We start from the raw sequence: 71,282 nt of genomic DNA, 5'->3' as shown, positions 1-71,282 counted from the left end.
CAGTTTTTAATAAATTAAAAAGTTGCCTAGAAAAATGAAAACATCTTATATATTGGAACATCAAAATTTTTTAAAACATCCTACATTTAGGAACACGGGTAGTATCATTTTGCAATTTCAATGTAAATTATACTTAGTTTCAGTTGAAAATTAATTGCAAAATGCATTATTTTATAAATAATTTTATTTATCTCAAATATTATTGGTCAGAGAGGTGTAATTAATAATAACTTAAAAAATGTCAAAATGATACTTATTTAGAAACGGAGAAATATATGATATATGTTCACAACGGTCAATTTTCCACAGCCTTTTATTAAAGAAAATAACTGAAATTAATTCTTTTTCTATAATGATCCAAATTTGTTATAGTTTTTCTAGAACAAAATATTGAAACATGCATCAATGTCAAAATATTGGTCCAGCAATTCTATCGTGTGAGCCCATCCTTTAATGGGCACGTACGTGGTCCATCGGCCGTCTCTGGTGTGGCTGGAGGATCAAAAACTGTCGGCCGGTGGTTGAAGGACCGGAGGGAAAAGAAAAGAGAAGAGACGCGTGCACAAAACGCACAGCTCCACGCGGCTGTATCTGTAGCTGGCGTGGCCGCCGCTGTAGCTGCTATTGCTGTAGCGACCGCCTCTCAGTCGAGTTCCGGAAGTGACGAGCAAGTTGCTAAAACTGACTCCGCCGTGGCTTCAGCCGCTACTTTGGTGGCGGCACAGTGTGTGGAAGCCGCAGAGATTATGGGAGCTGATCGCGAGCACTTAGCTTCGGTTGTTAGTTCTGCGGTTAACGTTCGTTCTGCCGGAGATATTATGACGTTGACCGCCGCCGCGGCCACAGGTAGAGTTCTTCCTTTTTACTTAGACAAATTCATGCCACATAAAAAAAACTTGGTTAACAAGTTACTGTATTTAATGTGGGTAGCGTTGAGAGGAGCTGCGACGTTGAAAGCGAGGGCACTGAAAGAAGTGTGGAACATTGCAGCGGTGATTCCGGTGGATAAGGGAATACCAAAAGGCGTTGCAGGCGGTGGTTACCGAAGTGATTTAGCTCCTGAAGATAGCTTTCTTGGGATTTGTAGTAGAGAATTGCTGGCTAAAGGTTGCGAGTTGCTTAAACGTACCCGCAAAGGTTGGTTCATCCGTTCATGTCACTAAATCTTTACAATTTATTTTATAGTACGTAGTTCTTGAATACACCAATGTTCGTCTTATATTGTTTTGTAGGCGATCTTCATTGGAAAGTTGTTTCGGTCTACATTAATAGAACAAAGCAGGTAAAAAAAAAAGCGATGGAATTATACTGTAAAAATAAATAATAAAAGGAATTATACTGTAAAGCATACACCAATGTTTTACTGTTTAATGTGCATTTTTTATTTATTGCGCAGGTAACGTTGAAGATGAAGAGCAAACATGTCGCTGGGACCCTTACAAAGAAGAAAAAGAGTGAGTGAAACACTGATGCTTTGCTTATTTCTTACTCTTGCTTTCCTTTTAGTTCGAAGGCATTAGATCAAAAGGTCAAAAAGGTACTAATGGATCGTAAAGTTAAAGAACGATCTAAGAAACTATTGCTTTGGAATAATCTTTTGCAGTTTCAGACCCTACAGATCGCAAAGTTAAAGAGCGATCTAAAGTTAGTCTAAATGATAAATTAATCAGTTTCTAATACTTCTCTCTTTCTTTATTTCTTTCTTTCAATAAAACACGGAAGAAAAGTTTGTAGTAGTCTAATGATAATTCTACTAGACATATCTTCTGGAGAATAGTCTTAAATTTGGTCTGATAACAAATATTATTTTATAAGTTTCTGATATTGTTCTTGATTATGATCTATATAGATGTCGTGGTGGAATTGGTCAAGGGATTACCGGCATGGCCTGGCCGCGAACTGCTTGATGATGGAGAGGATTTGAGGTACTTCGGGCTAAAGACGGTGGAGAAAAGAGTGATTGAATTCGAGTGCAAAAGCCAAAGGGAGTATGATCTTTGGACACAAGGTGTTTCCATGCTTCTCTCCGTTGCTTCTGATAGAAGGCATAAATGTTGAAAATTAAGGTAGATTTGAAGTCAGTATGAAAATGAAAAAGAATGGGGCAGATTGGTGTTCTCTCTATTTCTTGGGGGTTTCTTTTTCTTTCTAAAATAGGATTAAACCGTCTAAATTTAAGGTAAGAACCTTTTTTGAACAAATTTAAGGTAAGATCTTTGTTTAAAAGATAATGTAAATTACGTAATTTTCTCGATTCGTAAGCTATGGGTTATAGTGATCGGGAAAGCACATGGGCGTAGGGGATTTTGTTGCTTCTTCTAGGGCGATTTCAGTATAGAAAAGAAAATGTGTGCGCTTTGTTTGACGTTTTCAAAAGTTTATTCTTAGTCTCGTGAATGTAATCGGGTTAATTCCATGAGCAAATAGGTAACTAAATATTTATACATTATTATTTCATAAAACAACTGTATATCGAAGATAAAGATCCTGAGTTAGTTAGGGAGTGATGATACTAACTGCTATTGGAAGAAACTCTAATAATCAGATATACCAGATAGCATGGGATGTAGTTTCGGCTGAAAACAATGATAACTGGTAGTGGTTTATCCAGAGAGTAAGGTCAGACTTGGACTTTGGTGAGGGTGAAAAGACTACAGTAATATCTGATATGCATAGGTATTTGATCCATGGTGTTGCTAGTGAATCATCAAAAGTGGAACATTAGACTTGTGTTTTACATATCTACGCCAATCTGAAGAAACTTTAAAAATCGGACACATTGAAACCAATGTTTTGGAGGGTTGCAAGCAACTACACTGAAATTGATTTCAAAATGAATGTAGCTGCATTAAGAGAGTTTGACCTCTTTAAGCTATTGAAATCCTTGTATCAAGACGATCCAGCCCAAGGGCTTAAAGGAGCGAGGATTGAATTTCGACGATGGGGCTCCTTACTATTCAGACTTAGTTACGAGTCAAACAAAATCCCTTTGAAGATCTAATGACCACTACAGAGGATAAAAACATGCAAGACAATGTAAATCCGAAATGGATCACAAAAGAGGCCACAAAGGGCCAATATCCATACATAAGGAAACAAAAACCTACCGATTAAGTCTTAAAACCCCAAAAGAGAGGCAACATAGCAAAAGTAAAACCCATGTATGGGGTGCAAGGTTCTAAGTTTACAAAAAAGAGGTAGGCATCAAGCTGGAGGAGAAGCCTATGGATCGACATCAGGAGTAGGTGTTGGAACCTCGTTGACACTACCCTCTCAGGAAATCAACGGTTCATCCTCAAAAGCAGGAGGCGGGAGTCCTCAGAGCTGGGCCTCGACGTCTTCACTTCTTTGTATCGCTCTAAGTCAACCGCAGGTTTCCAACTCTCGGTCTGCTGATTGAGCTACTCCCTCATTAGCTCCCAACGAGCCACTATCCTAGCACCATTACCGAGACAGGGCCCACCGATGGAGGCCCCTCCACCGCGATAACCGGCGGCAAACTCGGCTTCAGTGACATCGAAGGGTCTCGGACTCTTGACTTCTGCCATCAAATCCAAAGAAGGGTCGGCAGAATCAATAGACCTCGGCGGTTCGGTCTCAATATTATTCCTTGACCTAACTCTTCCGCCTATGGAGGAAGAACCTAAAGGGTGGCTAGTGTTATCTCTCATCCTAGAAGTCGGAAGCCGGACACGAAATCTAACGGATTTTGAAGATGAGGGAGATATATAGCACTAAAAATCCGAGATGAGAAGAAGATAAATGCGGAAACTACCAGTTTAAAAATGGAGATCCGAGATCGACTGTCGCGAGGAATCGCCAAAATCTTGAGAGAGAGAGAAGGAAAAGGAAACTGAAAAGATTTGAGATACAGTAAAAGGGAAGGATGGGGCGAAACCTGTCACGCGCGTGGGCACGCTGATACACTAAAAATGAATCCTTGCTACTGTCAAGTTAACAGTGGTAATTGTAATATTTGAGATTCAATCCAGAGAACTAGTTTACTCTTTACTCTTATGAGTTCAATAATAAGCTGAGAAACAAGTGGGGTTTTGAGAATTAATTGTGACACAAGTAACTAGAATACCTAGATGGTTCAAATTCGATTTAAATGAAGCCGGCTTATGGTTATTAATCTGGTGTCAATGCAAAACTGAACAACTATTCAAGTGCAATGAGATGCAGTCTAGAACTCAGATCACTCGGCTAGAACAATCCACTATCGTGGTCTTGCTCCCTTTGCAGATCGGTCTTGAATCCTGAGTTCTCACTTGGAACAAGACGCGATAACAAGCCTTAGAGACAAGATCTGATTAGTTCACTTAATACCCTAATATCTACTCTCGCTGATTAGGGATACAAAGCTCATTCAATATATTTCAATTTATCTCCTAAGCGGTTAGCTAGGTGATTAAATCAGGAATCAAACATTAAGTGATCAATTCAATGTAAGCAGTAAGAACAATATGAATGAAGAACAGTTAAGATCACTTATTTGTGTTCAGTTCATGCGGCTAACACTCTACAACTCTAAGCAAGCTTAGCCTACTACTCAATCATAAAGCAGGATGACACATACATGGTTTCTGAATAATACTGCATATAAAATAAAGTAGAAAGACAAGGGTTCAGGATGATCTTCTCGTGAGGATGAAGCCTTCTCCCTTACAAGTTGCTTAATCCAAAGAAAATAGTTCTCGGTCTCCTGCAAAACTAGCGTAAGAAAAAAAAATGATAGCATAGGCCCTTTTATATGGAGGCACTGGTGGTAAAGAGATAAGCGAGAGTGGAATCTAGGGTAAAATTCTGGAATAGGAAGTTTTCTTAATGGCCGGGAACAGTCAGACGCTTGTTCTCTTCGGGAACAACGTTCAGGTTGTTCTAGATGGCTGTTCCGCTTCGAATCCTTCAAAACGACATCTGACTTCCTGAATATCTCTTCTTTGCTCTTTCACCTGCTCCAAACCTGGAATGATATCAATTAAACACGAATTAGGACTGAGAATTAGCTCAAACCACACATATAATGGTATTAAAAACACCATATATCAATTCCCCCAGACTTAGATCCTTGTTTCTCCTCGAACAAGGCCAAGCCTCAAGAACAGGGAGAAATGTTTGAAAGAGTGGGAACTCGCTTTTCCTGAATAACCATGCTCTTACCACACATCTCTGAACCATAAAAGCTGTAGACTTAGACCGCACACCCTTACCAGAACACCCACGATCGCTGTTCGAGAATCAGCTCCATACTCTCTATCTCATACCTGAAAAAGTCGCACTATCAAGACAAAACTCCTTAAACATCAATTAAGAACAGCGTGAGCTTCTCTTTACAGGCACTATTCAGGGTAGACGGGTTGATAAGGAACATGCTGTTTTATGGTGGAGCTGAGAGTGTTTAGGGGCTACCGTATTTGAGTGTATGCAGGATATCGCGCAAAATAGCAAGAGAGGACGGATCTATTGATGTCCACAACCCTTACTCATTTCTGCTTCACGGATGTGGTTGTTCTCCACTTCGGGTCAATCATATGACTGTTCTCCAGCTCTTGACTTCTTTTCTTTTTCCTCAAAAATCGGTACCAACTCCTTGCTCAACCCTTCCCAGTGGCGTGTATCTTCTGAAGTTACATTCCCCATCTCTATCATAAAATAAATAAAAGCATACTGTATATATATATATATATTTTTTTTTTTCTGAATAATATTGATGGGGTTTCGAGGGAAAGGTATCGGGGTGAATGTTTTGCAGCCACTGGTGGTCTATCCTTTTGTTTCTCACTGGTCGCCATTGTTCCTCTGATTAGATCATGCACCCTTGAATGTTCTTCTTATTAGGGCTTGATCTTGTCAACTGTTCTCATTATGCTCGCTCTCTCTTCTCTGAATGTAAGGCACTAACGAGTAAGGGGCTGCGTCAATCCTATCCTCTCCGACCTTTTTGCACATATCTTCACATATGACATTGAAAAACAGAGTGCATGAGGGTGAAAATAAAGGCTTAGGTACAAGGTTGGAACTAGCTACAGATGAGCTAGCCACTCAGGATCAGCAAGATTGGTAAAAAGAATAAGAAGCTCTGAGCGTGGGTCTCGTTTCCCTGATCTAGTGCCCATAACAAGAAGAATTTCAGTCAGGATTAGGTTCAAGTTAGGTGGAGTTGAGTCTACCCAGTGTAACCTGATCGGATGAGATCTTCTGGAGAATCAAATGAGATAAGTCAGAGGGTGTTCCAGGTCCAAGTATGGGTCTTTCATCACTGCTAAGGTCACTGGATAAGAATGTTAGAGCACGAGGTGGTTAAGAGAAAATATCACAAGGTCCTAATTCCCACAAGAGTTTTAGCTGACTCGATTCTAAACTGACTCAATAAAACATCCAAATGACATAAGGACTGACTCAAAAACAAAGAAATAAAGTTTGAGCACACAGTGCTTCCCCCAGACTTAATTTACACCATCCCTGGTGTGAAATGAATCTGAGGTCAGCCTAAAATTAACACAAGGCATAAAAATAAAACATAAAAATAAAGAGTTCAGATGGATAAAACAATGGATAGAGAATAGTCCTCGCGGACTCAGTCGGACTCGCTGCTCTCGGCTGGATCAAACGAACGTCTGTTGCGCGAGCGATGAACCTCTTCGGTCGAAATGTCTGTTCCCATAGGCGCATTTCCTGGTCGGTGAGATCAGGGAGTCTGCTCTGCTGGAGGCTGTCGCTGGTTACTTCCGCCAATGCAGCCTGTTGTTCTTCCGCTGCGAGTCAACCATCCAGCGTCGGTAAGCCTGATCATCGGTCACATCAGCCAGCTCTCCGAGGTCGTATGACAGTTCAGCTTCTGGGGTGATGTCATCATCATCTTCCATGTCCGCGCCAGTTGCTGCAGCACGTGGATCAGTGCAAAGGAGCTCAGGTGGAGGGAGGAAGCGTATGTTGTCGAACACGCTGAACCTGGTGATCTCGGGGTGAGGCAGTTTGGTGAACAGCTGGGTACCGGCCTTATCAAAGAAGCTGTAGGTCTCTTCATCACGCATGACGTGGCATGCCATAAGGTACTTGATGTCAAGGTTACTGAACCTCTTTGTTGACTCTGTACTTGCTGAGATCAATGCCGAAATGCTTGAAGAGCGGTGTGAGCAAGCTACCGCTTCTGTCCATCTTGTTCGAACCGTGCAAAAGACACTGCAGCCTCTCGCAGATCATGGTCATGAAGTTGAAACCGGGGCTCGTTTTAACCTTTTGAATTGGAATGCCGGACCCAGAAGCTCAGATTTCATCCTCAATACCAGCGTACAAGGTTTGCAGCTCCCAGTTGGTGACCTTTGAGGTCAGATTTTTAGCGAACAGGAGGTTTGATATGATCTTTGCAATGACCCGAAGCGCCGGGTTCCTGATCTGCGACTGGTAAGCCTTTCCGGGTGTGAAGTTCCCATTCGCAATGCAATCCCAAAAGGTGTTAGAAGGAGAGAACTTTTTCGCCACCGCTACTCCTTTTGGTTCATTGGTTGTCTCATAGATCTCATTGAGCTTGTCGAGGGTTAAGGAGCAGTACTCTCCATCGGCCATGAAAGAGAATGAGCAGTTGGCGTAGGAGGGTGCATTGGAATCCTCGTACGTGATCGTGGCGGTGGCGAGCACTTGGCGAACAAGATTTGGGTAGAGCTCATGTGTTGTATAGCTCAGAGGAGCTATCCCTATGGCGTGTAGCGTCTCGAACACGTCCTCGTCGATCCCAAGATCAGCCAGAGTCTCCGCATGGCAGAAACGAGTGGGTAACATGTCAACCCGGAGGCGGGCGTTGTAACGCGCTGTTGTTCCCTTATCCCATCCCTCGCAGTTGAAGTCCAAGAGCAATGGGCTGTCGAGATCAATCGGTTCACCCTCTTGTTCACGGGGCCATGGGTAGGTTGCAGAGGTTTGTTGTTGTGCTTGCGGGGGTAGCGTACTGCTCGTGCAGGTCGCTCGCGTTCTCTTGGCTGATTGCTTAGCGCGTGCTATCTGCAAAGCAAACAAAATAAAGCTTTAGTTCTGTTATGTCGCACAGAAGAAATGGAAGAGAACAATTTCCATCTCTCCTTATGGAAACCGCAAATTGCCTTGTCATGACAACCAACAAATCGAAACTCAACCCAATAACTCCATTCAACTATTCACAAACCGAATCCAAACAGTTCTATCAATCGCAAATCGCAAATGTGAAATGAATCATGAGTTCATCTTCTAAATCAACCCTAACAGCAAAAGGGAAAATCGAAATCAAGTAGTTCAAAAAGAATTGATCTATGAAGCGGTTAGAATGATGAACTGTGCAAACCGAGTCTTACGATTTGGATGGGGATTGTCGAGCCTCTTACCTGTTGAAAATGGTGAAATGGACTGCAAAAACAGAAAGAAGTCGAAATTCCAAATGAGTGAGAAGCAAAAACAACTTAAAATGGATGAAGATCGGAGCTTTGGTGGTTGCTTAAAAATCGCAAGGGTTGGGAACCAGTGTACGGCGGAGTGAAAGGGGAAAATAGAAGGGTGGGGCCTTAAATAGGCAAAGCCCTAACTGCCCTCCCTTTTTTTTTTTTTTTTTAGTTCGGAACACTTACCTGGAACAGGCAATGGGTTGTTCTACCAGAAGAACAATCCTTTGGTTGTTTTGACTGAAGTGTCCGTTTTCTTGTTTTTGACCTACAAAATAAATCTGAAAATAAATAAAATAGACTATAGAAAACAATGTACACACTAACCAGTGGATTGTCTTCCACCAAGCGCTTGGTTAAAGTCATTAGCTTGACTTGGATCAGCCGATCAGGCTGATGGGGGATCGCTTAGGGAAATTTCTTCGCCATCTGCGATAGTGGAGTCAGCAAGGTAATGCTTTTAGCGCTGCCCGTTCACTACGAACTCGTCTCCTTTTCTGTCCAATAACACAACAGCTCCGTAGGGTCGAACTTCCGTTACAGTGAAGTGTCCGGACCATCTAGACTTAAGCTTGCCTGGGAACAACCTCAGCCTTGAATTGAAAAGCAAGACCTTATCGTTGGGTTCGAAACGTCTGGCAATGATTCGCTTGTCATGGTAGGCCTTGGTCTTTTCCTTATAAATTTTGGAGCTTTCATAGGCGAGGTGCCTTATCTCTTCCAGCTCATGGATTTGGATCATGCGCCTCTCAGTTGCTGGCTTGATGTCGAAATTCAGTAACTTGACTGCCCATGCAGCCTTGTATTCGAGTTCGACAGGAAGGTGACACGCCTTACTATAGACCAGGTGATAGGGGTGGTCCCTAGCGGCGTTTTGTAGGCCGTTCTGTAGGCCCATAGGGCATCGTCCAGCTTAAATGACCAGTCCTTTCGTGAGGTGTTGACAGTTTTCTAGAGAATGCACTTGATCTCCCTGTTGGTAACCTCAACCTGTCCACTCGTCTGTGGATGATAAGCGGTCGCCACCTTGTGCCTTACTCCATTCTTCTTTAAGAGGCCCTGAAATGCCTTGTTGATGAAGTGTGTTCCACCATCGCTGATGACCACTCGAGGCACTCCAAATCTCGGAAAGATGATGGAGCTGAACATCTTAGTCGCCGCTTTTGCATCATTAGTGGACTCGCCATCGCTTCTACCCACTTAGATACATAGTCAACGGCGACGAGGATGTACTCGTTTTTGAAGGATGGAAGGAATGGGCCCATGAAATCGACTCCCCAACAGTCGAACACCTCAACCTCTAGAATGTAATTCTGAGGCATCTCATTCCTCTTGCTGATGTTCCCAAGTTGCTGGCATGCATCGCATCTGGCTATGTAGGCGTGAGCATCCCTGAACATAGTTGGCCACCAGAAACCCGCTTGAAGGATTTTGGAAACCGTTTTGAATGTAGCGAAATGGCCTGCGTATGAAGAACCATGACAATGATGTAGGATTCCTGGGATATCTGCCTCTGGAACACACCTTCTGAACAAGCCATCCTTACAATGTCTGTACAAGTACGGTTCATCCCAAACATAACGCCTCGCCTCCCTTAAAAATTTCCTCTTGTCGTTTCCAGTGAACTTAAGAGGTTGCTTTTCAGCAGCAAGAAAATTCGCAATCTCAGCAAATCACGGGAGGTGAGAGTACTACTTTTGGATCGCGGCGACTGGCTGTTCTGCGATGCGAGAACAGTCGGGTATCATTCCTAGAGGTTGTTCTGCGATGCGAGAACAGTCAGATGTGATTCGTAGAGGTTGTTCCGCGAAATGCAGACCAATCGCGTTGATGTGTTCCACTGGGTGTTCTCCATCAAGAGTTGTGTCGTCCTCAATCTTCATTCTGGACAAATGGTCTGCAACCCCATTCTCGACCCCTTTCTTATCTTTTATCTCAAGATCGAATTCTTGGAGAAGAAGAATCCACCTCAACAACCTCGGTTTTGCATCTTTCTTTGTGGGCAGGTACTTAAGAACAGCATGGTCGGTGTGCACAATCACCTTAGATCCCACCAGGTAGGATCTAAACTTCTCGAATGCAAAAACAATAGCCAGAAGTTTCTTCTCAGTCGTAGCGTATTTCTATTGAGCTTCATCCATGGTTTTGCTTGCGTAATAGATTACATGAAGTTTCTTATCTTTGTGCTGCCCAAGGACTGCTTCAACTGTAAAATCACTGGCATCAGTCATGATTTCAAAAGGGAGATCCCAGTCTGGCGGTTGTACTACAGGCGCGCTGACTAGAGCTCCTTTGATGGTATGGAACGCAGCTAAGCACTCACTGTCGAAATCAAACTTGATCTCCTTGCAGAGCAGCCTGGTGAGTGGTCTCGCTATCCTTGAGAAATCATGGATGAACCTTCTGTAAAACCCCGCGTGACCCAAGAAACTTCTGATAGCTTTCACAGTAGTTGGTGGTTGCAAGCTCATCATCACCTCGATCTTTGCCTTATCCACCTCAATGCCTTTCTCGGAGATCTTGTGCCCCAGAACAATCCCATCCCTGACCATGAAGTGGCACTTCTCCCAATTGAGCACTAGAAGTTTCTCCTCACACCTTTTTAGTACCCTGCACAAGTTAGACAAACAAACACTAAAGAAGCTTCCATAGACGCTGAAATCGTCCATGAAAACCTCCATAATGTCTTCAATCAGGTTAGTAAAGATTGACATCATGCAGCGCTGAAATGTTGCTGGCGCATTACACAAGCCGAATGGCATTCTCCTGTAAGCGTACGTTCCATAGGGGCAGGTGAACGTCGTCTTTTCCTGATCGTCTGGATGGATAGGGATCTGAAAGAAACCTGAATAACCATATAAAAAGCAGTAATATGGGTGGTTAGTCAATCTCTCAAGCATTTGATCAATAAAAGGGAGTGGAAAGTGATCCTTTCTGGTTGCTGCATTTACTTTTCTGAAATCAATGCACATGCGATGTCCTGTCACTGTCCTAGTAGGGATCAATTCATTCTTTTCATTTGTGATAACATTGATCCCACCTTTCTTAGGTACTACATGAACAGGGCTAACCCATTTACTATCAGATAACGCATAGATCACACCCGCTTCAAGAAGTTTCATAATCTCTTTCTTAACAACATCTTTTAGATTCAGGTTTAACCTCCTCTGATGTTCGACAGAAGTCATTGATTCATCTTCTAGGTGTATTCTATGCATGCATAAATCAGGTGAAATGCCAGGTATGTCAGCTAGTGAATATCCTAATGCCTTACGATATTTCCTGAGCTTACACAAAAGCTATGCCGTTTCCACATTATTTAGTTCAGCGTTCACAATGACAGGATAGGTGGAATTCGGACCTAAGAAAGCGTACCTGAGCCCCTTGGGAAGGGGTTTTAGCTCAACCTTGGGAGGTTTAAGCTCGCTCCAGGGATCATCTGGTTGGTCCGGCGGATTATTTTGTACAATATATTAGGCTGATGTGTGTATTTGAACTTGATCCCTATTTTGTATTTGAACTTGATCCCTATTTTGTAACTATATTCTGCGCAGAAGACTTACAGTTAAGTCGTCTGGAAAGTCTTCTGAGCAGTGACCTTTTGTAACTATATTTCGGATAATATAAAGGGCAAAACCATCTCAAATTTGTTTGGTAGTGCAATTTGACAACGAAGTTGACACAGATAAGTTTATAACACAAAATTTTAAAACATAGACTAAACCCTGGACGACTAATTGGACGACCTTATGGACGACTTAGTTGAAGGTCTTCTGGAAGACTAAACACTGGACGACTAACTAGAAGGTCTTCTGGAAGAAAAAACCCTGGACGACTAACTGGACGACCTTCTAGACGACTTAATTGAAGGTCTTTTGGAATTCTAAACACTGGACGACTTACTTGAAGGTCTTCTGGAAGAAAAAACTCTGGACAACTAACTGGACGACCTTCTGGACGACTTACTTGAAGGTCGTCCACGTCATTTCTTATATTATGGTTTCGTATGGCCAGTTTCCTTGCATTTTGAGCATCTATAAACCATGTGTTGCTTCCGGAGTTTGCGTCCTTTCATCCTGGATAGCTCCAACCAAGATTGCCATCTTGATTTCTTCTGTCTTCCCGGACCACGCTTTTCATCCGGAGGAAAGCATGTGCGTTCCTCAACTTGTTGTCCAACACAAGGATATATATTCTCTGAGTATCCTGCAAACAGAAAATCCTTTGAGTACTCTGGACATACAAGTGTGGAGATATGCAAACCAACAAATGTTCCAGCAGCTATAGCATGAGAGCAAGGTATTTTTTCCACTGCATAGACACCAAAATCACACTTTCCATGTTCCAAATCAACCACGTAGTCCATTTTGCCACCTTTCACAAAGAATCGCCATCCATCAATTGGTTGTACCGTCATCGTATCCGCTATCTCCGATCGAACAACAAGCAAGTATTCAACACCTCGACTATGTTGAGTTGGGAAACTCAAAGCATCTTCTCTCCTTTTCCAAAACCTTTTTCCTAGCTTCTCCCTTATGAACTCCAACAGGAACTGAACCGGAAATCCTCTAGGTTGCTTCAGAGCGGAATTAATAGATTCAACGATGTTGCTTGTCTTTATGTTGTACTTGTCCCCCTGACAATAAACCCTTGACCATAGGCTAACGTCGGCATTCTCCAAATACGTTGCAAGGTCCAGGTTTGCACTCCGTATCTCAGCCATGTACCGGTCAAAATCTGAAACCGTATGAGCATAAGCAGCACCTTTCACCAAGTACAAGAGATGTTTCCCTTTATACTTTTTGACAATGTTGTCTTGAAGGTGATAATAACATATTCCTCGGGTTGCCCAAGGAAACACCTTATCACACGCACTTTTAATGGCCGCGTGCCAGTCGGAGACCATCACCAGAGGCTGCTCATCAGATACACAACTAGCCAATTTTGTGAAAATCCATTCCCAAGACGATTCATCTTCAGCATCTACGATCCCAAAAGCCAATGGAAATATCTGAACAATCCCATCTTGTGCGGCTAAAACTAACATAACACCTCCATACTTCCCACTTAGGTGAGTCCCATCCACCACAATGACCCTTCTCTGATACTTAAAACCTTTGATAGAAGCTCCAAAAGAGAGAAATAGATACTTAAATCTATTGATAGAATCAAGTTCTATAGCTGTGATAGAATCGGGATTTGCTAAGGAGATTTGCTCGAGATATGATGGCAGACGCGAATACCCATCTTCTGTTGATCCTCTCACCAATGTTTGTGTACATAAAAGTGCTCTGTATGAAGTGGTGTAATCAAGCGTCATGCCAAACATGTTCTTCATTGCATCAGTGATATGCTGCGGATTCCACCCATCAATGATTCCAACACGATCAATGAAAAGCTTACCAACATACTTCGCAGTACAGTGTCTCCGCTGAGTGAGTCGGTCTCCCACTGAGCATGTATGTTTTTCCACATACTTTGTTACCCAAAACGTGTTTGTCCCATGTTTCACACTCGCTCTGACCTTCCATTGACAACCACTAACCGGACATGTTGTCACAAGGAGAGTTTTCGTTGACTTGTATATTTTGAAGGAGAACCTAAGCCTCACTGCTGTCAACCGCAGCTCTGAAAGCAGTGCATCCTTGCTAATAAAACTCTGGTTGACATAGATATTGTTACCATTCGATCTTCCTCCTTTAATATTTTTGGTATCTTCAAAACACATATCATCATCTTCCCCATCCTCATTTTCAACATTTCCATAAACACTGTAATCCTCACCATTCTCGTCCGCTTCAGCAACAATTGAGATACCAGCATCTTCCTCCCCATCGTCCTCCTCCCCATCATCCTCCTCCCCATCATCCTCCAAATCATCATCATCATCTTCAAAACATTCATCAGCTTCATCAGCTTCATCATCATCTTCTCTGAACTCTGAAACCGTTTCCACCTTGCTACGGCTTGATACACAAAGCCGTATTCCATGCGTTTTGGTTATCTCGAACAAGTTTCGAACTTGTCTATCACTTGTAACATGAATATGAGGGGTGTCTGGATCCTGCATCATTTCTGCTGGTAATGAGTAGGTTATCTCCACAGATTATGTGCTCATGTCCAGGTTATAATATTTTTGAGCCATTGGAAGAAGTTCAACATGTGTCGAACCTTCCCCCCAAAAAATGATTCTCGCTCCTTTGACATTATCAACCACAAAATTCCAACGGCAATCTTTCAACAACCATTCTCGATACACTGCATGTAACTGACGCATCATCTACAAAAATTCAAAATAAAACACATTAGTAAACATAGAGAAAATGAAAGTTTACTAAACATTGACGCAGACGACATACCAGTAAGTCGTCTGGAAGACTTACCAGTAAGTCGTCCAAACAGGTCATTTTTGCAATTGAATTTTAAATAGGACGACTTACAAGTAAGTCGTCCAGCTTTGTTTGTTAAAAAAAAACCCTAGACGACTTACTGCTAAGTCGTCTATAAACGGGTTAGTTTTGCATTTGACCGAATTGTGTCAGATATTTGACTTTTCCTGGACGACTACCAGTAAGTCGTCTCCGGGAAAACAAAAAGTTCAATATTTTATTAAAGCTAGACGACTTATTTGTAAGTCTTCTCAGGTTAGTTTGCAGTTCGAAAAAGAAACTTAACTGTTTAACTTTACCAAGACGACTTACTTGAAATTCGTCCAGGTAGACGACGTACGAGAAAGTCGTCCGAGATAAGCAAGGTTTGACCAGAATTTAGGAAATAAATCTGGACGACTTTGCTTATCCTGGACGACTATCAAGTAAATCGTCTTACTTGACGACTTCCGAGTAAGTCGTCTGGGAAAAGTTAAATATTTAAGTTTTATTTTCCAATTGCAAAAGTAACCTGAGACGACTTACAGATAAGTCGTCCAGCTTTAATAAAATATTAAAATTTTTGTTTTCCCGGAGTCGTCAAGGAAAAATCAAATATCTGACACAATTCGGTCAAATGCAAAACTAACCCGTTTATCCTAGACGACTTATCAGTAAGTCGTCTAGGGTATTCTCTAGATTTTTTTTTAACAAACAAAGATGATTCCGTTTGACCAGCCAGACTACTTACGGGTAAGTCTTCTACACGAACAGATCTGGAAAAAATTCCAATTTCATACCTTAAACTAGTGAGATGACCTTCTTAGCACACAGAGTCTTCTCCAACCACCTAGAATCTCAAACGAAAGTAACCCACCAAGAATAGTATGCTTGAATGACTCTATCAACCATAAAAAATTTTTGAATCAAAAGCTTGAGTTTTTTGGATGAATATGGAGGCAAAGTGAAAGAGATGTTGTTTTTAGTTCATAACAAGTGAGAAAGAGAGAACGTAAATTGATTTTAGGTGCATTAAGAGCTTCAAATTGGTTGTTCATGGTGGTTGGGGTATTGATGACAATGACAATCTTGTAATTACTTGAATATAATGAGGGTGAGAGAGTAAAAATGTCATTTTCGGAAAAAAGAAATTGATGGCATTTTCGTGAATTATATAAACTTGTGGGGTGAATAGAACAAAAAAAATCCAAGAAAAACATGGTTTAGTTTTAGGTTTGACTCTGAGTTTTGAGTTAAGCAAAAAGCACATGATAACAATGCTCTCGTCTTCTCCTCTACCCAAAACGACTGTAAACCCTAATTTTCCCTCTCTCACTATTTTGACGATTCTTATCATTTTAAGCATGTTTATTTACAATTCTTGCCCATTTATAACAGAGTTTCGTATTAATACGTGATTCAAAGTTACAATTTTGTTTACCCACATGGAATAGCAATTTTTGATCTTCCGATTTCTCTGTTATGCGGCCGTGTAACCTTAAACCACACTCTACACGGCCGTAACTCGGTTTGGCGTATAAGGCATCCGAATTGACGTGATTCGCTACGGTGACAATATGTTTCACGATTTTGCGGCCAATTATGTGGGTATGCAGCCGTGGTTTTGGACGGAGGAAAAATAAAAGGCTTGTTTTCTTTTCTCTATGTTCAATATAATTTTTTTAATTTTTTGTCACAAAAATAGTATTCAGAAAAAAAAAATCAAAATAGCGCTTTTTTATTTTGAAAATTTTAATGTTTATTTTTTATTTTTAAAAATTTGAGGAGGATGTATTCAACTGAGAGTTTCAGGTGATTTGTATTAAAATGACAAATCCACTGTTATTGAAACATGAATTTTAAAAATTCATTTAAAATCCACTGTTATTGAATTTGACATTTCTTAAAGTACTCTGAAATCCACTGTTATTGAAAATATTTTAAGTTGTGGAGTTTTAAAGTTTTCAGGTGATTTTAGGGTATTTGAGTATGATTTCTTAGTTAAAAAAATTAAAACGCAAATCTCATAGTTTTAAGTGATATTCTAGAGTAGTTTAACAAAAATCAATTAAATCTCTGCAACTTATTGAAATCATCTAAAACCCCATTAAAAATCAAATCACATCAAATGTTAAATTGAATACATCCCCCTGAAATTCTATACCCAGAATCTCATCCTTTAACTCTAAATTATAAATCTAGATTATTTAACCCTAGAATAAAAATATATTTTACTTTTAAAAAAAATTATTTTGATCATTTTCTTCGTCAAAATGAAAAATAACTTAAAAACGGCTAATCTTTGGAATTTCTCTGCTTTTAAAGTATGCTGCATAGCCAAAAAAATCCAAACCAATCTGAATACATTTTATCACCAGAAAAATAAATCCAGCAGACGTCATCTTCTTTTTTCCAGCAATACCACGTCAGTCTTCTTTTTCTCATGAATTATCTTATCAATAAATTTTTCTTTAGTTACGATGGATTTTCTTTTTTCACATATTTTTTTTTTTGTGATACAAAATGTTATGAATCCATTCACCTCCCTCTTACACAGTTCTATTGCCTTCCATTTAATTACAGAATCCAAAAGGCTTCCTAAAAAGCAGAAGTAACCGTAGTAATCAATAATGCGAAGTTAAAGTTGAATTCTGAAACCGCTCGTTATCTTAGTCTTTTTAAGATCTGTTGAATTCTCAAAAGAATGTACAGAAATAAGAAATCAAGAATTGTTTAACACAAAACTCTAAGTTTTATAAATCAATAATCGAAAAGTTGTGATTTTTATAAATCAAGAGTTCACTATTTATACTAATAAGAAGATTAGGATCTAACCTTCTATCCTAAAGTATTTAATCATTATCTTTCTAATATTAATAATACTAATGTTTATCTGGAACAAGAATGAAAAGGAAACTAGAAATTAAAACCCAATAGAAATAAGATGCTAAGCTGCATCATCAGATCCCTCCCCTTTGAAAGATTCGTCCACGAATCCTAACGCATCATCTGGCTCAAATTTTAACAAATGTTTGACGTTAAAAACGTCAGCTGTATGCACACGCGGGGGCAACGCAAGACGATATGCGTTTGCATTGATCTTCTCAAGAATCTCCAATGGCTTACCATAAGAACCTTCAGACCTCATGGCCCGCACACTATTTCTTGTGAAGTCCGGAGCAATCCCATGAGCGAGTGGTCCACTCGACATTAAACCGTAAACAAGATCATCACGAAAGCAATCACAAAGCAACACGAAAGCAATCATGACTCCACATAAACTGCTATTATCATGTTTGACCACTCGAAATGTAGGAGATTGATGAATATGAACCACCTTTTGTGCACTACTGGCGGCAACGAACTCGAGATTCATGAGACGCACGACGTCAAACTCACTTTTTAAAATTCCACGGTATAGTTCATGTCAGGATGAGATGAAAGGCAAAAGGTGAATGTGCGAGTACACAGATTCTAAGGCCAAAGAACTCCATGGTGGTCTCACAAAAGAAAATAATTTCCCTTCTACGATCACAAATAGCGAACGGTTACCACGATGAATCAGTGGACTTTGAACATGAGAGGCCAGACAGACACTTTTTGTGACATGCATCAGCTGTAGATCTCCACTGTGGATGGCAAATTTTCTGAAAATTACGAAACGACCCACGAGAGTATCCAATATGACGGTGAAAGTGTGATCCCTTGTGTCCACGGAATGGTCACAGTACCATGCAGCTTGTATTGATGTGGTCGGACAGAACACAATGGACATCATTGTGGATTTCGAAAACAATAGTTTGTGAATCCATGGCGAACACGGAACAAACCCTTTGATAGAACTCAGATATATTTCTATCAAGAACAGAGGATTACAATGGAATTACGGAGAAAGCTATCTTGCTCTCAAACAGAAGCAAGCCCAAGCCACAAGTGGCACCAACCAACTAACTGATTCTCAAGAACAATCATCTTTCTTATTTATACACTTCTCTTCAATGTAACTGCCTTTGTGCAGGTGACAGGTCATCAGCGTCTCACGTGACATTTCCTTCGCTTCTATATGATCATATCACCCTTGTGCCAAAAATAACCCCTTGCTGGCATAAGTCTTTCATAGGGGTACCTGCAGTTTTCCTCACCTTGCAGTTCAAGGCTTTCATAAGAGACTATCACCCCACGAGAAACGTGCACCTCGTTACGTTGTCGAAGAGAATTTTGCGAGCGTTCTTGTTAGGTAATTGGCGTTGTGTTGACTTGAAAATATTTATCACGACTCCACAAATGAGCTCACGACCTACTGATCTTGATATATCCCACACAACCACAGAAAACGTAGTGCTAGCTGACGGCAACACGGACAACGTGAGAAAGTATGTAGCTGTTTTTGGACTATGCAGACCCTCAACTTTACTCTTAGATACTCCCCACTGTAACTCCATTTGTAACCACTGAGAAGGAAAGACTACCAACGGTACAGTTACGTCCATGTGAGAAAGAGGCCACACAGCTGAAGACCGTAATATGCCGTACGAGATAACATTCATGTGGATACAAAGAGGCCATAATGCAGTTGAACGTGGCAGCTCAAGAAACGTGACGGTGTTGTACGCTCCAAAGACCCAAACGAATTGAATCATATCAAAGGCTTCTAGTCGTCCATTTAAATCTAAATGTTTCCACCGAGAACCAAATCTAACACAAATAAATTTTGTGAAACTGACCAAACAAGTCATGATTTGGACTTTCACATGCTCATCTTCGCCAAAGGCCATTAAATCTCCCACGTAAAACACCACATTACCCATAAGAGACATCCACTCTAGTTGTATCTTCTCCTTCCTTTTTCCCAAAAAAAGATCGTCAAGACGCATGGGAGCACATACGTGTTGATGGCGACAATAAGACACATCAACTCCAAGAATGACGAAATTTTGCAATGATCCTCTTGAGAAATACCCAAGCCAAGTAGAACGCGTGGGATAAATCACAAACCTTACGTCCAGAAAGGAAACTTCACCAGATAACTTAGCCACTGTTTGGAACACTACCAACGTGTCTAGGCAAATGGGAGTAGACAGATGAACAGTTTCCTAGTTTGGTACCACTGGATCCATTGTCTTTTCCCTAGGAAATAAAGGACCTTGTATGCCTCTGAACGAAACATGTGTAACTCCAAGGCTATCATACAACGTTCCTCCGTCGTATTTCCACGAACGTTCACAGACTCTTAGGTGTGCAACCATCGACTTCGCACCAAGAAATGTTGCTGTAGCGAGATTTATGTCCTTCGAACCAGTCAGCTGACTAGCAGTGATGACTCTATGCAACCCATTCTCTGTTCCTAGAGATTTTTTTGAAACTATCCATTTGATTAGGCGTTTAAGCAAACACTAATTAACCTAATGTGCCAACAATACCACAATCGAATGGTATGTCATTGTAGCATTTTAGGATCGAATCCACAAGGAACTAATGATCTATAACACCAAGAATACACAAGCTTCCTTAATTTAAGCAAACAAGAATATGGATGATTTTGTAACAAGCTAATGTCCTACGAATATAAACAAGGTGATCTCAAATCCAATCAAAAAATACGTGCAAGAACTTTCAATCAAATGCTAAGAATAGATCCATAGGCAAAGATAATTGATATAATGTGATCAAAGTTCAATCTTGGATGTTCAAACAAAACAATCAACAAGTCTATAGGTCTAGATCTCATTCAAAATAGATTAATCCACTCCTGTGATAATAATCCCTATGCTAGTCATGCATCAAACATCAACTCCCGTTGGCTAACACATTCAAGCATGCATAAATCACAAGTCTACTAACCACTTAAACATCTCGGACATCAACTGTCGTTGGCCAATTATGTAAACGACAATGCTAAGTTCATTCAAGCATTTTAACGAACACCTTCCGGGCGTAAAATAGTTTAAGGTCTAGATGAGAGTGATCAAGTCTAATCTAGCATTAAGAACACTTAGCAAGCATAGAACAATGTTAATCAAGCAATAAACATCCTAAATATCCACTTAATCACCCTAATCTATTTAACCCATGAATCACAAGGTCACTACTCACCAATCTCCATGAGAAACCTTAAACTCATGTAAGGATCAAGGCTAATCATGTTAATGAGCAAGAGAAACACAAATATATGATGAAGTACTTCCTTAGATTATCAAAAGATTCAAGCTTTTACAAGTTTAGATAAAGTCTCGAGAGAAAATGTGATAAAAATAAAGTTTCTAGGTCTAAATATATTTATAGGAAGGCAAAACTCGAACCGGTTTAATCCCACAAACCAGGATTAAACCGGACTAAACCGGAATTAAATCAAAAATCTCGGCTTGTCTCCTCCAGCTCGACTGAACCGCGGACTGCTCACCTCCGCGACGTCTGGCCGCGGCGAATCTCCAAGCTCCCTGCCTCGTTTCCGCGGCCTTGTCCAAGCCGCGTCGTGAACCCGCGGTATTCTCTGTTCATTTTCCGAGTCTCTGCCGTGAAAACGCGGCCTCTCTTACTCTGCTATGGCCACCCACGGTCTTCCTCTTTGTCGCAATCCACCACAATCAATCTCCAAGCCACCGTGAACCACCTTCCAAGTCTCTGTCCGTGTTCTGGTCCTCCTCCGTGCTCGGTCTTCACCGTGGCCTCAAGCTTCACCGTCGTAGCTTCCAATCCGGTCATGACCTTCTTCCCTGAAACCTCCATTGGCGTGAGTCTTCAGTCTCGTCTCTGTCTTCCTCGTCGAGCTCTCCTCCGTGACGGTCTGAAACCACACGTCATCGTCAGCCCAGCCTTAGCCGTCGTCGGGTCGAAGCTCGCCGTGTCGTCAAGCTCCGGATCGGCTTGGAGGAGAAAGCTCGTGAGCTCTAATGGTGAGTTCTTGCTTATTTGCAAAACAGGTCCTCGGAATCTTGATTATTCACGCATTCGCCCCAAACTTCTCAAGTGTGCACTTTAGACCCTAATGCACATAAAGGGACAAATATATGCAATGTAGACACCTAAATGCAACTCAAAACACCAATATGAATAATAAATATATGTTAAAAACTATTAAAATCATGAGATATCACTGTTCCAGTGGACCACTCATGGTATCACAACAAAACTCATCATTCAAAACAACCCTTGTTTTATTTTGTTCAGCAGATTTACCACGAACAAAAACTGTTTGTGAATTTGATGACTCTCCTTGATAACCAAGACCCATTGTTAGCTTCTCTGTTCTTCCCATGCTTAAAATCTTGTCTAAACTTGCAGATCCTTATTTAACATGCAAATTTTCTTATGTGTTTCGTTCAATATATACTCCAAATTCATGTTCTTCTCTTTTTCTAACACAAGAGCTTCCTGAAGATAAGTTATTTTGTTTTCCAATGCATGTTTCCCAATCAAAGATAGTTCACTTAAACAATCTTCTTGATCATGCTTCGGCTTGAGAATATGCCATGTTTCGTCAGACAACTTCGTATACGTAGAGCCATTGGTTAGTTTTTTATGTGTTGCCACAAGATCTACATATGTGTGTTCCTTATGTCGACCCCGATCTGGTGGCTCGTGATGAAATTGTCGATGGCAATCCTTTTCCCCCAGACCATGATTCATATGTTCCCTACTGCCACATATATAACCCTCATCAACTACCACGTGAACATCACATCTGTTGTTGACGCCTTGAATTTCATCGTCATCATCATCATTGAAAACTGGATCCATGTAGTAGTGAGAATCTATAAATAATTCAGCATCAGAAACATCATAGATTCATAGATAGGTTCATCGGTCAGATTACAGCCCTCCACGTCGCTTGTGACCATAGATCTGTCGAGAAGTGTCTCTCTTGTCATAACATCATTAATCTCATGAATATCAATTGGAGATAGAAACTTCCTTTGAGGAGACGTGTCTACCTCTTTTGTCTTCACGTCTAAATTATGACATGATATTCATGAAGTTGATTCTGGCTGTGGTTTGTTTTTGCAGATAAATTGTTGCTAATAACACCATCTTTGTCATCCTCCTCAAAAAAATTTGAGTAGTACGTCGTTTTTGCTGTTGAATAAAAACACTGGTCGTAGTTTTGATGAAGTCACGTAATAACTCTCGACGTTTATGCTGATGTTTAGCTAGTACGCCATCAACGGCAGATGTTATAGCTTGCGATATTATGGAGTTTATAGGATTACGAAGTGTCATCGTCTGAGATGACATTGGATCGAGCCCTAATTAAAAATTAAAGCTCCTGGATTCTGATACCAACTAATGGAGCGGAAGTAACCGTAGTAACCGATAATGCGAAGTTAACGTTGAATTCTGAGAATGCCCGTTATCTTAGCCTTCTTAAGTTGTTTAACGCAAAGCTCTAAGTTTTGTAAATCAATAATCAAAAAATTGTGACTTTTACAGATCAAGAGCTCACTAGTGATACTAATAAGAAAAGACCTAAGTTCTCAAGGATTAGGATCTAACCTTCTATCCTAAAGTATTTAATCATTATCTTTCTAATATTAAGAATACTAATGTTTATGCTACGCTGCATCACTTCCACTCATCATCTATAATCTTCTCAACTCTGCGTAATTCTTCTATTCATTCATTATAATAAAGAATGTCGTAACACCTTCACTTTTAATGTTTTAATTTATTGAATCCACTAGGTGAGGTGAGGCGAGCAGTATACAAAATGAAATGTTTCATATGAAACTCATAACTATACAAAAAAAAAACACAAAATAGATGACCTAGAAAGTCATTAAGCTTTCCCACATGGTGATGATGATCTGAGAGTTTATTTTTTTGAACAACTGATGATCTGAGATTTCAAATGAACAGGTAAATCTTATGTGATTATAAATTAACAAACACCATAAATTAATAAATTTCTGTGGTCCCAATTTGGACCGGTTTAAAATATGACATAAATCGATAAAATAATAAAATAATATTTTTTTTAGAAAATCCTATGTAAATATATGGTCTCATTAAAATTATAAATTAATAATTTATATTTATATATATTTTATATAAGTACAAACCAACCATTATATTGTTTGGTTTGTGTTCACGATAGAATTATCTTTAAATTTTCTTAACATTTAATATATTTTTATGAGATTTAATAAAATTATATCTAAAACCATATTTAAACTCTATGAAACATATTTTATATGAACCAAATAATATAATAAAACTAATTTAAATGCCTAATTTCAAGAAGTTAATTAATGTATATACACAAAAAAAAAATTTAAATAAGATTTTAGAAAAAAATATCTTACAATAGAAAAATATAAAAATGATTTTTTTGTAAATTAATAAATTTATAAATTAATAAAATACCGAAGTCCCAACATTATTAATTTATAGATTATTTTCCGTATTACAAACTGAAAGCTAATTTCGTTGAATCAGTTCTTTAATATTTTAAAGTCAATGTACATAAATGAAAAGTCCAATGATTTTTTTCCTATAGTATTTCTTTGGGATTCCTAAACGAGAGATTCAGTCTGATATTTTCGTTGATTTTTTTCCTAAAACCATGAGATATTATGCATTTAAACAGTTATTATCGTTTTTAGAAAAAAAATATGTAGGTAGGTAATTAATTAAGAACAAAATCAAAAGACTGGCACGTATATAAATAAGTATTCTCCTATGCTCTTAGATTCATATTCCTTCACACCAATCTTTTATCCAAACAGCTAGATAGATAAAAATGAATAATTGTCCTTTTGTTTTTCTTTTAACTGTCGTTTTGTTTGTTGGATTGAACGAAGCTGTGTGTCATAAAAATGCTCTAGCATTTGAAAACAACCTAGCTAAGAGTCATAGCACTCTCCAAGTCCACTGCAAATCTAGAGACAACGATATAGGCGTCCACCTTGTAAAATTCAATGATCCTGCATACACTTTTAGGTTCGGCGATAATGTATTCTTAAGGACAAAATGGGATTGTGATCTACGACAAGGGCCTAAAATGGAGTATTTTCAAAGCTTTAGAGCCTATAATGGAGGATTCACTCGTAAATGCAATGAAACGGACACATGGATTTCTAAAGATGACGGTATTTACTTGTCGAGAAATGGTCAACCAGAAGAAAAGGGATTTGATTGGACTAAAAAATAAAAAAAATAGCTAGTAAGCTGATTGTTAATTTCGTTTAATGTATTAAGAATCATCTTTCGATTTGGGGGAAAATTAATAAAATATGTCTTCTTTTGAGATTTATTGGATAATGTACAACCATGTCCTAGATTTAAAAAGAGAAAACCACCAATATAACTCTGAACTTTCATAAAAAAGACTACTTATTTGGCACTTTGCATCTATATGATACACGAAAATACAGAGGTTAAATACAATTAAATCTAATTTGAGCTATGAACTCAAATACATAATAACAACTGTATTTCTACTATATTTATTGGAAAAATGATATCATATATGAACTACTAAAATGGAAACATGTAAAATTAGTAGTAGTTTATACTAGTATCGTCGTTGCTACTAACTCATACATGAATTCTAAACCACAACAAAAAAAATTAAAATACTGAGAGGGGCATGTATTTTAGTAATTTGTATTAGTATTTAACTCTGCTAACTAGATTTTGACCACGCTTTAAAAGTGTGTGTATTTTTTTCTTTGCAAATTTTATATAAATGTGACAAAATGCGCGGATGTTGTTTAAACCAATCAAAAATATAGGCTTTTGGTTTATTATAGCCGATTTGATTTTACTCAAGCGAAAGATCATGATATATTTATAGTAATCATTTTTGTTGATGAGTTTTACAAAGTTTCAATGTGAGACATTTACACTTTATAAATATATCTCAAATATATTTAGGGTATGACTGGTTTCCCTGCTACCACACGCAAACGCAGCTTTTGCGGTTAGTTACGGTTGTTGGCATTTTGCAACAATCACTCAAACCGCTCTAAACTGCTTCAAACCACTCTAAACCTCTTAAATTCAAAAGCTGGTTTCATCTAGCGTTTGCGGTTGCGGAAGGGTGCGAGAGGATAATAAAAATATTCATTAAAAATTTTAAATTGGAATTATAAAAATACTAAAATATATCTATTATAAGTTCCAGCAAGGTAAAGAAAATGTTGTAGCTGATGCTCTGTCTAGAAGGTATACCTTGTTATCTTCAATAGAAACTAAGCTGTTAGGTTTTGATCAAGTGAAAACTTATTATGCAGATAATCCTGATTTCAAAGAACATTTTAAGAACAGTGAGAAACATACCAGTGGCAAATTTTATTAAGCTGATGGGTTTTTGTTCTTTGAAAATCGTGTGTGCTTGCCTAATTGTTCTTTGAGAGAGTTGTATGTCAAGGAATCACATGGAGGACTGATGGGACACTTTGGTGTGGCTAAAACTTACAGTATACTAAAGGAGCACTTCTACTTGCCGAGCATGAAGAAAGACATTAAGAGAGTATGCAGCAGGTTTGTTGTTTGTACTAAAGCCAAAGCTAAAGCTTGCCCAGAAGGTTTGTATACTCCACTGCCTATTCCTATTGCACACTGGGTCGATATATATGGATTTTGCGCTGAAATTGCATAGGACTAGGAAAGGAAGAGACTCGATCTTTGTGGTTGTTGATAGGTTCTCTAAGATGCCTCACTTCATTGCTTATCACAAAACTGATAATGCTCTCATCATTGCTGATTTGTTCTTTAGAGATGTTGTTAGACTGCATGGGATGCCTAGGACTATAGTGTCTGATAGAGATACCAAATTCTTGAGTCATTTCTGGAAAACATTGTGGTCAAATCTAGGAACTAAGTTGTTGTTCTCTACTACTTGTCATCTACAAACTGATAGACAAACTGAGGTAGTTAATAGGACTCTAGCTACTCTTTTGCGTGCTATGATTAAGAAGAACATTAAAACTTGGGAACATGTAGACTTTGCTTACAATTACTCTGTACACCGTGCAACTAAATACTCTCCTTTTCAGATTGTGTATGATTTAATCTATTGACTCCTTTTGATTCGTTATCTTTACCTCTCAATGAACAAGCTAATCTTGATGGAAAGGCCGACAAGGTCAAGGCCGAGTTTTTTGTGTCTTTGCATGATCAGGTTAAGAAGAATATTGAGGAGAGGACGAAGGAGTATGCTAAATATGCAAAAGGGGCAGGCGTGAGCTGATACTTGAACCAGGGACTTGGTGACAATACACTTGAGGAAAGAAAGGTTTCCTGTGGAAAGGAAGGCTTCCTGTGGAAAGAAAGTCTAAGCTATTGCCAAGGGCTTACAAGATAGATCTACAAGGTAAGTATCCAATCAATTATACTTTCAATGTTGCTGACTTGATCTCATTTTATCCAGATCATTTGGATTTGAAGTCAAATCCTTTTAAAGGAGGAGGGGATGATGCAACCATGACTGAACTAGAAGCTGATATGGAGCTGGACGAGCTGGAGGAGACTGACACTGAACAAGGAGCTGGAAAGGAGCTGAATGAGAGTGACACTGAAGAGGAGCTAGATGAGCTGAACCAGAGTGATACTCAAAGCGTGATGGACCTAGCCAGAGCTGATGGATTTCGGCCCAATCTTTCTCATGAATCAGATGCAACTTATGAAGCCCAAACCAAAGAAGACAAGGATTCATTCTCACTGTCTAAAGGCCCAGTTACAAGATCACAAACCAGGAATCTGAGGAAGGCAATCTCGACATGGTTTACTCCAAACCAGAGCCACTTGCAACCGGAAAACAAGAGAACCAGTTAAGTCAAGTGTTCAACTACTCAGTCTCCAAGATCACCTAGTTTTAATGTTTCTTTCTAGTTTTTACACAAGTCCAAACCGGGTTCTTCTTTCTACATAAACCTTGTCGATTTCACTTTGTTGTTCATTCACTTTTCACTAAAAATCTTCTTTTGATCTGTGAATCCTTTGTTCAGTTTCTGAACCTTGTTTGTCTAGGAGTTGATTATCTGCAAGTCTTTCACCTTAGATCATTGTTTGTGGGAGTAAATCTCACGATCACTAGCACTTCTACACAAGTGTTTGATCTCTCCATCGATCTCATGCACACTGAAGATCCATTCCATCTCGATTTCTATCCATCTGTGCATCCATCATCGATCAAGTTCTATCAAGGAGACAAACCCATCATCAAACCACAACATGTTGCTATTTTGGAATTTTTAAGACAAGAAACTAAGGCTACATATTCTAGCTTCAGTAAATGTTTTATAGAAAAGTTACTTGTTGTGTTGTAGAAAAAAATGAACTTGTATGTGTATACTGAATATATGTTCTGTAACTGTGTAATTAGATTTTTTTTCAAAAACCGACATACGTATTTGTTTTTGTGTGGGTCTCAATCTTGTTACTGGAGCTTTTAATTTTGTGGTTCTCAAGAAAGTTATTACAGTTCCAAACCTCTCATAATTGTCTCTGATTTTGTTCAGTTCACATTTTAACACGTGCATACATCTTACTAGCTCATATTTGTTTTAATGGCCAAAAAAATTTCTTTACACGAACTATTCTTCTTCAATCCGTGAAACATTTCCTGAGCTATCAATATATTATCTGAAATAAGATGATACGAAACAAAAGCGGTTTACGCCTCTGATATCAATTTTGAAAGGATCCGTTTTAACCATTGGCATAACACCTTTGAAATAATCGTGTATCTCACGTTGCATAAACTAATTGGTCGTAATTTTGGCCATACAGTTAGGTTTAGCTGTTTTTAAAATAAGACATATATCTGTTATTGAGACGCTCATCAAAATAATCCGTTCTAAGAAAATTTTAATCATATTAACTACATCTCTCTTAATTATTGACCATGATTGTTGAAAAAAAGAAAGTTGTCATTCCATCATCTGCTCCTGGTCTTTTTCTTGAGGCATCATAAATACAGCCACTTCTTTTAATGCACCCGAAGTACGCATATTATTATGATCTTCCATAATCAAATTTGGAATCTCTTCTAAGAAACTCAAAATCAGAACACGATGTGATTTTTATAAATCATTGAAATAATCAATCGCCACCTGCTCTACGTCTGATTTCGATGTAATCCATTAACCATTATGTCTTTGGTTCGTTAATGCATGATAGAACTTCGCATTTTTATCACCCTTTTTGATGCCTTTATTCTCTTATCTTCCTAATATAGTTTCATCTTGATAATCCTCTTTCATTTTCTTAGTAACTTCCATAACTTCTTCATGTGTTTTTGTATTGTCATTCTGAATTTTTTGTACGGTCTTTTGTAAACTGTTTATTTTTCCTTCCCATAAAGCAGATTTTCCTTCCTCCAGACCAAAATATCATGTCTACATTGTTGTATTTTTTTTTACTACTATCCATGAACTTGGCCTAGACAACCTATGCGGCCATCTTCTTGCTATGGAATCCATCAATCCTTCCTCACCAATCCAATGGTTATCCAACCAAAATTATCTTTTATTTTCTATGACTATTTTCAGTCATTGCAACCCGATAATCAGATCCTACGATAGCCAGTGTCGTGCAAAGGTTTAAAGAGGTCTAAGGCAATATGTTTCAAATGTTGGTTTTTTTAGGAAAGATTTACTATTTAAAATGGGGTTTCATGATTTTTGGGTATGTTTACAAATAACTGAATGATAAATATTTTTAATATGTATATAAATAAAGTCTAAAAAAATAGCATAAACTGAAATGTGTATCAACCGTCAAATTTCAGACATAAATATGCATGCAAACACTTATAACCACAGTGAACTAGTGTGTTGAATATATAAATGGGCCCTTATTTTGATTTAAAATTAGGGAAAATTACCAAATATGACTCACAACTTGATTTCAAATGCAAAAGTAAACCCAAACTTGAATCAAATGCAAAAATAACCTAAAAGGCTATTGAAATTACAACTAGCCCCTTGTGAACAAACAAAAAAATCGAAATTTTTTTACGTTTCTAACCCCCGTAAGTCGTCTGAAGTCGTCTGTCCAGACGACTTTACAGTAAGTCGTCTGGACTAGTTCTATTTAGAAATAATTTAAAAATTTTGTAAAAAATATTTTGATAAGTGAAAAATTGAAATCATGTAATTAACATATGTTTTAAGAGATATAAATTAAGATATAACAAAAGTTAATTGTTTTCAACTTAGATGAGTGAAAGTAGTGAGTCATGATATTCTTTGGTTTAGGTTTTGCCAACATATGTTGTAGTATTGTATGTGTTCTTAGGGTTAGATTTTGGAATGCATAAATGTTTTTTTGAAAACTTTAAAATTTACTTAAGTGTGTTTATTTATGAGTATAGTAAACACTATTTAAGTATAACTACGACTTTATAACGTGGTTAGTTAGTTAATTTAGTCAATTTAGTTTAGGGGTTAAATTTAGGGTCTGGGACGACTTACTAGTAAGTCGTCTGATGTACAGTATTCAATAGACGACTTACTAGTAAGTCGTCTAAACCGGACCGAACCTTTAATTTTTCAATGTACTTTTAAACCTAGCCGGATTATTTACCGGACATATATAAGGTATTTTTTTTTATTCACTGTTTCGCTAAATTCAGAAAACCCTAACACCGTTTCTCTCAAAGGCGATTTCGAAGGCGATTTCCGTCGATTCTCTCTAATCCATCGTTCTCACCGCCGGTTATCTCTTCGCCGTTATCACCGTTGTTCTCACAGCCGCTTCCTCTATATAAGATCTTAGAGGAAACCCTAGCGCGCACTATCTCAGAGGCGTCTCGTTGAACTCCGCCGCCGGTAAGTTTTATCTTCTACTGTCGAGTGATTGATTGAGGAAAAGATGAACATAAAACGTTGTCTCTATCAATTTATACACTCGTTCTTTTTTTCACGTCTATTTTTGCAGATATATAACCGCTATGTCGAAGGTGACTATATCTTCTCCGAATTTTCAGGTCTGCTTTAAAATGTTCTACTGGAAGTCTTTCAGCTGGAAAACTTCCCAGACGACTTAATTACAATCTTTGATTGTTTTGAGATGGTTGACTTAATTATAAGTCTTTGATTGTTTTGAGATGGTTGTCTTTGATTGTTTTGCAGGTAAAATAATGGATATACCAGAACTCCCCCGTAGGATACATACATTAGGGGAAGATCCCCCCGCAGTGCATAGCATTTCGTATCATACATGTTGGACGTTGCATACTGCTTTAAAGAAAGCTCTTCATGATGACGAATATGAAGAACTGAAGGAGTCGAAGTTGGGTGTTTTCATCAAGTTCCAAGAGCTGGGATTTGATTGGGCTTCAAGGCTGGTTCACTACATGCTCGGTTTCCAGCTGGACATAAAGAAAAAGTATGAGCTGTGGAGTCTCGTTGGTCCAGAATCTGTGAGGTTTTCACTGTTAGAGTTTAAAAACCTCACTGGTCTAAACTGCGAGTACATCGAGGACCTTGAGACACCTCACTGTGTCGTTTCAAAAGAGTTGACTTCTTTCTGGGAGATGTTGGGAGTTCATGTCGAAGCTGGGCCATCTACTCAGGAGATAATAGCAGCATTTGAGAGATGCGAAGGGTGGTCTCGGGATGATCGCAAGCAGCTCGCGTACCTTGCCATCTTCACTGGATACATTGAAGGGAGAAAATATTCAACCCCTACACGGGTTAGTCTGGCAAGGCTAGTGATGGAGCTAGAACGGTTTGAGAATTATCCATGGGGGAGAGTCGCGTTTAAGGTGCTGATGGACTCTGTGAAGGGCAGAGATATTTCGGGTTGTTACACTATTAATGGGTTTGCGCAAGCTCTCCAGGTCTGGGTGTACACAGCTCTACCGGAATTGGGTGCTAATTATGGTAATCCTCTCCCAAACAATCCGTATCCACCGATACTGGCTTACAAGGGTCGCAAAGGACGCAAACAGTTTAAAGAGGCAATCCTCAGTCAGGTATTTACTGCAATCTGGACTACTTCGCAGAAAACTAATAATTAAGTCGTCTGATAAGTTTTCCAATTGGACAACTTAGTAGAAGACTTATAATTAAGTCATCTGGAAAGTCTTCCAGTTGAATGACTTAGTAGAAGACTTATAATTAAGTCATCTGGGAAGACTATCCAGACTACTTAATTATAAGTCTTCTACCAAGTCTTCCAGCTGGAAGACTCCAGACGACTTAATTATAAGTCGTCTACTAAGTCGTCCAGCTGGAAGACTTTCCAGACGACTTAATTATAAGTCGTCTGCGAAGTCTTTTCTTTCCATCTTTCTTAATCCGTCAAATATCTAAGTTCATATCTTCTATTTACTGCAAACTAGGGTGATCAACTTTGTTCAGAAGGACATTGGTGAAATGTTTCCAAAATGGGAGTTTGATGTTGAGGACACGCCCTCGGAGAACATAATTAAACTCATGTTTGTAAAGAAACCGTGGAAGTGGACCATGGATTGCTGGGAATTCACCAGTACTTGGGTCAATACAAAGCCGGCGGTTGTGAGTCCAGCGAAGAAAAATGTAGTGAAGGAAGACAGTCCAAGACCTCGGAAGAAAGCTCGTAAAGAGGCTAGTGAAGAGGCAGCTGCAGAGGCTAGTGAAGAGGTTCATACGACTGTTGGTGGGTTGACCAAAGAGGATATTAAAACCATGTTCAAGGACATAGTTGATGCCATGAGGGAAGGGTTTGGGACGTGCCTTAAGGAGATCAAGTATCTGTCGGAAAGGGTAGAAGCTGTGGAGAAGAAGGTTGGTATCACCACAAAACGGAAAAGGACATCAGCTCAAAACACTACTCCTCCACCTAAACCGACGCTCGAACCCGGGGTTAGTAACGAATCATCTCCCAACAAGAGATTGACTAGACAAAGTCTTAAGAATAAGAACTAAAAAGTTGTATATTGCAGAGTGAAAGTGTTAATGGGACGAACGCGGGAAGGAAGAGCTTGCCGGAGGATAAAAGTCCAGATGTGCCCGCAGATGCTAGTTCCTCGAAAGATAAAGCTCCAGAACCGAGCCTTGTTCTACTGGACAAAAATCAATCCACTGTTTCGGATTTACAGAAGGAGGATGCTAGATATCTGGAAAAGAGGGATGCTGCTTTGGTACTTTGCCGTGCAGAGAGTGATCGAACAAGGAAAATTGCTGCCTCACAGCAATCTCCTTATACGGCAAACAGCAGGGCCAAAGTGATCATTCCAAACAAAAAGCTTTATCCAGGCTATAATCCTTTTGCACCAATTGACAAGAAGAAGTTGAAGGAGCTCGCTGATTGGTTGAAAACTTGTCCGTAAGTGTTTGCTTTTCCCATAATAGCTTGCTTTACTCTACAAAAACTGATTGCTTTTCAACATTTTGTGTTTGCAGTCATTATAGAACACCTCTCGATAAAAAACCACGGACAAGTAGAACTTGGTGGTATCAAATCCTCCGGACCTCCTTAGAGTGGCTGGAGGACTGTGTAAGTCTTCTGTTATGACTTAGATGACTTACTTGTAAGTCTTCTGCTATGACTTAGATGACTTACTGATAAGTTTTCTTTGTAGACGACTTACCACAAAGTCGTCTGGTAAGTCGTCTGATATCTTCTGACTTGTACCCTATTTTATATGCAGCATTTTGATGCTTGGATTAATGTCCTGAGGAAGAGGTACGACGCTAACCCACAACATTTCAGGAGCGAGAGATTGTGCTTACTTGATCATCTCTTTGCTCAGCAATGGAGATTCAACTACAAGGATTTTAAGGACTCGGAGCCCGATCAGAACGGTTTAGGAAGAAGACTCCCTGGTGAGGCGTGGAATTATTATGCAGGCACTACACCATCATTTTGCCAATCGAACAAGGTTTGGGGGACAGATATTGATGATGTCTATGCGCCAGTGAACTACAACGACACTCATTGGATTGCTATGTGGATATCGATCCCTAAGAGGCATATAGTCGTCTGGAACAGCATTTGTTCCAGTATCTCCCCAGAAGACCTCGATGTGGTAATGGAGCATTTTCTCTACATGGTCCCTTATCTGCTTGTTGAGTGCGCTTCCTCAGACGAACAGCGTGCCCAATACAACCTGGAGCCATTCACATATGAGAGACCGACCAATATACCTCCGGCCCGAGCTGGTGATTGTGGCGTGTACACTCTAAAGTACATTGAATGTCATGCTCTTGGGATAGAGTTTAGTAAAAAAGAATTTGCTAAGGCCAACGGCAAGACTATGAGGGATAAGATGGCGGTGGATATATTTCAAGAGCTTCCTGACGCGCATGAGTTCGAAAACAAGGACAATGATGCCAACCTGGGTGCGTATGAGGGGTGATAAATAGGTTTCGTTAGATTATTTTGTACGATAGATTAGGCTGATGTGTGTATTTGAACTTGATCCCTATTTTGTAACTATATTCTGCGCAGAAGACCTACAGTTAAGTCGTCTGGAAAGTCTTCTGAGCAGTGATCTTTTGTAACTATATTTCGGATAATATAAAGGGCAAAACCATCTCAAATTTGTTTGGTAGTGCAATTTGACAAAGAAGTTGACACAAATAAGTTCATAACACAAATTTTTAATACATAGACTAAACCATGGACGACCTTCTGGACGATTTAATTGAAGGTCTTATGGAAGACTAAACACTGGACGACTAACTGGACGGCCTTGTGGACGATGAAGGTCTTCTGGAAGACTAAACACTGGACGGCTTACTTGAAGGTCTTCTGGAAGAAAAAACCCTGGACGACTAACTGGACGACCTTCTGGACGACTTAATTGAAGGTCTTCTGGAAGACTAAACACTGGACGACTTACTTGAAGGTCGTCCACGCCATTTCTTACATTGTGGTTTCGTATGGCCAGTTTCCTTGCATTTTGAGCATCTATAAACCATGTGTTGCTTCCGGGGTTTGCGTCCTCTCATCCTGGATAGCTTCAACCAAGATTGCCATCTTGATTTCTTCTGTCTTCCCGGACCACGCTTTTCATCCGGAAGAAAGCATGTGCGTTCCTCAACTTGTTGTCCAACACAGGAATATATATTCTCTGAGTATCCTGCAAACAGAAAATCCTTTGAGTACACTGGACATACAAGTGTGGAGATATGCAAACCAACATATGTTCCAGCAGCTATAGCATGAGAGCAAGGTATTTTCTCCACTGCATAGACACCACAATCACACTTTCCATGTTCCAAATCAACCACACAGTCCATTTTGCCACCTTTCACAAAGAATCGTCATCCATCAATTGGTTGTACCGTCATCGTATCCGCTATCTCCGATCGAACAGCAAGCAAGTATTCAACACCTCGACTATGTTGAGTTGGGAAACTCAAAGCATCTTCTCTCCTTTTCCAAAACCACTTTCCTAGCTTCTCCCTTATGAACTCCAACAGGAACTGAACCGGAAATCCTCTAGCTTGCTTCAGAGCAGAATTAATAGATTCAGCGATGTTGCTTGTCTTTATGTTGTACATGTCCCCCTGACAATAAACCCTTGACCATAGGCTGACGTCGGCATTCTCCAAATATGTTGCAAGGTCCGGGTTTGCACTCCTTATCTCAGCCATGTACCGGTCAAAATCTGAAACCGTATGAGCATAAGCAGCACCTTTCACCAAGTACAAGAGATGTTTCCCTTTATACTTTTCGACAATGTTGTCTTGAAGGTGATAATAACATATTCCTCGGGTTGCCCAAGGAAACACCTTATCACACGCACTTTTAATGGCCGCGTGCCGGTCGGAGACTATCACCAGAGGCTGCTCATCAGATACACAACTAGCCAATTTTGTGAAAACCCATTTCCAAGAAGGTTCATCTTCAGCATCTACGATCCCAAAAGCCAATGGAAATATCTGAAAATTCTCATCTTGTGTGGCTGCAACTAAAAAAACACCTCCATACTTCCCACTTAGGTGAGTCCCATCCACCACAATGACCCTTCTCTGATACTTAAAACCTTTGATAGAAGCTCCAAAAGAGAGAAATAGATACTTAAATCTATTGATAGAATCAAGTTCTATAGCCGTGATAGAATCGGGATTTGCTAAGGAGATTTTCTCGAGATATGATGGCAGACGCGAATACCCATCTTCTGCTGATCCTCTCGCCAATGTTTGTGCATATAAAAGTGGTCTGTATGAAGTGGTGTAATCAAGCATCATGCCAAACATGTTCTTCATTGCATCAGTGATATGCTGTGGATTCAACCCATCAATGATTCCAACACGATCAATGGAAAGCCTACCAACATACTTCGGAGTACAGTGTCTCCGCTGAGCGAGTCGGTCTCCCACTGAGCATGTATGTTTTTCCACATACTTTGTTACCCAAAACGTGTTTGTCCCATGTTTCACACTCGCTCTGACCTTCCATTGACAACCACTAACCAGACATGTTGTCACAAGGAGAGTTTTCGTTGACTTGTATATTCTGAAGGAGAACCTAAACCTCACTGCTGTCATCTGCAGCTCTGAAAGCAGTGTATCATTGCTAACAAAACTCTGGTTGACATAGATACTGTTACCATTCGATCTTCCTCCTTCAATCTTTCTGATATCTTCAAAACACATATCATCATCTTCCTCATCCTCATCTTCAACCTTTCCATGAACACTGTAATCCTAACCATTCTCGTCCGCTTCATACCAGCATCCTCCTCCCCATCGTCCTCCTCCCCATCATCCTCCTCCCCATCATCCTCCAAATCATCATCATCATCTTGAAAACATTCATCAGTTTCATCAGCTTCATCATCTTCTGCCCTGAACTCTGAAACTGTTTCCACCTTGCTACGGCATGATACACAAAGCCATACTCCATGCGTTTTGGTTATCTCGAGCAAGTTTCGAACTTGTCTATCACTTGTAACATGAATAGGAGGGGTGTCTGGAACCTGCATCATTTCTGCTGGTAATGAGTAGGTTATCTCCACAGATTATGTACTCATGTCCAGGTTATAATCTTCTTGAGCCATTGCAAGAAGTTCAGCATGTGTCGAACCTTTCCCCCAAAAAATGATTCTCGCTCCTTTGACATTATCAACCACAAAATCCCAACGGTAATCTTTCAACAACCATTCTCCATACACTGCATGTAACTGACGCATCATCTACAAAAATTCAAAATAAAACACATTAGTAAACATAGAGAAAATGAAAGTTTACAAAACATTGACGCAGACGACATACCAATAAGTCGTCTGGAAGACTTACCAGTAAGTCGTCTGGAAGACTTACCAGTAAGTCTTCCAAACAGGTCATTTTTGCAATTGAATTTCAAATAGGACGACTCAGCTTTGTTTCTTAAAAAAAAACCCTGGTAAGTCGTCAAGGATAAACGGATTAGTTTTGCATTTGACCGAATTGTGTCAGATATTTGACTTTTCCTGGACGACTTACCAGTAAGTCGTCTCCGGAAAAACAAAAATTTCAATATTTTATTAAAGCTAGACGACTTATTTGTAAGTCTTCTCAGGTTAGTTTGCAATTCAAAAAAGAAACTTAAACATTTAACTTTACCCAGACGACTTACTTGAAAGTCGTCCAGGTAGACAACGTACGAGAAAGTCGTCCGAGATATGCAAGGTTTGACCAGAATCTAGGAAATAAATCTGGACGACTTTGCTTATCCTGGACGACTTTCAAGTAAGTCGTCTTACTTGACGACTTCCGAGTAAGTCGTCTGGAAAAAGTTAAATATTTAAGTTTTATTTTCCAATTGCAAAAGTAACCTGAGACAACTTACAGATAAGTCGTCCAGCTTTAATAAAATATTGAAGTTTTTGTTTTCCCGGAGACGACTTACTGGTAAGTCGTCCAGGAAAAATCAAATATCTGACACAATTCGGTCAAATGCAAAACTAACCCGTTTATGGTAGACGTCGTCTAAGGTATTCTCTAGATTTTTCTTTAACAAACAAAGATAACGACTTACAAGTAAGTCGTCCGTTTGACTAGAAGACTTACCCGTAAGTCTTCTACAGCCAGACTACTTACGGGTAAGTCTTCTACAGCCAGACTACTTACGGGTAAGTCTTCTACACGAACAGATCTGGAAAAAATTCCAATTTTATACCTTAAACTAGTGATATGACTTCCTTAGCACACATAGTCTTCTCCAACCACCCAAAATCTCAAACGAAAGTAACCCACCAAGAATAGTATGCTTGAATGGCTCTATCAACCATAAAAAAATTTTGAATCAAAAACTTGAGTTTTTTGGATGAATATGGAGACAAAGTGAAAGAGATGTTGTTTTTAGTTCATAACAAGTGAGAAAGAGAGAGTTTAAATCGATTTTAGGTGCATTAAAAGATTCAAATTGGTTTTTCATGCTGGTTGGGGTATTGATGACAATGACAATCTTGTAATTACTTGAAGATGATGAGGGTGAGAGAGTACAAATGTCATTTTCGGAAAAAAAAAAAAAAAATTGATGGCATTTTCTTGAATTATATGAACTTGTGGGGTGAATAGGACAAAAAAAAAAATCCAAGAATGAGCTAGTTTTAGGTTTGACTTTGAATTTTGAGTAAATCTTGCAAAAATCCCAACAATTTGTGTCATCATGTACTCCCTAGTGCTCGATTCAGACGATACCGAATAATTTGTCCCCCTCGACGTACATTTCATGAAAAGATATTACCAAGATTTGGAAATTCCAAATATGCACAATTTTTCAATCATATTATTAAGGGAAACTTTGGAAAAATGCACTTAAAAGAGATTTTAATTCGAAACTTACATTTTTTTTTGTTGAATTTTTAAATTGATTAACAACAAAAGAAAAATTACAGGCAACTTTAGTTTTTGCTTTCAAAGGAAACACAATTCATCATATGAAACATGAAACATAATATGGATAAAGAAAGCTTCTAAAAATTGCGATCAAGATGTCCTTTCGAACCATCTCTGAATTGTTTCGGCATAGAAGGTAGGATTTCTTTGCCTGAGGGAAGATAACCTGTTTCTAATTGTTTTGTCGATGTAGTGAACCAACTGCCCAGTGCTGGTAGGATTGTTGTTGTGTCTCCTGCTGTTCCGCTCACGCCATATGCTATGAATGCTTGCCTGGAGGGCAAGCTTCAACAAGCATCTATCCGTCTCTTTCCTTCGATTAGAGGTGATGGAGGTGATAGTTGTTGTCCAGTCATGATTTGCATTTGGTCCCAGTATGAACCCCACCAGGTCGAGCCAAACCGTAAAGGAGAAAGGGCATGCGAAGAATAGGTGGTCGCGAGTTTCGTCCGGTTCTCCACATAGGAGGCAAGGTTGAACAATACCCCAAGCTCTTGTTCTCGCTCCTGTCGCCAACCTATCCTTAAAAGCCAACCAAGTGATGAAAGAAAAATGTGGGATGCTTTGTCGGAACCAAACAACTTTACACCATTGTAATTTGGGGTATGAACCCCGTAATTGCTCCCATGTTTTGGTGCTCGAAAATTTCTCTTTGTATTCCCCATCTCCGTGACGCCATAGAGTCCTATCCTCATCCGCATCCTCCGCTGGAGCTGGAACAGAGTTGATGCAGGATATCATCGCCCGTAGGTGATAGCCTCGACACCGACGTATGTTCCATTGTCCCCCAGAGGCAGCGTCTGAGACGGTTGCATAGCGGGAGATGCCTAACACTTGCGTTCCTAAAGCACCTGCAATGTCAATAAGTCTACCCACCGGTAACCAGTTGTCATACCAGAATAGGGTACCCTTACCATTTCCTATCTCCGATTTCAAGAAAGGTGCTGCTTGGTCCCTGAGCTTCAGGAGTTTTCGCCAAATCCAAGATCCTGCGTGGTTGCCATTGGTATCCCATAAACTATGAGTTTTTAACAAGTAAGCCTTCGTCCAAGCCACCCACAAAGAACCAGAGTTTGTGAGTAACCTCCAAATCAAACTTAGAGCGAAGACCCTTGAAGTATCCGTTAGTCGTCTAATACCCAAACCGCCCTCATCTTTTGGTTGGCAAATATCCTCCCACGCAACCTTTGCCTTTGTGTGTGTATTCGGTGATCCAGACCATAGAAAAGCAGCACACATCCCCTCGATTGTATTGAGACAGGTCTTTGGTAGTCGAAAAACCGAGCACCAGAAATTTGTAATGCTCCCAATGACCGTTTTTACAAGTTGTAACCGTCCCGCATATGAGAGGCATCTACTAGACCAAGAAACCATTCGAGTACGAATCTGATCAATGAGTGGCTCGTAGTCTGCTTTGGTCATTGTTTTCGTTGTGAGTGGCAGTCCTAGATATCGCACCGGTAGGGAATCAGTAGGAATACCTAGTCGATGAGCCTCGTCCTTGAACTCCTGACTAATCCGGCCAGCCATGAAGATAGAGGATTTTGCCGGGTTTATAACCAGACCGGAGAGACCTTCAAACTCAGTTAGAATTTCGAATATCCCCTTAAGGGACTCCACTGCACCATCTGTGAAAATCATAAGATCATCCGCAAAACTCAGGTGAGTAAGATTTACCTTCCTGCAGTGAGGATGGAACCCAAATCGCTGAGAGAGAGCTCCCTTGTTTAACATTCGTGACAACACATTTACGGCAATGACGAACAGATACGGAGACAGAGCGCATCCTTGTCGCAAGCCACGCTCACTTCCAAAAAACCCCTCCAGTTCACCATTAACAGAAACAGAGAATGTGGCAGTGGATAGACATGTGTGGATCCAGTGAATGAACATTTCCGGGAAACCCAATGCTCGAAGTGTACTCGTGATGAAAACCCAGTTTACAGAGTCGAAAGCCTTTGAAATATCCAGCTTGAGGACGTTCGTGGCTGTATTGATTCCTTGTGATAGTTCTTGACGAGTTCCGTAGCAAGCAAGACATTTTCGAGCAGGAGACGGCCTTTGACAAAAGCGCACTGATTCGGTTCGATCAGCTCCAGTAGTAGCACCTTTAATCTGTTTGCAAGAATTTTGGAGATCACTTTATATAAAATGTTGCAGCAACTTATTGGTCTGTAGTCTTTTATCTCCCTTGCATCCCCATGTTTAGGTATAAGCGTTAGTATGGTTGCATTGACCCCTCGAGGAAGAAATCCAAACATGAAGAAGGACTGTACTGCAATGATGAAGTCTTTCTTTATGATATCCCATGAGGCTCTGTAAAAATCAGCTGGAAAACCGTCTGGCCCCGGAGCCTTGCTGAAGGCATGGAGAACAATACATTGCGAATCTCAGCTTCATAAATAGGATGAGTAAGCAGCTGTGCTGTGTGATCCGGGCATCTGAAATCCAAAAGGTCAGTTAGTTGCGTTGAGTCTGTCAACGCTACCGTTTGTGGGAATTGGTTGAGGAAATTTTCGAAGTGTGATGCCGCAGTTCCCTTGATCTTGTGGAGGCCAGTGATTACCTCGCCAGAAGGTAAGGTGAGCTGTCGTATCATGTTGTAGGATGTTCTACCCTGGACAATTTTGAAGAAGAATAAGGAATTCTGGTCGCCCTGTTGTAGCCACGTGATTCTTGATTTCTGACGCAGAAAAATTTCCTCTATCGATGCCCAATGGTTCCAGTCGTTCATGGCATCTGCAGCCTCTGTAAATGATGTTTCCGTAGGGTCCTACAATGCCGACCTTTGTTTCTCGCAAAGTTTCTCAAAAGCATCTTGAGTTCTTTTTGGTATGTTACCGAATCTGTTTTGATTGAGTCTCCGCAGTAGGGGTTTGAGATATTTCAGCTTTTTGTGGAATCTAAATAGCGCCGACGTGGAATGGAAGATCTGTTCGGTGGAGTTCCAAGACGCAGCAACTGTATCCAAAAAATCCGGATGATCGGCCAGAAAGTTGAAAAACTTGAAAGGTCGCTTCTTCCCCATCGCGGTAGTAGTTAGCCTAACCCAGTAACGTGTATGATCTGAGACGCCCGAAGGCTCCACACTTCCATAAGATTGAGGGAATTGGTGCAACCAGTGGTCATTGACAAGAACTCGATCCAGTTTCTTTGCGACCGGATTCTCTTTTTGCTTATTGGTCCATGTGAATGTAGGACCAATTGAAGTGAGGTCGGTGAGGTTGCAGTGTGCAACCGCAGACTGGAAAGCTTGCATCCCCCGGAGGCCTGCGTTTGATAGGTATCCCCTTGAGTGCTCTGAGGAAGCTAGCGTTTCGTTGAAGTCACCCATCACAATCCATGAGACTGCAGGTAGTACATACTGTGCCTTTATGTAAGCCAATTCATTCCAGAGGTGCTGTCTGGCGACAGCAAAGTTGGAGGCATAAACACATGAGCACAAAAATTTCTCCCCACTTTCCGAGGTTACCCACACGGTGATGCATTGGTCACTCTTAAACAGAAGGTTAACGGAGACGTTTCCTGCCCAACAGACCCATATTTTTCCAAGGTAGTGGTGTTCATAGTTTGTAATGAAATTCCAGTGAGGAAGAGCAGAGTTTAGGATAGATACACTGTTTTCTTCTCGTACCCGAGTTTCGACAAGGCATCCAAAGGAAGGTTTCGTAGATTTAATCCAAGAACATAGAGCCGTTTGTTTGCGCATTTTGTTGAAGCCCCTTGTGTTCCACGCAAATAACGATATCATATCATTAGTGTCTCCGCAAGGAGACATAATTGTTTTGCTTGTTCTTGGAACCTTTGGATTGATCGTTTTTGTTCCCCGCTGTTGTATTTTGGTTTTTTTTTTTCTGGTTCTTCTTGTTCTTACCAGACTTTTCCTTCTCCAATTGTTTCCTCTTCTCAAGTGTTTCCCTTATTTCGACTGAGCTTTCCCCCTCAGAGCTCTCACTTTCGTCTTCATCTTCCATTTCACCCTCCTCAAGCTCCTTGCGTAGCAAATGGAAACGGGACGGTGAGGTTTTGCTTTGATCTTCGGGCACCTTACTTGTTTCCGGCTTTTCAAGTTTCCGACTCCCAGAAGGCGAGCTCTGTAGTACCATAAGCCATGGTTCTTCGTTCTCAGAAACACCATTATTACCCGCTTCCTTGTCCGATACGCTAATGTTACCGTCTTCTTCGGTATGCTCCTTGTCTATTGTAGTTTCTGTCCTTTCCACGTTCTCCACCTCTTGCACAGGTTTGTCAGTGTCAATACTTTTTGAGACCTCTGTTTCCTTGGCCGAGTTGGTAAGAGGAGCCTCCATATCAGAACCCACGGGATCCTTTTCTTTTTCTTTAGCACCTTTTGTTTTATCTTTGATGTGCTTATTCTTGGAGCATGTTTTATCAGTGTGACCCCATAACTGACATCCAAGGCATCGTGGGGGTAACCACGGGTAGCTGACAGTGATTGTCTCTCCAGATCCTCTGACATTTATAGTCGAAGGTATAGGTTCCTCTAGGTTCATAACCACGAGTAAACGCGCAACGTCAAGACGGACGCATCGTTCCGTATTAGGGTGAAGCTTGACGGTACGACCGATTGTGTCCCCAAAGAAGGTAAGACCAGTGTCGGAGAACAGGTGGTCCGGGACCCCTTGGAGATCCGCCCATAGCGGAATAGCCGTAAGATCAGGTGGCGCAGAGGCAGTTTTAGGACACCATCCTCGTACCACAATAGGTATATCGGCGATATGCCAGAAAGTTCTCTTCAAGACTCTCTCCTTTAGGTGCTGGTTATCAATGCGGAAGAGAACCGTACGTGGACTGATGAAGTGAGCATCTATCTTTGCTGATCTATCTGGGAATGACCAGATGCGGTTTACTATGGCGTGGACTTTTCCGATGTGTGGAGCATCCCCCATGAAGTGTCCAACAACAAATGCAGACCACAAAGGTTTGGATTCAGTGAGAAGTTCTTCTGGCAGGTCAACAGATGCTACACCTCCTTGTATATCCACCACCGGTGAGAAACGCATAACGTTTATTAGTTTTCCTTCTAGATCACGTGTACTTTGAGTAGCAGCTTGGGAGTAGGATTTCACCGGGGACTGTAGAACTAGGTCAACAGGCGGTGGTGAGGAACCCATAACTCCGAGCTCTGGAGTGCTGAGCGCCCGAGCTTGGATCGTCGGTCTGTGTTGGAGCTTGGATCGTCGTCTTCTTCAGCTGGGTAGCGAAGTCAACAGGGTGATTTCATCACGAACAGAACACGATCTTGTCTTCGTCGTCGCCTCGTCTCGAACGCGTTGAATGGTACCGACGGAGAGTGTCGCGCCGGAGCTGTTGAAAAAGTCGACGTGAATTATTGCTGTGGAACTGTTCACTCAATCGCCTTAAAGTCGCCGTTAACTGTTCACTCAATCGCCTTAAAGTCGCCCTCAAAGATCTCGAAACTTACATTGTTATTTAAGTATTTTGAAAAATACACTTTTGAATATATGAATTTACTAAATTATTCATTCTGAAATATTCAATATTATGCCATTATAATTTTAATATTTAAACTAACAGTTTCAATAAGAATCTACAACAATATCTTTTTTAATGTATCTAAATATTTTATTTTTTTGAAACAAAAAGAGAACCAGTAAACTTCGTCTCATCTTCTTCTTCGTGATATTTTGTTCACATTTTTGAAAAACATTTTCCTTCTTCAGTTCATCTTTATTATTCCTTTCATTCAAGGTATATTAATTTTCACCCATTCTCTTATGTGTAATTCGATTTCGTGAAAAATGATTTGGTTAATGCGTCTTCGTGATTTCACCCAACTTTTGTTTACGTTCTTCATTAAAGACCTTACAAATGATTTGGTTTTGTTTAGTTTTTAGAGGCCTTCAATGAATCCCTCTCCTATTTTAGGCTAGCTACTTCTCTCAGGAGATCCCGACTTCTTTTGGTCTCTTTAACAATTTGTTTGTGCAGTTCTTATGCTGAAAGATCTTCTCGCCTTTCCGAATTCTCCTAGTATCCACTTCAGAGACACAGTCATAACTTGGCAGCGTATTGACAGAATCAATCGATGCATACACTCTAGTGTCTCATGACAAACATTAATTCAGGAAAGAGACAAAAAGCTAACGTGCAACAATGGTTTTGAAATAGAATTCTGGAAAAGAAGAGAAACGTTGGAGAGACAGAGCTAATGTTCTTGATCGTAGTCTTTTGGTTGGTTGCTTCAGCTCTGTGTTTGGTGAATATATAAAAATAATAGACTCATTTCAAAAGACATGATATGTTAGGCGTTGTTCAATGATGACTATTAGTCCTCTATTCTTCAATGATGATGACTCACTACTAAATGATACGTTAGGCGTTGTTCTCTCTGTTTTTTCCTGTTCTTGAACTACAAGTAATTATAACTTACATTTCAATTTCAAACCATGATAGAATATATATATATATACTTATTTGAATTTATCTCACACATATTTATCTGAAACATAAGAATTCTAATATTATTATCATTATTAATTTTGAATTTATATTGAAATTATTGAAATATGTAATCTGGTTAAAATGTCTTTTCACATTTGATAAAGCGTAGTTTTCAAAAAATAAAAAAAACTGTAGTTTCAAAATTTTTTTTTTTTTTTTGATTAATCTGGGGGTATTCCAGGCCCATGGAAAGGCTCAGACTAATCCCCAAGGGGAGATGCAGTCCACGGATAGACCCTCTCTCCGGGTATTCAAATGGACCCTAAAGCATAGGCTCATATCCGTGTTAGGTGACCAGGATAATTGTGACTTAGTTTCGCGCAGCAGGTGGATCGAACCTAAAACGTGTTGGCGTCTCAGTCTCATCTCCTTACCAGTCGACCACAATCACCCGGTCATAGTTTCAAAATTTCAAACTATTAATAGAGTATTTTTCAAATTATTCCTACTACTAAATTAAAGAAAGGTGAATACATGTCGTAGTGGTCTTCCATATTTTTTTATGGTTGCCAGTAATTTCATTTAACGACAAACCATGGATCTGATCGACTGATTCCTATCCGTGTTAGCTAACACCAATAAAAGTGATTTTAATGACAAACCATGGAACATTTGGCTAGGTAACACCAATAAAAGTGATTTTACTCTTCAAAAAAGCGATTTGTTTTATTTTCCATCTGGAAATAAAACAGACAAAATGCTTGCGTTTTCCTTACACTCCTTGCTGTCTTTCATTCACCAAAACTATAACTTTATCTTAAGAACTACATTTTCGTTTTGCAATTTAAGAGAATACAGAAAATAAAGACATCCCCTCTTGACATCATTTGATCTCTTCAGCAAATATGACATCGAAGATGTGTTGCACTGCACAGCAGATATAAGCTAAATGTAACATTCATTTCTTCATAACGCAAACAAAACAATGGAAGAGGAATGGTACTAACCTTCATTATTCAGAATATTTGGCTGATCAACCACGAGGTATTGTAGCGCTACAAGATCGCCAGGACTATGGAAACAGTGAACACAGGAGAGCAATTCTTATACAATATTATATAAACTTGCCAAAGTTTTGAACAAGGATGTATATATCTTTCAGTACCTTGGTTTCAGTGCAAGACATGAAAGTGCCGAAAGAATCGAACATTTAAGATGGTATCTGCAGAATTACCAAAAGCACAAAAAAAAAATCAGCGAATGATGATTGCAACTAAAGTAGATTATGTTTGCTTACTCAGACTGATGCATCTCATAAAGAAGAGAAAGTCCCTTCAAACAATCAGCAATGCAAGGTTTTACTCCAATTCGTTCCTCTATTCTCCTCTTGCTCTGTTCCATTTTGAGTAGCTGCGACCCTTCTCGATGAAGCTTCTCAAATGTCAAAACGCATCCTCGGAACTCCTCCCTTCCATCATCATCGCCGTAAGATGTAACATGTCAACGATCTTTTACTTGCTACTACAACAATCCTAAAACAGCAACGTCCTAACAAAAAAACACTTACAAATCGTTTCTCATAGAAAGCAGAGTAGTCTCCAGTTGATTCATCTGTTTCTGCAGAAGAGCGTCTTCAATCCCCTTCACGCATCTCAAAGCTCCATAGCTCCCAGGATTTTGAATTGCCTACTCACAACACCAGAAGAAAAGAAAAAAAAATCACGCATACATTATTCGAAACTTTGGCCAACAAACTCAATAGTTCCAGCTACCTCTAATCTCTGGATGATAGAAGAAGCTTTACTGAAGCGGGAAACCCATCCAACTTGAAGCGCCTCCCACTTGTTCATCTCCTCTTTCGCTTTTCTGAACTTCTGCTGCCATTTCCTTATTACTGCCTCCATTCAGAAGCCTCTTAAAGAATTGTAATCTTCCAGCAGCAACCTGGAAAGGGACAAGTATGCCTTTGTGCTTAAGCCACCACCACCCACCAAAAGGGAATACAAACTACACCCTAATGAATAAAACTTTCAAGTGTTCTCTATTACAAATTATCAGACTAAAGTTGGAGAAAGATGTGATCCAGTAAGTGAAATTTTCACATATACAAAGACTTTGTCAGTTTCCCTGTGAACATACAACAGAACATGAAGATCAAAAGTGCCACCCATTTCTTCGCCAGAATCTGCGAGCGTTGTCTTGAATGCGAGCCTCCTTGATCTTCAGAAACAGCTTATAAGCCATTTCCGTTTTGTTTGAAGCCATGAGTTTATTGCTAAGCCTACTATAAACAAGGCGGTTTGGGCAAAACCCTTTGCGCATGGCTTCTTCCATCACAAGCACAGCATTCTCTAGATGGCCAATGTTACAGAGCCCGTCCACGATATACTCATAGACTTCCACGTCGGAAGAGTATCCACACTCTTGCATTTCGTCCCACACGTTCAGCAGTATCCCACATTTCCCAAATCTTGATAGCCGCTTAAGCAACAGCTTATATGCGCTCTCCGATATCCTACACCCAGCTTTTCTCGCTTTCTGATAGATAACCATCGCAGCGTGTGGTGGACCATAGCTGCAAAGCGGCTTGATGAAAGAGGTAACGAGTCCTGTGGTGGGAACAATCCCTCTTGACAACATCTCTTCATATATCTCAAGCGCATCTGCAACCTTACGGCCTTTGACGAGCCCAGAAACAAGCTTGGAATAGGTCTCCAAGTCAGGGTCACACTCCTCATCGAGCATCTTTCGGTAGTACCTCACAGATTCATCAAAATCTCGAGCGAAAATGAAATTACAGATCATAGCGTTGTAAACCTTCGCGTCAGGAACACAACCCTTGTGCTTCATATCATCAAAGATCTCAACAGAATCATTGATCCGACCAGCTCTTCCCAACCCTTCGATAAGGTAGCTGAAAGACAAACAGTCGGGACCAAACCCACCTTCCACCATCTCCTTCAAAACCTTCTCCATCTCTTCAACCTCACCGAGCTTCGACCACCCACCAATCATAACGTTATAAGTACAACTATCAAAAGGTATCTCACCTTTCTTCGCATTAAACACCGAGTTTGCAGCACTCACATGTGACCGCTCGCAGAGACAGCACAACAGTGAATTAAAAGACTCAGTACCACACTCCACCCCAAAATCTTGGCTTTCCTCAAACAACTGTATCGCTCTACGCACATAATGAGCCCTAGCAAAGCTATCCATTGCAATGGTTAAGCACTTCAGATCAGAACTAACCATTTCCCGTAAAACATCCATCATAAAAGTGAAAAACTTTCTCCTTCCCAACGCTCTTAGAATCACGTAGTAGCTACCAACATCTTTAGACACTCCAGGTTCTCGAATCGCCCAGTTGAAGAACGTAACCATTGCTTCACCACTCAAGTTCCCACTATCCACAACGTTAGCCACAATGTCGATACTCAAATCAACACAAAGACTGCTCAAAGCCTTGTGTATCGCAGACTTCCCCTTCGGTTTCTGAAGAAACACACCTCTGAGTCTCTCCTCAGGCGATAAAAACGAATCAACGGCTACTTCATCCTTCAAACAAGTATCTTCCTTGCCCGTTGTGGTTTTAGATGAAATCGGAAGTAATGAAGATAGTTCAGCTAGGACATAGCTCTCATCCACAACAGTATGACTCGATGACGATGATGAAAGAAGATCTTCGGAGATTGTGCAGACTGTGCGATTGAATAGCGCTCGCGAAACTAGGGTTCGTATATGACCACGACGAACAAGACGCAACGACTCCAAAGCTAGGTTCCAACTTCTAGACATTATCAAGAACAGAAAACAAGAGCTGAGTTGTTAAAGAGTGACTTACGAGGAAATATCGAAGAAGCTTTGCTTGGGAGGAAGAAATCAATGGAGACGACGAAGGTATAGTGAGAATCTGAATTAGTCTGACCCGGTTAAGCTAGGGTTTAACAATTCGAAGTTCGGTTTATTCCGACCCAGTTAAGGCATAGCAGCTTGTTTCGTCCCGGTTAAGTTAAGGTTTTATAATCCGGACTCAGTTTATTCCAGCCCGGTTCGACAGATTATTGTTACATGGTTTGGAGCAAAAGTTTAATTATTGATTTGGTGGGCTTAGCCAAGCCCATGCAATAGTGCAACGCATGGACGACTAGTGAAAACCCAGATAGCAAGCTATCTTAATGGATTTTCTCCCTAAGAAAATAGAATTAATATCTAGTGGGCATATCAGATATTAAACTGATAAAAACAGATACTATACATGATCTTAGCCAAAAAGCCGAGAAAGGTATGAATTGAGCGTCGGGCCTCGACTTCTATTTTATACTGAGAAGCTTATGACCAACCATCTTTAGCTAACCGATGTGGGACTCTAAAAAGCAGCTTCCTTTAAAAACCAGTCTTCTTAAAAAGGATAAAGCTTACAACGTTGCAACTACTGTTAGTAGAACCAGAGAGACCTTAAGAAAAACATATTGCATTAAACGTTATCATCGAAACCTGAGCTAAACACACACACACAGAAATAAAGAACCCTAAGCCGAACCAACTTATTTACAGACATTAGCAGCAAACCTAAAAAGCCGAACTAGGAACATAACAAACGAAACTACTTGTCTTTCATTTAGCAGTAAAACATGACTCTCTTCACATTCTCCTTCAAAGCAGGTAACGGCTTCACACCGCCACCAACACCATGATCTCCTACAGTTGTTGTCTTCGTACTCTTTTTACCCGGCGATCCGTTATCTTGCATGATCTCCGGTTCCATGTAGAAACGTGCTCGGAATGCTGCAAGATGCGCATAATACGCCGGAGGAACTACACAACAACAACAACAAAAGCATATTAGAGTTTGTAAAGTTCTTCTCACTTGAGGGTTTAAAAGAAGAAGATGATGGATTGAATGAACAAACGTTGTTACACTTACCTACAGAGACCGATCGAGTGCATCGGGCATAGGTATAACAGAGATTATTAGTCAGAGATTGAATACCATCCGCTGTGAAATTGTTCTCATCCCAAAGAACATGGTAATGAGCAGGCCTGCTTGTTCCCTAAACCATACAATATATATATATTTTTTTAATGAGTAAACCACCGTTTGTATGAAAAAACCATACAATAATATAACAACAGAATAAATTTCATTTTTTTTAAGATAGTTAAACACACAAAAATGTCCATACTATTAGCTAATCTCGTTCTTACCTGTATACCAGCGTGGCTACAAAGGTAGAAGTCGAATTCAGTTGGATGACATATCTTAGTGTCAACCACCGTACCTGAAAAAAAGAGAGCCAAAGAAACAGTTGGTTAGTTCTGCTATGATGATCTTTTGTTTGAAACCCGTGTTCAAGAGAGAACTGACCAGGTAAGATGTTTCCGCTTCGGTCAGTACTACTTTTGTCTCGGTGATTATTAGCAAACAAACGGGTGTGGTGCCTCTTCTGTACAACTATGAATGTCACAGGTGGCTGATAATTTGGTTCAAGTGACGCACAAGCCTAACACACAAAACGTTTTGCTCTAAAATAAGACAAGATCTCAAGTAAACAAGAACAAACAAAACCAGAAGCAGAAGTTGTATTACCTTACGAATTGCATCCAACTCGTAGAGTAAGACTTGGTAGAACTGTCCTTCGCTTACTCCATCACTGCACGAGCATGACATCGTTGAGAAACACATTATAATAGAACGTTTTTTAGCTGAAAATGAGTAATGAGAAACAGACCGATAAAAGATGATTCGAAGCGGTTTCTGCCCTGTTGCTTTCCTGAATGAGATCAGAAGGTCCCTGTCAAAAAGAAAAGCAAACTTGTGAATCAAACGATAAAATTAAACCGCAAGAAACGGAAAATATCCCGATTTGTTTATTTTACCTGATCATACCGCCACTAACAGTGCCACGTACAGGATCCTGCCATGTTTTATACAAATCTTGTATAAGTTCTTGCCTGTGAGCTTGTGCACAAACCAAACCAGCATACTTTGTCACTTCAGGCCAGTCTTGCGAAGCAACAACCTAATAAAGAAAAACAAAACGATGATCAGCTACTTTTTTTGATATAGAAGTGTGTGATTAATTGAGTTGTGTTGTATAATAAGCTTTACAGCAGCGATTGAAGGGCTTGACTCTTCCCCGTTCTCCGGGTGAGTCACGTCTGCGCCGAATATAATTGTTGGTATATCGCTAACCAATGGAATCCTACAGCTTATGGCATCTAACAGAACTGTGTTCCTTCCTCCCATCTGAAAACAAGATAAGAAAGAACAGATTTGAGATTCATAATGCTAAAACAAATGAACATTTTTCAATTTAGAGGTAATAAGTATTCACCTTGACATTGATTTTAAGGGATACATTAGCCAGATACTGTTTGCTAATCTTGAACACATGTTTTGTGAGACAACACTGAGATATCAAACCAAGCTCGGTTTCACAGATTCTCTTAAGATCCCCTGAGATTACCAAAAAGCATTTCGTTTTTATTATAATCATACACAAAAAGACAAAAAGAGTTAACTTTATGGATGTAGAGATATGATGCTAATACCGTAGAGTGAACCGTTGTTATCAGGTAAAATGGCCAAGAGAAGCTCTAACTCTTTGCCTTTGGTTTTGTTCATAGCAGTGTGATAAACATGCTTTAGAGCTTTCTCAACTTGATCAGGCCTCGCACTGTATATCGGTATCACAGGTTCCGGATTAAACTCCTACAGTAACAAACGAAGAGAAACTTTATGATAAGAAACACTTCCCAGTTTAAAAGCAGCAAAGAAAGAGTATATTACCATGCCAGAAACTTCACACATCTGACCAAGTTCATTACAAAATCCACGAGCAACATTTTCTTGAACACTGCGTGAGAAGTTAACACAGGCCCATCTGCTCACCGTCATCCCATTGATCATCTTCTTATTCATCATATTCCATTGACCCACTTGCGGAAGGCAATCCTTTTCTTTCCCATTCTCATGATACTTAAGCTGTAGTAGCAAGGGAAGAGAAACTAATTAGCATAACAGTATCATAGTTTGAGAACAATTCATATATTTGTTAGTAGTGTTGTTATTTTACCCAAGGAGCTGGAAGGATCCTAGCTTCAACAGAAGCTAGCTTTTCGCTTATATTCACACCAAACTCCTTAGCATATGGATCTTGATCATACGCGTTGTGTTGCACAGTCTTCAATACATTATCCAAAACCAAAGATTAACCCTAACTCACAAAGGAACCACTGAAAAAAAAAAGATGAAAGATAACCTTCAAAATGTCGTTTTCTCTGTCCCTTGGCCTCTGGCATGTAACTTTTAAAAGAGCAGTAATCTGCTTCTCGTTCAACCTTTTTGTGTACCGTTGTCCCTCCACTATTTTGCATGCCTCCATTGGCAAATAGCTCGCCTTCTTCTGGTTTCCAACTTGAAGACACGGCAAATGCGTGTGCTGGATCGTGAACCCATACATCTCTTGGAAATACTCAATAACCGACTTCATCGTAGCGTTCTCATCAACAGGAAACATAAGCTCCCTTGTTGGTTGAGCTGTTAAACCGGCAACACGGTATTTCCTTCTCACGTTTGCTCTATGAGTGACCTCTACTTTCACTCCCCTGAGACCCTTCTTGATCTGTTACAATCACCAAATATTGAGAGAACATTCAAGGACTTAATACTATGTGATGTTGAAGAGCATTGTACCTTAATACGATCAGAGTCAGACAATGGCTTTGACAAGACATCTTTCCCAAGAAGCTGTGCTACAAACTCAATCACAGGAAGAGGCTCGATAAACGCAGCTGAAGCCATGTCTATAAAGTAAAAGGAGAGAACATTAAAGGTGACTGTACATAAGCATAACACAGTAACAAAGCTCTTTAAAGTTAAACTTTATTTACCGATGTTAAGAGATAAACCCATTTGTGTAGGTCTAATGCTCTGGTAAAACCCACACCATGACTGTAACCCTTCACCAAGTCGCTGCGGTGTTCTAATATCAGGCGAAAAAAACGATCTTCCCACAGGACAGAACCTCTTAACAGACAGCTCCCTGAGTACAATGTCGAGAATCTGCAACGCCTCTTGCGGTCCATCCGCGCGTTTACCAGCTAGGAACTCGCCTAAGTGATGCATATTGGCCCGTGCAGCAAACTTGATAGCCACCTTATACGATCTCTCCCTCCTACCAAAACATGTCAAAAATATTCAAATAAAATACACAAAAAAAAAACAAATATCAATCAAGGATACTTACCTAGGGCCATTGATGATACCATCGTCTTCATCGAAGATCTTAACAGTGAACTCTTTCCAAGTGAAAGGAAGCTCTCCGGCGGTGTAAAGACTTTTCCGGCCGTCGTAAGCAGGAAGTCTCGACCCGAGATCAGACTCTTTGTATAGTCTCACTAACTCAGCAATGATAGCTCTGTTGACACTTTTTGATGACACTTCAGGAGTTATTGTTACCTGCAAAGGTTAAACCAATGTCAGTCAAATGGACACATAAACAATATGAACAATATCTAAAGTTTTAAGCTTTTTTTTTTTTTAATCTTTTCATTACAGAACATTAAAAGGACAAACACGAAAACTTACATCGTAGTGATTCAGATCTTTGGTCGGTAAGTCAGCGAGGAAATGGTTAGCTTTGACGATGCATTTAGTTCCAAGCTGTCCGAACCCAGGTCTCGGCGCAAAGTTGGAGTTTTTACTCGACCCACGAACACCCATTTGCATCTGATGGTTCACGGCGACTATCTCTGTGCCCGAGACGGCGGCGACGGGAGCGTTCTGAGGCGGCGGTTTACGAGGACGGGAGCTAGGTCTCATACAGACATCTCCTTGGTCTGATTTTCGACCACCGCGGTTTCTCCTCCGGCTACGGTTCTTGGACGGCGGAGAAGGTGAAGAAGCTTGGCTCTGAGCTGCCGCCGTCGTCGTCGCCGGAGTAGGAGGGGATTTACCGTTTTGCACGGCTTTGGGGAGATGCTTGGGTTTGATGAGTAAGTGAGTCTCGGAGGTTTCTTTCATTGGCCTAATCGGCATTCTTCTCTCTTCCGGGTTCCACTACAAAAGGAATGAATGAAACAAAAAACTGATCTCTTCTTGTCTTTATCCAACCTGCAAAATCATGAGTAAGAAAGAAAACAAATTTAAATCGAAAACCCATTTGTCAGATTGCATTAAATACAGAAAATCCAGAAACCATGATGGTGTTTTATAGGTTAAATTTTACAATCAAAACTTTGAAAAAAAAAATTAACAGTAAGAAAATTAAAAAAAAAAAATTAACTTCTAGTCACAGTTTACATGTTTGATGCTATTATTACAAAGTTTGAAAGAAGAAGAAAACAGAGAGGTAAAAAAAATATAACCTGCACATACACAGACACAGGGCCTATAGTTCTTCTCTCAAGAGAGAGACAAGAAACCAGTGAAGAGACCAAGAAACAAAAACCCATAAGATTTTTTTATTGCTGTTCCATTAAGACAAAAGATTGAAGCTTTAAAGAGAAGATTGGGAGTACCCAGAAGACAAAACCGGAGGAAGCTTGAAGCTTTAAGCTTTTGTCTCTATTCGAAACCGGAAAATGAGATCCCGGAGCAAAATATGGACGACCCCAAACAGATAACTACAAAGCCAAGAGGGAAACAAAAATCGTAGCTTTTTTATTTTTGTTGTTGCTGTGAATTGTAGAGAGAGAGAGAGAGCAAGTGAACAAAGGGAAGGAATAAACATCGAAAAGAGCAGTGGAAATATCAATATCTCCCCCAAGAGAATTTTTATTTTTTTATAAACAAAAACATAACTTTGAATTAATTGCTACGGAGAGAAAATGACCCGTCCGCTAATATTAATGAAAAGCAAAAACAGTAAAATAAACATATAAAACAGAGAAACACTCACCAACCAATGAAAATATTGCTGCTTCAGAAGATTGAGTGACGCAAAAGATTATAGCTTTCCTATCAATGTGTAGAAAAAATTCTGAGAAGAAGGCGAAGGAGAAGGAGTGTGTAATGAATGATGATGTCGATGAAGGAGGAGAGGAGGAAGATAAAAGGATGAGATTGTGATGTAGAAATTGAAAAAGAAGCTCTTTTTATTATTTTTGCTCTTCTTTAAAGACGCATGCAAAAGAGGTTTGCTTTTGGGGCTTTGGTGTCTTTAAAATCACGTGTAAAGCTTTCTCTCTTCCAGCCACTCTCTCATCAGTCTTTCTTCACTCTTCACTTTCTTTTTTGTTTCCTTTTCGTTTCACTTTCTTAATAATTAATCTTTTTAAGAAAAAAAGTGTATTTCTATGTTTATACACTTTTCCTAATTATTTTCGTTTAAGTACAAATTTCTTCTTTTTACTTAGCACAAATGTATTTAATTTTGGCCGCAGCATTTAGTTATTTTCGTTTAAGTACAAATTACACACTTTTTGTATTATACTATTATCCAATGTGATTCCCACAGTGTTTATTAAAACCTTCAAAATTGGGTTTTAGTTAATAGAGAAAACGACTTGAGCATGCCCACTTTACATGATTACATCCTTTTACTATTTTGTGACCATTTGTACATATTTATTGAATTATATTTTCTTGGATATGTTTAGACAGATTTCATATGTGTCAGCTTATTGCAGCTCTGCTTAAGCTTTCATGGCCACTTTCTTTCTTTGTGGTCCGGTAGTACCACCACTAACGCAATGTACATAAAGATGTATAATAATTTATATGTAGATAGGGAGATAAAAGATTTAATGTCTACATTTTGAAAATAATAAAAGCAAATGATAACACACACGGAAGAAGGAATAATTCGAACTTGCAGTCTCTTCTCTTTTCTTTCTGCTGACCCCATTTCATGACTCTACACCCTCTCTCCTTCTGTTTTCCTCCTTTATTGTTTCCTTCTTTTATGTTCTTTATTTTACATAAACCATAAAACCAATATCAAATGTCCATCCATTTTTTAAACCGAGCTGCGCAAAATTATGTAAGCTATTTTACTATTAACACCAATATTGTTGTTAATACTGTAGGGAATTTATATATGCACTTATACACTATATCATATTGAACTTTTGTAGCAGCAAAATGATTTCTTAATAAACTTCATTTTGTCGACAAAACAAGTTGGAAATTGTCATTTTTAACCATTTTTTTTTAGTGTTTGATCTTTTTAGTGTTTGATCGATTATCTGTTGTGTTACATAACTAAAGGCATCTCCAATCGCAACATCAAATTTGATGTTGAAATTATATCAAATTTAGTGTTTTGGTGTCATTTTTCGTTTTGTTATCTCCAACCAAAATATTAAATTTTACACCAAAAGTAATATTATATATTATTTGATGTTTTCAATTTTAATAATGTATATTTTTATTATTTTTATTGATAAATGATTATTTTATCACACTAAGGTATTATTATTTTCATAATATTTATTTACATTTCTATTTCTTAACAATATTATATAAAAAATACAAATAATGCAATATATTTATGTTTAATTACAAATTTGAACTAGTTAATGATATAATTGAACTATACTATTAGATAAATATAATAAAATATGTATTTAATATTTGGTGTGATAAAAATGTTACACTAACTTTTCTGTGACTTTATTTATATTACACCAAATTTTCTGGAATTATATCATTTTTGTGTCTTATTATAAATGAAATTGCACCAAATATGATATTTTAGTGTCTCACAGGAATTGGTCTTAATTATTCAAGCAAAAAGAATTGTGTTACATAACATATGACTTCACACATGATGACTGACAAAAGTAATGAGAATCAACTTGTAATTTAAGTCCAAAAATGTAGCTTACAATTTACTAGAATTTTAATAATGTAACAACTAACAAGGCAACCAGTATCTTGTAACCGTAATTTTCTAGATTGTAATTAAGAAGATAACAAGATAGTTTGATATAATCAGTTCGAGATCTGGATACAAAGATATCGTTATAAGCTGAACGGTTTTATGGATCTCTAGTACGAGGAGTTAAAATTTTAATATACGAACAACCACCGGCCTATAAAATTTTAATCTACTAAAAAATGTATTTCTTTATAGTAACTTGCTCAAGTGCTCGAGCGTGATATAGAACGGTTAGTATATTATATTTTTCTTTGCAGCAGATGGGAGAAAATGTAACGTTCTTGCACATTTCATCTCTACAACAAAAGAGATGTGACATTCTCGCTAATAGTAAATAGTCCAGTTACGCAGAGAAGTGTTTTTTTGTTCCTTATAAATTCAAACTATGGGTCGGAAAGGTGACGGCGGATTTGGTAAAAGAAGCATACGGAATTGAAGTGCGGTATAGTACAACTGCGATTCGTGCGGAATTAAAGTTCGGGACGGTGTAACTGCGGCTTTAAGTAAAAAGCGGTGTGAAATATAGTTTGATTGGTGACAATATATTTGCGGTAATGAAAAATAATTTAACTAATAAAATAATAATGCTATAGAATATAGATTATAATTAAATAATATAAATAATATATTAACATAATAAATATATTTTAAAATAACTCAAAAATATTTGACCGAAACCGAACCAAAAATTTTATTGGATCTAAAATTCTTCTATCTGAAAGAACTGGAACCAAAAACACCGATCGAATAGACCCGAATCCAAAAATAACCGATCCGAAAAGACCCGGCCCTATAAGAACCGATTCATACCTGACTGAAAGCATGGTTATCTAAGACTATGATTTTTTATGTTCTAATTTCTATATTTTATTTTATGATTTTGTTGAAATTTTTTTTTTAACAATCTTTGTTATTATTTTTTTAACTAATATTTTTAGATATATAAATTATATTTTGGGTTACAGTTACAGTTTGACCGATTGATTCTGTCTATTTTAAAAACACTGGTTAAAATTAATATTTCAAACATAAATATATATATATATATGGGATATGGACTATAATTAAATTAATATATAAACATAAACTATAATTTTAATATTTTGTAAATCTATATTATTAAATATTACTTATTATTTTGTAAGTTATGGAAAATAGTATAGTAATTAGATTCTGTAACTATTAAATTTGTTTAGTTATTTAAAATAATTGTAACATAAAAGATAAACAAGGAAAAACGCACTTCCTAGTTAAATAACGCACCATAACTGAAGCGTACACTAGAACAAGTGCGGTATTGGAAATTGACGAACAAACAAAAAACGTTTCTTTTTGTTTTTATTAACTGTGTAATTGGTCAAAATAACGCACATGTTGTTAGTATTATGTTGAATGGTGAAGCAAAAGCGTTATTTTAAATACGCGATGAAATCCGTCCCCGCTCTACGTCGCCATTCATTACATATATAGTACCGGCCTTGAGGGGAAGCATTGGAAGCTTAGGCTTCCGGCTTTGTTTTATTTAATTATTTAACCGGCCACTAATTCCTAAAGTGTCAAGTAGTAGCCTACTGGTTTGTAGAGTTGGTTTCTGATAACCAGGTAAGGGGTTCAATTTCTCTTTTTAATATTTGCATTAAAAGTTTTTTTTTTCTTACATAACCTATATATAATAAACAGGCCTTAATTTTCAATTTGCTTCTAGCCTTCATATTTTCAGGACCGGTACTGAATTTACATATATACATCAGCTATTAATTATTATATGGCATCATGATGCATTCAGTGTCTACATAGCGTAGAGTTGTCTACAAAAAAAAACACTATAGCCGACCTATAATCAGTAACAAATATGTAAGCAGTAATTAATCATAGACGCGTATAGTTAGATGGTCCATCATGCAGACTGAAATAATATATACTTAATCACACGAAACATATGTAACATATGCGATGCATAGCAACATCTCTCAATTTTAATTATGTTACTAGGATGATAAGACCTGCGTCTTGCGCTTGGTGAGTTTATTTGTATATATTATCGATAATTTCTTTTATATATTTGATCATTTTATTTATACATATACAATATTTTTTATTGTTATTATATAATTTCTTTCTAATGGATTGGATCAATTTTTATTAAAAATTATGGAACAAAACTATAATTAATATATCATGTGTTGATCGGATTGGACATTAAACAAATTATGACATAAAAACTTTATTTTTTCCATCGAACACATTCTTGAAAAAAGTGAACAGTATTGTTTCCACAGTTGAATTATTTTGACTTTTATCTTCGATATGGTTTTGAAAGCTTTCAAATCAACCATCGAATTGATACATGTCATTTTAATGTTTTTAGTCGTATACTTAAGGAAAATTTACATTTTTGTAATTTAAAGTCGTTTAAAAATTTAAAATATAACATATAAGAAAAAATATAACATATAAAAAAAATATAACATATAAGGTGTCTTCATTTTTGTATTTTAAAGTCGTTTTAAAAAAAAATTATAACATATAAGGTTAATGTGATTGTTTATTTTTTTAATAATATTAAATTAAACAAAAATGAAGAAGGATGCAAAAATTGTTATCAAATCTTTATTATTCATAATCATTAATTGCCATATATATGTAAATCATATTAGGTAATTCCGTAACTTTTATTTAAGGAAAAAATACACACTTCTTATACCAGTTTTAATTTTTTATAATTGTTTTGATTTTATTTAATATTTGAATTAATAACAAGCTTATGATGGCTTATGATAACAAGATTGTGATTAAAACTTACTTTATTGATCTTGATATTACAAGCTTTGATTACAGAGTTGTGGGGCTTAGTAAAACTTAAACTTTTAGGGATTTCTAGAGAGAAAGGAGAGCGTTTTTAGAGTGAGAAAGATCTCGTAAAAAATGCTCGTGCCCTCGTTGTTCCTGATGGCTTCGTTTTTATAGGTGAGGCTTGCATACTGGTTGCTTGCTACGTGTCGTCGTCTGATTGTGCCGACACTTGGTTGAATATGTGTCAGGTCTTGGGTGACTGATGGAGACTTTTGCCGCGTAGCTTCAAAGTCTTCATGTGGGTCTCATGCTTGTCTAGCGTACTTGATTAGTTTTGATGTGGGTCCCTTTTGATGGTGATGTGTGGGACCCTTTTGATGGTGATGTCTTGGATGATTATACAGATATACTCTGTATAATTATTTTGTGCCTAATACAAAATTATACAAAGTCGGAAATAAAATAATTTACAGAGTCTGCTAGGATATTTTTAGAACAAAATTTTAAGCTATAGACATATCATTAATTTTTTTTTTTATTAATTTCGAAGGGATCATGTGCTAGAGGTCCTCCGAATGGATCTTGTGTATCGTGGTTAACTTCTCCTTCTTCATCTGAACTTGAATGCATTAGTTGATCTATAAGTTGAGTGAGTTTTTCTTTTTTTGATTGTTTGGACTTTTTTATTTCTAAAGAAGATGCAGTTGAAGTAGCGGGACGTGATGGTTTTGGAGTAGGTTGTTGTCGCTGACTTGGTAAGAGCAGAGGAATTGACTTCGAAACTGTTTGTACAGCGTGTTTAGCTTGTTTTATTGTGTCGAAGTATTTTTGGATGTTGGAGTAGCTACATCGGTCGAGATTATATTTTTCCCACCATTTTACCCTGAACTCTCTGAGAAGAGAATAAGGCATGTCTTGAAGATGCAGAGATAGTTGAAAATGCTAGGAGCAGATCCAGGGAATGCCCATGTCGATGTGGAAATAGATCTTGTTTAATGGTCCTATAGGTTGATCGGGTATATGTTTCTTGTAGAATTCGAAGGAAGTCTTGAGTAGGTTGGTTGGGTAAATTGCGTCTGATGGCCCGAACCAGTACCACCATTCTGCAAACCATCCGGGTATTGCTTTTGAGCAGCTTTGGTCGAAGCTAAAGAACCAGGAGTGGTCATAAGGTCTGATTTAGAATGCCCTGAAAAAGGCCTTTTGGTAATCGGTATAAGTGTATCCTTGAATATGAAAGCATGGTGTAACAAAAGGTTTGGTTGAGTGATGATGGATGAATCCAAGGTCTTTGGATTGGTATATGTTTAGGATTTTGCAGGTTGAGTATGCAATACTGTTTTTGTCTTTTGGATCTGGGTAATGGGTTACCTCAATTGATCTAGAGTCGACTAGGATAAACTCGTAGAAGGTGTGGTTTTTGGTTATGTTGTCGGTTGGATAGTGACAGTCTGGATAGAAGGCCCTGTTTACGAAGGTTTTTAGTTGGGGTAAGGTTATGGGTTTGGTGAATTGAGTAGTCATTAGGTGTTGTTTTTAAGGTTTGACGTAGTAAGTTGGTTTGGTTGAGGTTTCGGGTTCTTTGGTAGTTGAGACAGTCGCCTTTGAAGTAGATCCTTCTGCGGCTGCTTTTGCATAAGATAGTGGTGGATATTCCGCCAACGCTGAGTATGGATTTGGTGTAAGAATTTTTCCTTGTAGATGTGGTTGGTTCTTGACGTAATCCGATCGGTTTTTTGCTCTTCTGTTCATTCATCTTGATTAGATTTTCCCTGTAAATATTTTCTTGTTAGGAAATCGGGTAAAGAATTGTTTTCTCCTTTAATATATTGTATATCAAAGTCAAATGCAGATAATATTGCTTGCCATCTTGCGAAGATTTGTTTGGATACAAGATTCTTTACATCCTTTTGTAATATTTCTTTTGCAGATTTGCAATCGACACTTAATAAGAATTTTTTGTTAACTAAATCGTCTTGGAATTTGGATATACAATTGACTATTGCAAGAACTTCTTTTTTATAGTTGAGTAATGTTTTTGTGGTCCTAACCAGATTCATGGATGGAATCGGATTATTGATTATGTTTTTGATTTGGATAATTTTTGCTTAAGTATTCCTCCATATTCTGTTTCTGATGCGTCAGTTTCGACGATCATATCTGCCTCAGGGTTTGGGAGTGTCAAACAAGGAAGTGTTTTGACTTTTTCTTTTACTTGCTTTACAAGTAAAGTATGTTGATTAGTCCAAGGTTTTGAATTCTTTTGAAGTCTTTGAAATAAAGGTTGAATAGATTTTCTTAGATCTGGTAGGAAGTCTGAAACGTAGTTTAAACATCCTAAAAATCTTTGTAATTAAGTTTTTTCCCTTAATTCGTCAGAAAATTTATTTGCAAATTCGATTGATCTTGCTATAGGTGTAATAGTTCCTTGATATATAGTATGCCCTAAAAATCTTATTTTTGTTTGGAATAAGGACATTTTTTTTGCGGATACAACTAATCCGTGATTTTTGATTATACTAAGGAATGTATTTATATGACTTATGTGTTGGTTTATTGATGTTGAATATACTAAAACATCATCCATATAAACAATTGTGAATTTTGAATAATCATTGAATATGTTATTCATTATGTTTTGAAATTCACTTGGTGCGTTTTTAAGACCAAATGGCATTACGTTCCATTCGTAATGACCAAAGGGTAATGTGAAGGCTGTTTTATATTTATCCTTTTCTGAAATTTGAATTTGCCAGAATCCACTTTTCATATCAAATTTTGAATAGATTTTTGCATTGTATAATCTTTTTAATAAATCTCTTTTATTGGGTATTGGATATCTTATCCATTGTAATACATCATTTAGTGGTTTATAATTGATTACTAAACGTGGTACTCCACGTTCTATTTCTACTTGGTTATTCACGTAAAAGGCAGCACAACTCCAAGGGGATTTGGAAGGCCTAATTAATTTTTTATCTAATAATTCTTTTATTTCTTTTTTACAAGTTTCTAATAAATCTTTATTCATTTGAATAGGTCGTGCTTTGGTTGGTATATTTCTCTCGTTGAATTCTTTTATATATGGTAGTTATACCATATGTTGTTTTCTTTGCCAAAAGGCATTTGGTAATTCAGAACATATTTGTTTTATCAAATTGCTTTCAATTTCTTTTATTTTACATATTGTATAGGGTGCTTTGAGTTATTCCTCTATTTTTTTGTACGTTATTTCTTCTTGTAGATATTGAATATGATTTTGTTTACTTTTGATTAGGTTAATTGTTTTTTCTATTGTACTTTGTTGTAAACTTAATATTTCTTTTGTTTTCATAGGTGATAAAATTCGAATGTTAATTTGGTTCCTATTATTTTTGTTGTTATTCTTATCTCATTTACTTCAAATGGATATATTTGTGTAAAAAACGGAGTTCATAAAATTAATTCTTGTGATAATTTTTTAACTAATATGAATTGATTTTTAAAACAATAGCCTTGATTGCATATCTTAGCTCTTGGTAATTTGTATCGAACCTTCAAGTTGGTACCGTTGGCTCCACTTAAGCGTTCAGTTGTTTTTTTCATAATATTTAGTTGGTATAGTTCCTTCTCGAATGCAGTTTTAGTCTCCTCCTGAGTCCATTAATGCTATTACATTTGTTTTGAAATTGTTATCAATATGTAAAGTAATTTTTGTATACCATTTTTGATAATTTATTTTGTTAATCATTTGTATATATTATGTTTCATCTTGTTCTGGTTCACTTATTATTATACCTTTTTGTTTGTCTAAAGACGTATTTTGGTTACTTGTGGACGGTTCAGTATTATTAATATTGTATGGTTTATTATAATTGTTTTCCATTATTGCTATTCTTGCATCCATATGAAATTGGTTTAATTCTTGTTGATTAATTGTCATTTGTAATTCTTTTATTTGACTTTTTATTTGTTTAATTTCGGCTTGCAATTCTCCTGTTGTTACTTGTCTAAACAAACTTTGGGTTGGATATTTTTCAAATATCTTGTTTAAACTAAAAGTTTTTGGAGTCACTAATTCATTTTCCCTAGTAATTATTTCTTTTAGTTTTATTAAATAATCTTTTTTGATATTGGGGTTGTCTATTTTATCAATTATTTCTAATAAGAATTGTTTATCGTTGTCCTTTGTAATGACATTAATTAATGTGCAGTTGCGTAAGTTGTCAGATAATTCCTGTGATTTCTTCTGAAGAATTACTTATATTATCAATCTCATTTACTGAGGTTTCACTATTTGATTTGTCGGACGACTCTGGCTCTGATATTAATAATTTCATTAATTTTTCTTGAATATCAGGTTGGTCATGAAATATTTCATTAATTTTCTTTTTCATTTTACATTTTGAGGACTTATGTCCTGGTCTTTTACAGTTCCAACATACAATTTTCTGTTTATCATTTGGTTTATAATGTTTTCTGTTTTTGGAATAATATTGATCATTAGATTTTTTATTAAAATTTTTATTGTGATTTTTATGTTTTTGATAAGGTCTTCTATAATTATTTTGATTATTTTTATATTTAATTCTTTTAAATCTTGATGGGGGATTGAGCTGATTATAACATTATTGTTCACAAAATGATCCCATATTAGTTTTAAATTTGAATTTTTCATTTCTCTTTTTATCTTTGTGGTCTTGGCATATTGCTAATCCTTCTTTTTTAATAAATGCGAATAACTACCCATAAGTTATTGAATTCCAAGGGATTGACTGTCCTCCTGAGTATTCTTTTAATTTGTTTGTTATTCTTTCTGCGAAATAAGTTGGTAATCCTGATATAAATCTTTCTTTCCAGAAGGCTTGAGTACAATCATTTCTTTGAAATATGTTTGTTATAAACACTTCTTTATACCATTTAAAATCTCCTAATGTTGGACATCTTAAATTGGTTAAGATTATTTTCTTGCTTTCTAATTCTTCTTTTGGATTTCCTATAAAGTGCATAGTTATAGTATGTATTAATACTTCTACTGCGTTTTGTATTTCTACTTCTTCTATTTCTCCTTCATTATTTTCTACAGTTTTAGTATCAGTATGATTAATAATTGCTTCTCGAGTAACATTGTCTAGTGAGTTATTCCACCAGTATCTTAATGCTCCATTAAATCCTACTATTAATAAAACACATGATTACTTATCATCATTTTCTTTTGCTTTATAGGCCATAGCGGCCATTCCCGTTTCTTGCAATAAATTCAATATTTCGTATTCTGATCTTCCATCAATATTCCATTCATATATTCCGTCTCCAGAATACATGTTTGCGGAATATTTATGGTGTTATTCAAATAATAAATCTGGTGGAGTATTTCTCTTGTAATATGGTTTTGTTGATTTATTTTTTATTCGATTGATTATTGGTTTGTCTTCGGATACTGTGGTTGAAGTTGATTCATCATCATCTTCATCTATGATATTTATATTTTTGTCTTTGTCTAGTTTATCTAGTTTAGCTGCAATTGATGTTAAAATTGGATTATTTGGTAATTTTACTTGCATATTCATTGGTTTAAAGATTGGCGGAGTTATGGATGAGAAGGGATGTTGTTCTTGTTTATTAGTCTCGTTATTATTTATTTTTATATCTATTTCATTTATTTGTCTAGATATTGTGTGTAATATCTGGCTTTGATAATTGTTTTGTTGATATATGAATTTTATATCTTGCATATGAATTGAATCTTTATCATCTTTATTAGCTTCAGTCTTAAACGGGGTTGCAATAACTTGTCTATTTGCAGTATTTATTTTTATATCCTTCAGAGGTGGATGGATTGATCTTATTTTGTTTCCATCCGTTTGTTCCCAAACTTGGCTCAATGTTGAATTTACATTAATTGATTTGAATGGATAATTTATATTGTTGGCGTTTGCATAACTTTCAAACCATTTGAAAAATGGATTGTCCGTTTCTTTGGATATCATAAAATTATACCAATTTTCTCGATATCATACAGTTTCTTTTTTAGGGAACGCATTAAAATACCATTTCCTTTTTTCTTCATTTTGTTTTGAATAAAAGTCTTTCTTTATATATTGTTTGTTTAATTCATATGTTTTGGTTATAACATTTATTGATTTAAAGTCTGATAAAGTTGGTGAAGTTGGATACATATCTTGATGAGGCTCGGCTATTGGAGCTTTAAATTTAATTGGTTCTTCTTGCCTAATATTTTGATTTAATTCTGTTTATGAGTTCGTACTGGATTGACCAGTGCGATATTCAGAAAAGGAAGCCCTCGAGTGATAAGGACTTATCCTAGGTGGTAATGGATCTCTATAAGATCCAAATTGTAACAATATTTTTCCATCTCTTTGTTCAATTATTTTTGATATATCTTTTTGTTCAATGTTTCTACGAGATTGCGTAATTTCAATTTTCCATTGATCTGGAATAGTTATTTCATCTCATTTTAGTTGTTTAGGTGTGTACGTAGCCGTTGGAGTGTCTTTATTATGAACAGCTAGAATTGTTGTTTCTCCTTTATTATCTTGTAATAAACATCTTTGATCAAATTCTAAAACTGATTGTTTAAAATATACTCGATAGAGTAATAAATATCCATGTCTTTCATTTTGAAATTTAATTTCGGGTAAGTGAATATTTAGGGTCAGCGTATTGAGCCTGGTTGGATCATGTAGACTAACTTGAAAATTAGGAGCGCAGTTAAAGTATACGGCTCTGTTGCATAGATTTGATTGGACTGCTCAAAGGAGTGAATCCTCGAATTTTAATAAAGTTTTGTCTCTTAATAACATAAGGATTGGTGAATCAATTTCTGTTCTTGATAAAGGTTTTATAGCTATTTGAATTAATCTGAAATGAATATAATTGAATCCCTTTTGTTTATATTTTTCCAAAGCTAGTGAGGATAATAATTTGATTTCTTCAAAGTCGTTTTGTAAAGATAGAGTTTGTTCATGTTCTTTTATTGAATAAGTTGTTTTTGAAATCAAACGTTACTATTTGATATATATTCTCAGGATTAATATGAGGTAATTGATTCTTTGATATTTCTTGATTAAAAGTTGTTATTTTATTCATTATTTCTCTTGAGTTAATAGTTGAATAAGACACTGAAGTTGACGCGATTTTTGGTTTAAAGAACTTTCTAATCAAAGATGCCATGATTTTAATCTGATTTTATACTCGTAAAATTTTCTAACTGTTTTAATTCGACTCAACTGCTGGCTTGCCAACGGTTTTACTGCCACTTTCGGACTTGCTGCCTGGAACACCTGCAGTAACAGAATTTCTTTAGACGGCGAGGTCGTTTTAGTATGTTTAAAATAGATTAAATTCAGATATCTTGATTATTAAATTCTTTAGAACAAGTTGCATCATTTAGCATATGATACCAGTTTTAATTTTTTATAATTGTTTTGATTTTATTTAATATTTGAATTAATAACAAGCTTATGATGGCTTATGATAACAAGATTGTGATTAAAACTTACTTTATTGATCTTGATATTACAAGCTTTGATTACAGAGAGAAGCTTAATAAAACTTAAACTTTTAGGGATTTATAGAGAGAAAGGAGAGCGTTTTTAGAGTGAGAAAGATTTCGTAGAAAATGCTCGTGCCCTCTAGTGGACATTAAACAAAATATGACATAAAAACCTTATTTTTTCCATCGAACACATTCTTTAAAAAAGTGAACAGTATTGTTTCTACAGTTGAATTTTTTTGACTTTTATCTTCCATAGGGTTTTGAAAGCTTTCAAATCAACCATCGAATTGATACATGTCATTTTAATGTTTTTAGTCGTATACTTAAGGAAAACTTACATTTTTTTAATTTAAAGTCGTTTTAAAAAATTCAAAATATAACATATAAGAAAAAATACTACATATAAGAAAAAGATAACATATAAGGTGTCCTTATTTTTGTATTTTAAAGTCGTTTAAAAAAAAATATAACATATAAGGTTTCCTCATTTTTGTAATTTAAAGTCATTTTAAAAAAATCAAAATATAACATATAAGAAAAAAACTAAATTTTTTATTATATGGTTAATGTGATTGTTTAATTTTTTTAATAATATAAAATTAAACAAAAATGAAGAAGGATGCAAAAATTGTTATCAAATCTTTATTATTCATAATCATTAATTGTCATATATATGTAAATCATATTAGGTAATTCCGTAGCTTTTATTTAAGGAAATAATACACACTTCTTATATTTTAGGTTAATATAATGTTCTCTAGTGTTATATAATTATGGAAAAACGAGACAACGTTAGATTAAACTTTAGTTTATATTAGGTGCTCTAGAATTTTTAAAAAGAAGATTTAGAAGGCATTTAGATGTGCCACATAAGCAAGGGATCTTTTTTAATTAATACAAAATTGAGGTTACATCTTTTAAAATGCTTCTCAATTAATATATAGGGGATGTAGTAACAAATATGTAAGCAATAATTAATGATAGACACATATAGTTAGATGGTCCGTCATGCAGACTGAAATAATATATACTTAATTACATGAAACATATGTAACATATGTAATGCATAGCAACATTTCTCTATTTTAATTATGTTATATAGTTAACACTACGAATTTAATTTTAATAATCCAAAAACTGATGTAGATATCGGAAAAGTTAACTATGTTTAATCCTCTCATTGATCAACTAAATAACATAATTAAACTTTAGTGATATTATTTATAGTCATATTTTCTGTAAATAAATTAAATAAATCATTTTATTTACTGTATATGGTATATAATTAAATTTTAGTGATATTGATATAAATATATATATAGTATATTTTAATATAAATATTTTGTTATTGATACTTCATACTCATATGATTTTAGTAACATTCGTATATTTGTTGTAACAAAAATTTAATTAACAAAAATATAATATATATTTATATGAACCAACTTATTTTTTAAAAAATTTTAATAATCATTTTAGTGATTACACATAGCTACGAAAATGTGTTGCAGTGCTCTAAGATTAATATACTGGGGAAGAATGAAAATTTAGGAATGATTTTATAAAGGATGTAATTGGTTATGATTTTGTGAGTGGTGTGTATAATCACGTAGAAGAACATCCAGGTGAAGTAAGATGCACCTCAGGTGGACCCCTACTTCACTAGTGCCTACAAGAAAAACGTTGGCCGTGAGATCGGTCATGATCATGACGAACGTATTTTACCTCTTTGGTTAAAAAGATTATTTTTTTGTAGCAAGTTATCAAAGTACTTGTTGGCAACAATAAAAAAAGTTTAAAAAGATTCCAACATTTTGCGATAAATAATGATGACATTGTTGGACTAATGGGGAAAGCTGAGCACAGAGTTTTAATATTTTTTTATGTCGATCAAATGATATATATACAGAATTATCAATGTTTAAATCTTTTCACTCATACACTATGTTTGAATAAAAATAATAAATAAAAAACTATTTAAAAATTCAGTTTATTATATTTTAAAATCATAGATAAAATAAAATTATAGAAGATTTTACTTTTAAACAGAATTCAGACTACAAAATAAAATATAATGGAAATTCCCTTAAGGTGTTTATGTGAATGCTAGTCATTATTTTGTGAATTAAATATTTTAGATATATATAATACTTATAATAAAATAAACTAAACATGTATATATTTTATTAAATATAATTTTATATAAAAAATTAATAAATTTTATGTATTTTTGTCACAAGAAAATTTGTGTAGCATACAAAATATAGTTTTCATGATAAGTATACAATACATATTTTAATAATGTAAGTAAATATAATATATAAATTCATTGGTTTGACAAATAAATTCAGTTTCTTAGGTCTAAACCTTAAAGAGTGAAAATAAATAAATATTTAAATGAAATGACCTTAATTTACATTGTATATAATTTTAATATTTTGAATTTTATATTAATTGGCCGCATAAATTTTAACTTTTTCGTATTTTAATAATTTTTAGAAATTAATTTTAATATAAAAATGAACATCCAGTCAGACACAATGTATAAAGATTGTCCAAATTATTTTATAACTAACATTTTAAAACAATATGCTAAATTATTATCTCAAGAACATCAAACCAATAACTAAAACAATTGAACATATTGCAATATTTCTCCTGGCTAACTTACATACTTAGTATAGTAACAAATTATAAATCTAAGAACCAGACCTTTCATTCTTCATAAAACTTACTTTAACTTCTACTAAAGATACAATTAAACATGTATAATAGAGAGTGTAATATGCTTGTCAAAATGGAAAAAAATTGTTCATCTTTTTCAAAAATGGTTAAAATTGCAATTATTCGTCATTAATAATTATTTAACATCTTAAATGTTAAGTTATTAAATAATAGTGAATAGTAACGGTTATGAAAGTTTAACCGATAATATATGATGTTCTTACAGCTTTCGATAACTTTATATATCTTAAAATCAAAAGTTGTTTTTTTTTAGCTTTTAGTTGTGTAGACGGTTACATGTAGATATTAAAAACTAAAAAATCATTTATAATTATAATAGATAGAAAATTATAAATACTTAATACTTAAGGTTTCTTATATCATAAAATATAAAGGAAATGCTAGGATTTATGGTGTATTTTGAGAATATGGTATTGAATATGAAGAAAAATAGATAGAATAAAATAGAGAGAAAATGTATGTATGTTATTTATTTTTCTCTGTTTAAATATTTGTATAAACTTAATTAAGATACAGAACTCATAAATGATATATTTATATATAGGAGACAGACTATAACGTTCGTTCTTGAAGATGAGAGAGTACATAGTCCATGCTGAGTGCACAGTAGTTGAAGTCAATTTTGGACATCAAAGTAAATGATATGCATAAATATTCTCTAGAGCATAGAAGTGTTAAATGTCTACTTTGGAAAACCTAAAGCGACCATTATAAACATGTAGATAACAACTACTCTTTTTTGAACTGAAAAAGATAACTACTTCACTGTTTCGTTCACCATTTCCCTTTAAGATAGTTGGATTGTGGAGATCTTATAGACCCCTTTTGTCATGAAACTCATCACATATCTTTGATGTTGATGCTTTGATGAATACATAGTCAAATGATTCAAACTCTTTAACATATAAAGGGAATATAATACTAGCTTGAATCTTGCTGTAATGTAATGGCAATTCACTTCTATATGCTTAATTTTTAATGAAAACGCAATAGTATAACTGCATGATTATCGCAATGTAACATAATGGTTAAGAAGGTTCAACTCCAAGATCTCGAGTATAATCTTCAACCATACTAAATCATTAGTCATGCTTGTCATTGCTCTATACTCAACCCTCAACAAAGACACAAACGAGTTGTACACTTTATTTCAACTCTCTCTCCTACCAAGTATGCATCATAATAGTTTACAATATCTATGCTAGCATTTTGACCTATCCATGCCTTTTTGATGTGCTTTTCAGGTACATTAAAATCCTCTCAACCATCCCCAAATGCTGTTTAGTAGGCTTTTGCATATGATGGTTGACTTGATTAACGAAAAAGTAAATTCATGGTCTAGTAATTGTAAGATATATACATCAACTATAAATTCCCCATCAGATTCATCT

The 71,282-nt window shown here is 37.2% G+C and overlaps 6 protein-coding genes and 1 pseudogene across 12 annotated transcripts in view; 1 reads left to right on the top strand and 6 right to left on the bottom strand.

Moving 5' to 3' along the window:
* The window catches only part of LOC106427500 (VAN3-binding protein), a 3,865-nt gene extending 1,611 nt beyond the window's left edge, over positions 1 to 2,254 (top strand). Inside the window, exons 3-7 of the mRNA XM_048763731.1 lie at positions 426 to 846; positions 931 to 1,137; positions 1,233 to 1,282; positions 1,397 to 1,454; positions 1,850 to 2,254. Of these exons, the coding sequence (XP_048619688.1) occupies positions 426 to 846; positions 931 to 1,137; positions 1,233 to 1,282; positions 1,397 to 1,454; positions 1,850 to 2,058 (945 nt within the window). The 3' untranslated portion in view covers positions 2,059 to 2,254. The remainder of the gene's footprint in view (positions 1 to 425; positions 847 to 930; positions 1,138 to 1,232; positions 1,283 to 1,396; positions 1,455 to 1,849) is intronic.
* Positions 2,255 to 38,631: 36,377 nt separating this feature from the next.
* On the bottom strand, positions 38,632 to 41,275 carry LOC106441317. Its single transcript, XM_013883148.1, has 2 exons — positions 40,922 to 41,275; positions 38,632 to 40,656 (listed from the first exon to the last, which is right to left on the bottom strand). The coding sequence occupies exons 1-2, from the start codon at positions 41,273 to 41,275 to the stop codon at positions 38,632 to 38,634; spliced, it is 2,379 nt and encodes a 792-aa protein (XP_013738602.1).
* A 39-nt stretch (positions 41,276 to 41,314) lies between these two features.
* Positions 41,315 to 43,676, bottom strand: LOC106441318. The gene is made up of 2 exons (XM_013883149.1): positions 42,416 to 43,676; positions 41,315 to 42,066 (listed from the first exon to the last, which is right to left on the bottom strand). The coding sequence occupies exons 1-2, from the start codon at positions 43,674 to 43,676 to the stop codon at positions 41,315 to 41,317; spliced, it is 2,013 nt and encodes a 670-aa protein (XP_013738603.1).
* A 1,981-nt stretch (positions 43,677 to 45,657) lies between these two features.
* On the bottom strand, positions 45,658 to 46,911 carry BNAC07G17350D (uncharacterized protein At5g43822). The gene is made up of 6 exons (XM_013868253.3): positions 46,740 to 46,911; positions 46,535 to 46,653; positions 46,265 to 46,435; positions 46,133 to 46,189; positions 45,975 to 46,039; positions 45,658 to 45,894 (listed from the first exon to the last, which is right to left on the bottom strand). Exons 1-6 carry the CDS (start codon positions 46,869 to 46,871, stop codon positions 45,851 to 45,853), a joined length of 588 nt encoding a protein of 195 aa, XP_013723707.1. The 5' UTR covers positions 46,872 to 46,911; the 3' UTR covers positions 45,658 to 45,850.
* Positions 46,912 to 46,968: 57 nt separating this feature from the next.
* On the bottom strand, positions 46,969 to 48,824 carry LOC106427513 (putative pentatricopeptide repeat-containing protein At5g43820). The gene has a single exon (XM_022707119.2). The coding sequence runs from the start codon at positions 48,763 to 48,765 to the stop codon at positions 47,122 to 47,124; it is 1,644 nt and encodes a 547-aa protein (XP_022562840.1). The 5' UTR covers positions 48,766 to 48,824; the 3' UTR covers positions 46,969 to 47,121.
* Positions 48,825 to 49,071: 247 nt separating this feature from the next.
* Positions 49,072 to 49,256, bottom strand: LOC125590969 (annotated as a pseudogene).
* A 169-nt stretch (positions 49,257 to 49,425) lies between these two features.
* Positions 49,426 to 55,098, bottom strand: LOC106427533 (protein argonaute 10). 7 transcript variants are annotated; one of them, XM_048763730.1, is made up of 20 exons: positions 54,873 to 55,059; positions 54,493 to 54,597; positions 54,340 to 54,362; positions 53,561 to 54,085; positions 53,220 to 53,431; positions 52,864 to 53,147; positions 52,667 to 52,776; positions 52,233 to 52,595; positions 52,047 to 52,154; positions 51,761 to 51,955; positions 51,523 to 51,682; positions 51,306 to 51,427; positions 51,080 to 51,217; positions 50,848 to 50,990; positions 50,700 to 50,762; positions 50,558 to 50,621; positions 50,336 to 50,471; positions 50,176 to 50,249; positions 49,895 to 50,021; positions 49,426 to 49,785 (listed from the first exon to the last, which is right to left on the bottom strand). In XM_048763730.1, the coding sequence occupies exons 4-20, from the start codon at positions 54,008 to 54,010 to the stop codon at positions 49,589 to 49,591; spliced, it is 2,946 nt and encodes a 981-aa protein (XP_048619687.1). In that variant the 5' UTR covers positions 54,011 to 54,085; positions 54,340 to 54,362; positions 54,493 to 54,597; positions 54,873 to 55,059; the 3' UTR covers positions 49,426 to 49,588. The 7 variants fall into 7 exon arrangements, with proteins under 7 accessions (XP_048619687.1, XP_022561901.1, XP_013723731.1 ...); XM_022706180.2 differs by lacking the exon at positions 54,340 to 54,362; XM_013868277.3 differs by lacking the exon at positions 54,873 to 55,059 and having other exon boundaries at positions 54,340 to 54,370; positions 54,493 to 54,708.
* Positions 55,099 to 71,282: the final 16,184 nt, after the last annotated feature.

The sequence above is a fragment of the Brassica napus genome, chromosome C7 (genome assembly GCF_020379485.1).
Source record: "Brassica napus cultivar Da-Ae chromosome C7, Da-Ae, whole genome shotgun sequence".
NCBI classification, from domain to species: Eukaryota; Viridiplantae; Streptophyta; class Magnoliopsida; order Brassicales; family Brassicaceae; genus Brassica; species Brassica napus.
This window is presented reverse-complemented; position numbering and strand designations above follow the sequence as displayed.

What these genes read in the sequence shown, in the direction of transcription:
- LOC106441317 (XM_013883148.1), bottom strand. Translation starts at nt 41,275, where the DNA reads ATGAACGACTGGAACCATTGGGCATCGATAGAGGAAATTTTTCTGCGT. An exon ending in ATGAAGCTGAGATTCGCAAT is followed by an intron (nt 40,657 to 40,921) that starts GTATTGTTCTCC and finishes TCTTGCAAACAG; the next exon opens with ATTAAAGGTGCTACTACTGG.
- LOC106441318 (XM_013883149.1), bottom strand. Translation starts at nt 43,676, where the DNA reads ATGGGTTCCTCACCACCGCCTGTTGACCTAGTTCTACAGTCCCCGGTG. An exon ending in ATTGGAGAAGGAAAAGTCTG is followed by an intron (nt 42,067 to 42,415) that starts GTAAGAACAAGA and finishes TCTGTTGGGCAG; the next exon opens with GAAACGTCTCCGTTAACCTT.
- BNAC07G17350D (XM_013868253.3), bottom strand. Translation starts at nt 46,871, where the DNA reads ATGGAGGCAGTAATAAGGAAATGGCAGCAGAAGTTCAGAAAAGCGAAA. An exon ending in CTATCATCCAGAGATTAGAG is followed by an intron (nt 46,654 to 46,739) that starts GTAGCTGGAACT and finishes TGTTGTGAGTAG; the next exon opens with GCAATTCAAAATCCTGGGAG. An exon ending in CTTTCTATGAGAAACGATTT is followed by an intron (nt 46,436 to 46,534) that starts GTAAGTGTTTTT and finishes TGATGATGGAAG; the next exon opens with GGAGGAGTTCCGAGGATGCG.
- LOC106427513 (XM_022707119.2), bottom strand. Translation starts at nt 48,765, where the DNA reads ATGTCTAGAAGTTGGAACCTAGCTTTGGAGTCGTTGCGTCTTGTTCGT.
- LOC106427533 (XM_022706179.2), bottom strand. Translation starts at nt 54,010, where the DNA reads ATGCCGATTAGGCCAATGAAAGAAACCTCCGAGACTCACTTACTCATC. An exon ending in GGGTTTATCTCTTAACATCG is followed by an intron (nt 52,777 to 52,863) that starts GTAAATAAAGTT and finishes TTTACTTTATAG; the next exon opens with ACATGGCTTCAGCTGCGTTT. An exon ending in CAAGCCCTTCAATCGCTGCT is followed by an intron (nt 50,991 to 51,079) that starts GTAAAGCTTATT and finishes TTTCTTTATTAG; the next exon opens with GTTGTTGCTTCGCAAGACTG.